At 40.7% G+C, this 72,089-nt stretch overlaps 1 protein-coding gene across 1 annotated transcript; it reads right to left on the minus strand.

Moving 5' to 3' along the window:
• Positions 1-5,267: 5,267 nt before the first annotated feature.
• On the minus strand, positions 5,268-32,934 carry LOC128865755 (polycomb group protein Psc). The gene is made up of 5 exons (XM_054106073.1): positions 31,730-32,934; positions 21,763-22,947; positions 19,624-19,714; positions 10,252-10,455; positions 5,268-10,051 (listed from the first exon to the last, which is right to left on the minus strand). The coding sequence occupies exons 2-5, from the start codon at positions 22,883-22,885 to the stop codon at positions 5,941-5,943; spliced, it is 5,529 nt and encodes a 1,842-aa protein (XP_053962048.1). The 5' UTR covers positions 22,886-22,947; positions 31,730-32,934; the 3' UTR covers positions 5,268-5,940.
• Positions 32,935-72,089: the final 39,155 nt, after the last annotated feature.

Genomic DNA, 72,089 nt, shown 5'->3' on the forward strand with positions numbered 1-72,089 from the left:
TAGCTTTTTTTATGCTGTTTCTTGCGGAACGTATACACCGCACAAGAGCGTGCAATTACTGGCATATACCGATTATTTCGCCATCATCGGCCTTAACAACGACACTGTTAGTTCTGCCATTTCTAATCTGAAAAACGAAATATCTTCTGTCAACGCATTCGCGCCTAACCAACCCCGCACTGTTGGCAGTTATAAAATTAGAAAACTAAAGGGCATCGTCTACTTGGGAACCAGCGTCAATTAGCCTTGAAATCAAACAGAAAATCTCTCTTTCCAACAAGTGCTACTTTGGACTCAGTAGGCAATCGAGTATTAAAATCCTCTCTCGACGAATAAAACGCGCTCCTTATAAGTCCCTCATCATGCCCGTCTAAAGATCCACAGGCTCCGCGGGCTAAGTCATGCCCTCCGAATGAATACAAACGCGCCGGCTCCGAAATTATTTGATACGATGTCCGAAGGTGGAGCCACAGGAGCCAGTAGGTCTACACTGCATTGGATGTGTCAAGTGTAGAAGAACTTGGCTTCACTTGGTTTTTGTAACTGACGTCGGTTAGCACGCGAGAGGAACGACTGGCGTGTTTTGTTGATCGCGTCCGAAATCGCGTAGACGTTTACTGCGTCACTGAAGAAGATTGATTTTTCTTAAGGGGGATCCTCTATGTTGTCCAAAACCCTTGCAAGATAGTCATCCCTTTCAGGCAATTCATCGTAGACTGTTTTTCGTAGAAACTAAAAAATTGTAATCATACAATTCGAATAGCTCCGAAAGCACATTCGAAATTCGTAAATTAGCATTCACTAAATGCACTCATAACGTCAAATCTTAGAGTTTTTTGCAATTTTTCTACGACGACGTTTGACTAACGAACCAAAATTAGAACGAGTAATAAAAAGAGTATTTAAAAGGAAACAAATAAAAAAGCTGGGAAATATAAGTCCTATATTAACTAAACTATAAATAAAAATAAATTTTTTAAGTATATGTACTTTTATGTGACTTCCACAGGTATAAAGTTGTAACAACACGGCAGAAGTATGTCACTTTGTTGGAGGAGAAATCAATCATTGCATTGATACTTCCTTCGAGTTGTAGTAGAGAATTTTTCTTTAGTGGGGGAAATAATTTTTATGAACGTCCCATCAACATACAAAATGATGCCAGGAAATCTATATTTTTGATATAATTGCATTTGCCGTTTTTCATTGGCACTCATGTCGAGATTTACCCACTGAGGACATAATCCTGTTTGTAGTGACGCCAATACGTCTTTTAGCGCATAGCTAAATGTCGACTACCCCATTGGCATGTCGAAATCTTTGCAAACTCTGTGCTGATAGCCTCCCTCCGCATTAAACCGTAAAACAGAGGATAGTCGGAGAAGTGGAGTTAAGCACGACGACATTGCTGAGCTCGCGCTGTCTTCAATAAAACTCAAAACGTATATAAATGCAGCTTTATTTAACCGATAATTTTTGTTAAACCTGTTTTAAACCGTATTTAAGTAAACTTTTTCTTTAATAAAAAGGCAAACATTTACATTGGTTCCATATCAAGAGGGTTGCTTGCATCTTTCAATATTTTTCGCTCAATTCTGAGACTCCGTTTGCCTCTCTCACTTTCCTTCTCCATTAACACAGCCGCATATGTCAACGAATACATTTTAGTTTGAAAATTCAGTTACTTGACAAACCACTTAAAGATTATTTGCTAAATTGTCTCGTTTACATTGAAGTGAGCTGTTGTCGATATATCAAAATTTGGCATTTGAGTTTGGCAGCACTTTTTTCGTCTGCACATGGAACCCACGGTTACAATTTTTCTCGTATTCGTATTCGAAGGTTTTCTACGACGGATTCTATGATAGGGCTGAGCATTAAATTGAATTAGACAATATGATAACTACCTTTATCAGTAAGTGTCTCCAAGTGTTATAGTATGTGTCGCCAATCAGCTAATTTTATAGATCATGATTCGGGTACACATTTTAAGCAAATGCGGCTGATTTAATTTTAAAAAGCCGATTTTTCGTTTTTATGTTTTTCTAAAGTAAAATAATTCCGAAATGTTGTGTGAATATTCTAAGAAAAGTAGATAAAAACTTACAGAGATATATGACTTTAACCGAACTAGTCTAGCTGAGGAAACTTTAAGGCTTCCTTTGGGGTACAAAAGTCCATTAGGTCGAAGTGCAAGCTTCATTCATTCATTAAGGTTTCCTTGATATTTTCCTACAATGGGGCGGATCTACGAACGAGAGATGATTTAAAAAAAAACTTTTAGATTGGCAGAATGCTGAACACTACCGAGTTTACATATTCTGGAGAACCTAGAACTTATTGCTGATATGTCACACACGCGCCGATCGCCACGTATTTCCTAAGAGGTAATGCACTTTTAATGTTTGAGTAAATTTAATCAACAACTATGAATATTTCGCAGATTGTTTCATATTGGATAACATTTTGAGGAATTATCGCAGAGCAAGCAAAGGTGAGCTGACTGGCATGGCATGGGTTTGTACAAACATCGGTCTCAACATGCATTAGATGGATTTCCATAATTTTTGAATGTGAAAAGAAGTAGATTATCATTTCCTAGCGCATAAATGTCGTATAGAAAACTGCGAAATGATATGCTTTTTTAGTAAAAACGAAACAAAAACCGAATTATCTGCTTTATGACTACTGATCGTGCAGTCTGGGGGTTTTCGCTTTTAACTTTACATAAGAAAACAAAGAGAATATCTATCGGCCATAATTAGGACTCTCAGTAGAATCGCGGCTGTTATTTTTTGGCACCTTTCTTGCTCTAGAATTTTAGTTATGTGGAGATATAAGGTTAAATAAAAAGGGTTTGAAAAGGTCTTTAAGACGCCAAAGCCATTTAGTCTTTACGTATATGAAAAATATGAACATTTTTCTAAGTCTGATCGATCCACCAACGAAAATCATTCTATCCACAACAAATAACTTTAAATAACTATTCTTTGAGTCCGACCGAGTTATTTGCAGGTTAATATTTTTTATGACCTCCACACGGTTTTTACTGCTTCGATCCATTTATGCGTACTAATAACAAAGTTTTTCAACGTTTTTGAATTTATATTTAGCCACCCATAAATCGTGAGTGGTCTTTTGCGCTTACCTTTCCGTTTCCCCCAGGTGCTCAATGAGATGGAAATCTGAAGATGGGGTTGTGGCAGCCTCATTCAATTATCTACAAACCAAGTTTTTGTTGTTTTCGAAGTGTATTAAGAGCAGTATCCTAAATAAATACATCCATTTGCCTATGTTCGAGTCCGAGCATGCCCAGATTCCTGTATATGCTTACTTACCGAACCTATTACCGCTAAAACATCTCCAGACCATGAGTGATCCACCACGGAATTTCATCGTTCTGTATATGTTTTCATCCTCTAAACCAACTTGATTTTCCATCCATGACCATATGTCTTCATCTGACTCTACCCGATTATTTCAATTATAAAACCTGTTAGCTAACTATTCGACCATAACGCCATAGCCGTAATCATAACCATAGCCGCAACATTACACTTCTCGATTAGTCATGCCGTAACCATAAACAGGCGATATTGAAGTAGAATTCATGACAACCTTTGCATTTTGTCATAAAATCACTGAAAATTTTCCACTCATTTCTAACATTCAAATTATCGCAAATATCAAAATAAATGTAAAGTATTTCACAGCTGTTTACGGTTACGAGGAAAAACCAAAATTTAATAGATACATATGGCTACGGTTATGGTTATAACGTTACGGTGCGACATCTATAATCGTTTACAGTGATACCCATATGTTTGATTAGAACTGCTAATTTCTATGGCTTTAAGCGTGCCTTTCAGTTTCAAATGTTTTATTGTTGCCCTAACCTTAATCCGTTATTGTTTACACATCTCCGAATTGTTTTGACACTGACGTTGACTCGGTCGGCTTTTTAAGTACTTCGTTGGTTTTCACCGTGGTGTTTGAAGCTCCTACAACGATTAGGCGTCTGGCTATTCGGTAAACTGCTGGATATAGCTTCTGCGCAGGACAAACAACGAAGTACTTTTCATAACTATAGCACAAGGATTTTCGACAAGTTTTAACACTTTATGTAATTGGTAGATATTCGCACCCTCAGTTACAATGGAGGACCAGGTACAGATTGACTTGTATGCGCATGGTTCCAGTAACAGGCGGAACTTCGCAAAGTGGTAGGGCCAAATAAGAAAAAAAAACATATATTCGTAATTCCAATCTTCGCATTGAACACAAAAATCGTTCGAAATTAACTACTGACGTTTTCACATACTTAAGAGAACACAGGAGGTATTACAAAGATGATAGATTATGTGATTTGACCATCCGAAGCAAAATTGGGAAATTAACTTTATCTGTTACAACGTAGCGGATTTGACAGAGAGAGATAGACGAATGAAATGAAAACCAAATGTGTAAAGTGAGGTTCTTTGAATACAACCAGTCGTTCTTCAGACAGCAACGAAGTCATATGAGCACTGGCTGCGTTGATTTTTTTGTATATCCCCAATAAAATCCTAAGTTTTGCCGACCTCTGTTGTGAACAAGCCGCTGTCACGCTTCCTGTTACGTCAACAAATCAGCGGATTCTTTCAAAATCGGTGCTAACAGACTAGGGTCTGATGTTAGCCACAACTTCCATATTCTCTCCACTGTTAGATATTGCATTATCGCAGTACCGCTACTCGATTTCCAGTGAATTCAATAGTTGACTTGAAAGCATTTTAAGTTGTATTAAAATATTTTTCTTACAAATAACTTTTTGATTTTTTTTCTTTTCCAATGTTCACTCATACATTAACCGTTAAGAGGGGTCATTGTGCTTTAACCCTTAGCCAAAGTTACTCTCACAATCTTGCTTCGGCTGACCAAACCTTGTACTCAATCATTCTGAACAAAATCTGCTTATTTTCACACATTTCTCCCTCGCAGCCCTCTAAAATGACGTCACTGCATAAATATTTTCAAAATTCCATTTTCATCTACGTAATCTTGTATTCACATTTTTCTTTTCTTTCAATTTTTTCACTGGGTTCGTGTGATTACCCATGTCTTCTTACCTTCTATTTTGAACTACAAACGTAAACATGCCTGTGTAAACATCGATACTCGCTTGCGCAGGGGTTCTACAGGGGATGTTTGCAACCCTGACTTGTACAAACCTATGCAGCAATGCTAATGCAATAAAAACACAAATGGAATTTAATTTATATTATTGATAATTTAATTCATTTATTGAAATTCATCCAGTTCCGCATCCATACGAAAATAGGTTTCTTTTTACACTTAAAACTACTGATAAATTTGATAAATTTTGTATTTAACACACACACATACATATGTATGTATACACATATTTATAGTTCTTCGCAATTCTAAAAATAGTATTTATGTATGTATTTGTGTGTTATATGTATGCACACATTTTTATAAAAATACAAATCACTTTTCTTTGTGAATCTTCAGTCAGGGACGGGGACAGGGTAGCTGGTAGTCTTAAGGTGGAAATAACATAACTATTAATTTATTTTACACTGAGGCTTACGGCTAATCATTCTTTACATTGTATACTTTCTGTTTTAATTTTCGTTAGCGAAAACGGTGGTTACGGAACTAACAAGAAGCTTTCAATTATAAATAAGCGACTATAGTAAATAACGAAAACAAGAACCAATTAAACATAAACAAATTTCAACTTACTGATAATATTAATATTAAATTTCTAATTCTTAATCTTACATATACATAAATAGCAAAAAAACAAAAAAATATATTACTTCATTTTAAATGATGACAATGATTAGTAAAGTTAGCAAATGCACACGGAATTCAATTTCAAAAGCGCTGCTCTAATCATTTGCCACATCGCCATCTTCACCTACGCATTCACTTTCATTTGGCCTTGGTCGCATTTGTGCCGTTAGAGCTATTGCTATTACTGGCAGCAGCTGAAGTTGTACTAGTGTTGACGGTGTTCGATTTTGAAGCCGCATTGCCGCTACCTATTGCTCCTGGCGATGCTCTCGGAGCTGTGGCAGTAGCTGCTTTGCCGCTACCTACATTGGGAATATTCTCCAACGTTTTCTCAGGCGGACCATTCTTCAGTTTGTTCATGAAGTCATTTATTGCCTCGGCGCGCTGCATTCGTGAGAACTGATCTAACATGAATGCCTGTTGGTAGCTGTAGTGGTGACTTAGCTGTTGCGCATTCGCATACGGATAGAACATGCTCCCGGGCTGTGCGGCGGCCGCTGCTGCCTGGACCTGAGCGCGTAATAGCTTGCTGATGTCGGCAGTGGACACGCCGCCCAAATGTGAAGGCATACCGGGTAGTCCTGCTGCTAAAGCGGCCACTTGAAGCGCAGTGGGTGGCAGGTTTTGCATGGAGGGCAAGCTCGGCAGGGATGGCATTCCTGTGGGCATGGGCATACCAGGGTGTGGTGGATGCATCATTTTGTTAAGACTGCCGTTTGGCGATGAAATGGGTGGCGGAGTAGCACCGGATTTAGCGTTCGATGTCAATTTAGAAGACGACTGATGGGCAGGCGAAGGAAATTTGTTCGGCTGCTGTGTGCCACCTTTTGCAGCAGTCAACATGTTGGGGCTATGGCCGTTTTTCGGCTGTTGATGCGCGACTTGTGGTTGCGGCTGTTGTTGTTGGGCTCCTGGTGATTTCTTAGGCGGCGAGACCTTTTTATTGGCGTGTACTTTGACCGCCACTCCGCTTGGCGCCGAGTAGGTGCCGATTATATTGGCTGACGTTACCTTTGGTGGCACGATTTCAGAAATGGCCGATGACGGGTTTTGTCTTGGCAATATGGGGCGGAACTTTTTACTCGCATCGATTACGTTGGTACTGTTGGGCGACTTGTGTGTAGTCTTGCCATTTGGCGACGAGTTCATATTCTTCTCCGGGCTTTGTATAGGCGATTTCTTCTCTGTGCCCAACTTATGCTGCTCCGATTGCGGTGATTTTAAAGGCTCACACACTTTCAAATTGGACTTTTGTTGTCCACTATCATTCGCGTGCTTTTGAAATGTCTGACCTGGAGTAGAGTTAAATTGCGGCGACTTTGATGTAGAGTTTTGGGATACATTTGTTGGCTTGCTCACATTACTTTGTGCATTGCCGAAAGTCGTATTCATGCTACCTTGCGATTTCTGTGACATTTGTGCCAAGCTCGCGGATCCATAAGCGGCAGACATACCCTCCATGGTGTCGCGCTTCGTAGGCGAACTCGATGTGGGTGGCATAAGCAGTTTAAGCGACGATGAATGATGTGAAGGAGGTAATTTCTGCGCTGGTGGCGAAGCCCGTTTGTTTTGCTCTACAGCCTCGGTTGGTTGATCGGGCAACTTGAGGATTTCAATGTAGTTATTTACAGGGCTTTTGTGTTTCGGATGTGAAGCATTATTTGCCTGCGATTCGCTATCCTCGCGTGTAATAGTAATTGATAGCGATGACGGAATGTTTATGTTGCATGAATTGAGCAGCGACTTCACTTTAAGTTGCTTTTCTGGCGGATCTTCGGGGCTGGGGCTGCGCGCGAAAGGATAAACACGCTTGGGCGCCTGCAGTTGGCTGCCGTCCGTCGACTTTTGGTTTCCGCCGTGGGATGGTGAGCTATTTCCAGTTGTAGAATTTGAGTTTGTATTAACATTAGGATTGTCTTTTTTGGTTGGAGGCGCCGGAAATAGCCCGGCCATTTGATTGTTTCCTCCTCCTAATATACTTTGTAAGTAGCTGCCGGTCCCGCCAGATGGACGGGGAGTGTACTTGTAAGTGGGCACAGTGGGAATATTGTAATTGGGCATATACTGCGGGGAGCTGGGTGAATAAATTGGCGAATTGGGTGTATACATGGGCGTGCGACAACCGGGTGGTACCTCATTGCCTTTTGTCTTGGACGCATTAAATAGCGCAAGATTTAAGTAATTATTCGAGTTATTGGATTTACCATTCTTCGAACCCGACTTATTAGCGTTGTTCGCCCCACCGAGACGTGATTGATTCACATTTTGACCCTGCTGCTTACCAGTTACTGGTGCGGGCGGTGGTCCCATTATAGTGGATTCTGCAGTTATTGTTGTGCCGCCTGCAGTAGTCTTTGGACCATAAACCTTACCTGATGATTTTGCATTACTGGCAATTGACTTAATCTCAGTACCCGCATCCTTCAATAGCTTATTGACGTCACTGGGAATGTTGGCGAACGGGTTGGGGCGAGTAGACTTCGGCAGTATCGGTTGGTAACGTTTTGCAATCGGTGTACGGTTACCAGGAGGGACCATTTCTACACGAGTGAATGTCTGCGTTGGTAGTAAAGAATTGATTTTATGCACCGCGGCACCCACTTTTCCCGAGGGCTTTTTTGGTGGCACACCAATTGGTGGACGCATAATTGCTTGACTGTTAGTGGTAGAGGTGGACGGCTTGGCACCTGTTGACGTTGTTGCGATAGGAGTTCCAACATACGTTGTGGCATTCAAGGTTTTGGTTGTTTTTGGTGCTGCCATAAGCGCTTTATCATTTGAAGCATAGCCCGATTTTGTAACAGTTGACACACTGGTTTTTGATGTGTTGCTAATGGGGCTTGGCGGCAGCTTAATTTTGAAATCGTCTGCAGGAAGTGGAGGCGACAATTTTGGCTTCTTGGCCACATTCTTAACAGGCTCCCTAATCTTACGCTTGGACGGCGCGGTAGGACCTTTGAAAACGGTACCACTTGCTATTTTTAGAGGGTCGCGGACGCTGCTTGTTGGCGATTTCGTAACCACTTTATGTATGGGGCTTATTTTTGGCGACTTCGGAGACTTCTCGAGTGATTCGTTCTTCACGCTCTTAGTCGGTGTCAAAGCAAATGATTTGAGGAACTGAGATTTTTGCTCGTCATCATTACATGATGGCGCAGCCACGGGAGACGTTTCCGTTGACTTGGAGCTACTCTTTGCCAAAGGACTTGTTTTCATTTGTGGACTTATTTGTTCGGCTTTTATTGTCAGAGGGGGTACAGTTAGTGGACTAGGAGTACTGCTTTTACGTTCGTTACTCGGTGAATTCTTGGGACTGGATTCTTTATCTCGTTTGCTTTTCAGTTTCCACTCCTTTTCGGGACGCACGGACTTTGTGATCTCTCGACGATGTGGATCTGACATATTTATAATTGTGACGCTGTTATGTTTCGATAAATCAATTTTCAGCTTTATATTTTCGACTTTTCGTTCATCCCGCGGATGTTCCGCAGCTTGTTTCAATGCTTCTTTGGCTTCTCGCTTCTCTTTGGATGTTTTAGGCGAGCTGTGCGAGTGATGTGCTTGCTGCGCCTTCTCGGCTTTACGATCCAACGCAGAGTTCGCTTGCGATCGCTTACTCTCTGTGCTTGAACTAACTGAGGATGTTTTTGAAGCTTTCGGCGACTTCACTGGTTTCGTCACTACTTCAACAATTGTCTTCGTCTTTGTTTCTTCGATCTCATCTATCTCTTCTTCCTTGATGTTAGGCGGCGCTATTATAAGTGGCTCATTAGCGTTTAATGTCGACGCAACAGGTTTTGGAATTATTGTCATGGCATCCGGCACAGCCGATGTGTCGGTTTGTGTAACTACAGCTTCTGTAATTTTCGGTATATTGATTGTCTTAGTCATCGGTACATCAGCAACTTCGTCCTTTATTTCCACCGGTTCTGGAGCAGCTACAGACATTATAGCCGCCACTTTGCGCGTCTTTACAACGGGTCGCAGACAACGTTTGACTCGGAAATAAAAGCGCATAGGCGCATCACGCTTCCATGTGTAAATATAGGCGACATCCATGAGCGTGTAGTGATCGAGCAGAACGATGGTCTTCACTTTGTACATGATGTCAATGTTGAAACGTTGTGCATCAATATCGAATTTCCCATGCACGAACTTCTTCAAATGGCCAACAGTGCACATGGCGGGACACTGCAGGTAGCGTGGCTTTAGCAATTCACCATATTCACTGTTTTGACGGGCGAGTTCGCTATACGAGAGAAGAACGAGAAAGGGAAGGGAACATAGTTGTAGCGCTGTGGAATAATATGTAGTGTATGTATTTTTATATATTTCTAATGAAACAAATCGGGGTTCAAAGGACTTTAATACTCCCAACATTTTTTCCTGTTTCGATTTAGCATTTTATAAGAAGCTATAATATGATCCAATTTCTTCTTTTATACTTACTCTGTATCCGCATACTCCAGTGACAATGACATATAGTCAGAGGGGCTAAAAATAAGATGTTCTGTATCTTCACCTCGTTGCTCAGGCGTTGCCATAGCAGCCTCTTCTGGACGATCTTTGTAGAAAGCCCGTTTGCGCATTAGTTCTCTCTCGTATAGACCTGGCACAAGTTTATAGATGATGGCTTGCAAAGTGGTATCAGGTCTGTAAGAAGGAAATCGGATAAACGAGTTAGGAAAATTATTTTATCGACAGGGAGTGCTAATATCTGAGTGCAAAAGTTCGCCAAAATAGTTGTACGAAAAATTTAATTGTCATTAAAAAATGGAAGTAAATCGTGTAATTTTATTATAATTAATATGCGTATATACACATAGTAGAAAAAGTCTGCGTTCACCTATGCAAATATTCTCTGCATTAGAAAAAGTTCAAAACAATAAATATTTCAGAATTTTTTTTTAATGAGTTTTATCAAGTTCACTTAAACGTAACTATCACACATATTTCGCTACCAATAACAAAATCAAATTTAAAATGAGATCACATAAAATTAAAAAGGCCATTCAAACTAAACGGAAAAAGTTTGCGTTCACTTCAATAATAATAAAATAAAAGGCTTAAGATCATAGAAATGTTTTAAAATTAATAGCTAGTTGGATATCCCCGGCTTTTTATGACTTCTAGGAGGCGTCTTTTCATTGATCCAACTAGGTTGGCTGTTATTTCTGGACTTATGGGTTCCCATTCCTCTTTAAGCGCGTTCTTAAGCATTTCCTTGCTAGTTATTGTACGCTCTCGTATTTTTTTTTCTAGAACGTCCCATAAGTGCTTAATGGGGTTAAGGTCAGGTGATTGTGGGGGTCTGCGAAGTTGTTTTGGAACATTATACAACAACCACAACCCAACAATCTCTGCTGTGTGTTTCGAGTCGTTGTCCTGTTGGAAAACAAATCTTTCACCGAGTCCCAGTTTGATTGCACTTTCTCTCAAATTCGTTTTTAAAATATCGAGATAATCATGTCTGTTCATTATCGACTCAAAAAACTGCATATTTCTAACGCCCGAACTAGCCATACACCCCCATATCATGGCACCTCCTCCCCCATGCTTTACCGTAGGTACCAGATTTTGCTTTCCAAGTGCCGTTCCGTTTTTCCTCCAAATAATTTTACGACTTTTTATCCCGAAAATGCAAAACTTGCCCTCATCTGAAAAAATCACACTATTCCAAAACTCAGGTGGCTTGTTTACGAATTTCTTGGCGAAAGCCATCCGCTTAAGTCGATTTACTCGCGATATGAAGGGTTTTTTTCGGGCCACTCTGCCGTGAAATCCGATTCTTTTTCGAATTTTTCTTACTGTATCTGGATGTACTTTCTTTTGGTATTTTACTTCTATGTCTTTTGAAATTCGGCTTGCTGTTAGTCGTGGATTAGAATTCACAAGAATAGTTATGTTGCGTTCTTCTCTTTCCGTCAGTTTTTTTGGGCGGCCAGAACGAGGCTTAGACTCCAAACAATTCGTTTGCTTGAAGTTGTTTATCACTCTTTGGGCCGAGGAGTATTGCCTCCCAACAGTTTTCGCGATTTCCCGATAGCTCTTACTATTTTGCCACAAACTTACAATGATTTTCCTTTCACCAATATCTATTTCTTTTCGCCTTTGGTCCATAGTAACAAAAAATGTATTTCTAATATCAATTTTTCCCTGTTTAGATTTGTTCTTAACCGCGTCAACTACATGAATGATTTAAAATTTAATTTAACGTAATTGCCATGCAAATAATCGTCACTATTCGAAATGAACGCACACTTTTTCTGCTTAGCCTATTTAAGTAACTGTACTACAATCCCGTTATCTGAACACGACGCAGCTCAAACTCCAAAAAATTTTGTTCATAACCTCTATGAATAATTTTCTTTGAAATAAGTGAAAAGAAATAACTGAGAGTTTTAAGATAAACACGTTAAATTATTTTAATACTTTATAACAGTGGGTGAACGCAGACTTTTTCTACCATGTGTATGTATCTACGCACTATTGATAAAACCTGCTTAAGTCGACTTAGCACTTTTTGCACCCAGGCACTAAGTTGCTTGCTTTATTCGAAATATTTAATTAATTAATTATTAAAAACTGAAGCTTAGGTAGGTAGATTTAGCAGCCGCATCGCACATAGGAACAGCGATGTCACTCAGACCACGAAATGGGTCTGTTGTGAGCCGCAGGGGCTTGGCTACATCTCCCCTTCCAGATTGAACCATCCTGAGCTTTGAACAAAGCGTGAACGGTTGTTGATAGCTAAATTGTATAGATTATTCATATTCATTAAGAAGTAGGATCCTGAATATCGGTTCCTGCTTCTGGTTAGAGACGGGCATGTGCAAAAAAGGTGTAGAATTGTTTCCCACTCCTCCTCATTCCTATAGAAATCATGCATGTAAACACCTAATTTCACATTCCCATACTTTCTAAATTACGGCCACAAATTATCAAGTTTTTTACCACCCCAGGTCATTCCTAAATCTTACTTTCTTCTCTAAGCATCCATTGCTTCACTACCTTTGGGGTGTATGGTACTTCAGATCATTATCCAATTTAATCGCATAAACTCATATAAAAAGACCTCTAATTTGTTCAAGAGTATATCAAAATACTGAAATTGGTCTATTTTACATTTTACAATCGGCCCAAGATCGTGCCAAGAAAACCCCCCTCCCTCCGTCCAGACCACAATGCTCTCACCAACCTGGTTTTATGACGTTTTACCCGCCTTTGGTGTAAACCTGGAATTAAGCACTTGACCTTTCGGGCGTGGTATACAAGTTTTTCCATATCGACCCATTTTATTTATCTAGGTTTCGTCAGTTCAACGTTTTTCCAAAATGTATACGGTTTATCTTTGTACTTTGTTTTTGCATGCGTAAGACGAGACTTTTTGGCAATAGTGGCTTTTTCTGCTAACAAGACCTTCGGTTGAGCTTCGCCGAGACATCTTCCTACAGGCTTCCTGGAAGCATTGCATTATTTGGTAAACTGACTCAAAAGGATCCGCAGTGCTTTTGTGCACTATATCCCTACATATACTTTTTATTTTTTATTTATTTAAAACAATTTTTTTTTCTTTTATTTTTTTATTTTTTTTTTTTTATATTTATTACTGGAAACGTAATTGGACAAGGTGCTTCAAAAACTGATTCAAACGAATGCAAAAGTGTGTTGATTATCGTGGAGAATATTTCAAAAAACAATAGAACTTTTTTCAACCACCAATGTTTATTTTTGCCTTTAGGCCAGCTATATAAATAGCCCTCTTATAACTCATTATTAAGTTCGGACGTAAAAAATTGAACTTGCATACATTTAAACTTCATTACATCACAATGGGCCTTAGGGCCATTACACAAGCAACCTGGCTAACCTAACCTAACTTCATTACATGAACAAATATTAGTTTAGCGAAAAGGAAATCCATTATATTTGCGTAAAATTTTTGCGCAGATGGTTTAAAACTATTTTATGGTCAATCTTTAGCTATTGAGCGATGCTATGACTACTAACATGCCGGTCAACTTCGATTATTTCAGTGATTTTATCGACATTTTCGACGACGAGGTGCTTTAACATCAAAATGCCTGGAAAAAGTCGAAAATTTACTGAATTTTCTCTTTGTTAACCTCCATTGTCAACACTCTGTAACTCACAACTGAATGAATAAAGAAAAAACAGCAAAAGATATTTTTTGGTGTGAAATGTCACCTTGATAACGAACTTCAAGTTGTTTCATCGATACCTTACGAAATATCGATCACTACAGCCAACTACTGAGAAAATAATGGATTGCTTTCTTTCAAATTTTTATATTCAAACAAAGTTTATGACAAGAAAAATCGAACAATATTAGCGTAATATTTGTGCTGTTTGTGTAAGTACATTATTTACGTTATTCTGGCAAAACTGCTATTTACTCTTTATCCTTTCTGTTTCGTGTTCTTTGTTTTTAAACATCGCGGCCAAGCCGTCACAACCAATAACTAAATTTTCCTTTTTTTGTATACCTTACGGGATCTTCTCTAACAAAGGTTAAGAAAAGCAATGCCCTGTAGCGAATATGATATAAATCATATCGCTCATTTACTGCAAGACAGATAATCCAAAAAACAAAAATAAAATGGCTTCAAAGTTATAAATTTACCATGCCTCCCTGAGTAAAAGTAAGGGCATATTTTCATTTAATGAGATGCTGTTAGTAGATATCACCATCCATTCTATACTTAGCGTGAAAGAAGAGCTTGTGGTCATTTCTGCATACCTATCAAAAAGATTTTTTTGTATTATGCCACTATTAAAGTAAATGAGAGATTTCTACTCGGCGTCCAGCGCTAATTTCATGGACAAACTTTCAACATCAAAGCAGTTTTTTTAACAGGCCAAGAAACTACTTCTTATAAAGACTATCTGCCATTCGGAGGTGACATAAAACTTTAGAGCCCTGCGCCTCCGTACGTAGTCTGCTACACTGAGGACAAACAATCCAGTTTCATTTGAATCGTCGTTAATGAAACCCATTCACAATAACGCCAAAATTGTATAAGAATCTTCGCACTTTTATGTATTTAATACTTTTTACTAATATATTAATATAAATCATATTGGGATAATATTTTTATTTAAAAAATATTATTCGATTTCGTAACCCTTGATAATAAATTTATTGATTTGTGTCACACAAAACTTTAATACTACTTAAAATCGCAACCTCTCCTCCAATCAAATGAATTTTGGAAGTCAATGCCCTGGTAATCCTAACAGCTACAAAGTTTTAAAAATCTTGTTTAATAGCATCGTTTTTGCCCCTTTCAGAGCGACCCAATGCCTTCTGTCTTGGCGAGTTTAAGGTGCTTTGTGGCCGGGCTGGCTGATAATGTATTCAAATGTAATGTAGTGTGAAAAAGTTTTCGCCTTCAACGAGTCAAACGAATCCACTAAATACAACGCAAATGTTGGTATTTACATATGCATGTATGTATGTACGTTGTTAGTATGTATATATAGTTCGCCCTTCCTAATCACAAATATCTCAGCAATGTTTCATTTGAGTACCGAAGCATTTGGCTAATGCAAAGCGCAAATAAACAAATGCTGTGCATACAAATGCATGTATATATGTATGTATATGTGTGTATGTAAAAACGTATCTATGCATACCCCTATGTACATATAGTATGTATGTGCATTCACAAACGAGATACCAAAGACTTTGCTGACGACAACATCACTGGTGAGGAAACACCAACAACAATAACACTAATGGTGTCGTTGCGGATGGTAATGGTGATGATGCTGATGGCAAGCGACGTGGCGGGTGACTTTATCAGCTTGAAAAGTTTGAAAGAACGCAGGCATAGGAGAGTGAAGCGAGCGAACGAGTGCCTGTTGCCCATTGTCGCTGCAGGAATCTCGACAGCAATGACGACAGACAACGCACATTGCATTTCGGATTCCGCGCACATTCGATATAGCGTGCACAACAACAACATCACAATGATAACGATAGCAATGGTAAAAATGAAAAACGTAAAACGAAAATCAAGAAATGTAAATAAAACAATAAACAATGCCCGCACTCCGACCCGATTCGAGTCGTCCTCAACGACGCGGGACCAAGCTACCAGCAGGCACAGAGCACAAAAACAAAAAAAAAAAAGAGAGCGCACAGTGCCAACATATTCTCATTGAGTTTTTCCTTTTTTGCTTCTTCATTCATTGCTATGCATCGTTTTTTGCTTTGCGTTTTGTCTGCTTCTTCGTTCCGTCGCTTTTTACGTATAGTTCGTTTATTTTTCTACTATTTATGTTTTCTCATTAAATTTGTATTGCTACATTTTTATGCTTACTTCTGTCTTTTCTTCTTCGCACTTTAAACTGATGAAACATCTGGGAATGAAATGTTTTTCCAAAGTGCGGGCCATCGTTTGAGACAAGCTGAGAGCCGAACGGAACCCGCTGAAAACGGCACATTACCTGCAATGCAGCCCATCTCACCGGTTCGTGCGTTTCGTTTACAGCTGTGCTCGCATTGCAAAGGCCACATGGTGATGGCCCCATATCTTCTGATACATACAACATACATACCTACGTGTGCATGCCGTCGGCAAATCGAAGCGAAACCCCGCCCGCCAGTTAATTGCGAGTGTTTATTGCGCTGCATGAGGCATCGAAGCGGAATCCCAGTACGAGTACAATACAGGAGACGCTTAAGTAACGAGGGTACCAGATGACAACAAGGGAAACTACTTGCGCTTCTCAAAAGTAAGGGCATAATCGCATGAAAAAAGAAATAAAAAGAAAAAACACACCATTCGACCGAAATTCACTTAATTGGCATTTTGATTATGCTTCCGGAAAGCGGGATTTATTTTCCCCTCCAAGGTGTACTGACACTTTTGCGCGAACGACTTATTTCGTTTTTTTGGTTTTACCTTCATGTTTTCGCACTCCTAGTAGCGACCTCTGACTGCAAATCGTCCCTTCGTTTGGGCTTTGCCAACCGCGTTACGACACACACGCCAGTCAGCCACATCCACACATACCACATTACATGGCTGTAGATGCCGTTAATCAGATCATATCAGCAACGAACGAGCTTGGCTCGGCATTGTCGACATGAAAGGATGCAGTGTAATGTCAAGATTTCGGCGTCGAAAAGAGGGTGAGTTCGTGCAAGTGAGTAGTTTTCGAATAAAATATTTTCTGACAAGACGAATGAGGTGCACATTTTATACACTACCGGGTAGGGAAGACAACGTTGATCGAGAAGATCAGAGAAGCAAACAAAAAATTTGTTCGGAATGGGGTAATTGGCAGGATTTATAAAAAAAGGTAGTAGCTTAAACTCGTAGCGTATGGGAACATCTGGAAATATGCCATGTAAGCTTAAAAACATGTGAACACCATAAATAGGTGATATGCATACATACATACATATGTATTTCATACAATCTGACACAAAGAACAGTTTAATAAAATTGGAAACTTTTTTCTGTACACCAAGAAACTTTTGATTTTAATAGCACACTTTTTTAATTAAAATTTGTTATTTTAATTATTTATTCTTTTATATTTTATTATTTTATTCTTTTATAAATGTGCTAGATTATCCAATTTCGTTAATTTTTAGATCAGCTGTAATGTGATGAGCTGCAATTCGATATTTTTATCGAAAAGTTTGATATTTTTTGGCATAAAATTACATATTTTCACTTACGAGCTTTATTTGTTATATTTTCGGTGAGTTGACAAATGAATTTCGCCCAAATGATGGAACGAACTCGTGAAAGTTTTCGTGCGATGATTTATTATGATTTTCGACGTGGATTATCGAGACAGGAATGCATTGATAAACTTACTTCGGCTTGTGGCGTTAAAGCACCACACTTAACCAGTGTGAACCGCTGGTACAACGGGTTCCAACGTGGTCGTCGATCCTTGCAGGATGAATTTCGCGAAGGCCATCCAAAAGCGGTTGGTGTGCCAGAGAGAATCAATGCTGTGATATATCGGGAGATAGACGTATTAATGGGACCAGCATACATTCAATATCGCATGAGCATTTGGTCGTCAAGAAGATTTGTTCTGGATACAGCATAATTTGACAATGCCCAAAAAAAACTTGTGTTTACTGGCTTAAAGAAATGTTGAAGAAATCTTGGATCGGAAACAAGACAGCAATCGACAGTATCTGTGTTTCAATACGAGTGAAAAGAGCACCTCAAATCGAAAGGTCACTTGTTTCGCTGTTTTATGAAAATCTGATCATACCGCAACTGTACCACTAGAGAAACTTAAAACAGTCAGTTCTGATTGGTACAAAACCACTTGTTTGCCAGAAATTTTTGTAGAATTAAGGAAAACTAACCGCCGCAGACAAATCATCTTTCACCGAGATAATGCGAGCGCTCGCGTATCGGCCAACACAAGAGAGTTTTTGAGCAGTCAAAAGATCGAACTAATGGGTCATCCACGTTCAAGCTCTGATTTGGCACTTAATGATTTCTTTTTGTTCCTGAACACCAAAAATATAATGTCAGGTCAAACCATTAGTGAACCAGCCCCAAAATGTATCTACCCTAGTTCCTGTCGTTAATTCTAATTAAACTCATCAGGTTCATATAGATAACAAATTATTTTAGCCAAAAAATATACCCTTCAAACAGATTTTGTAAAATTATGGCTGCGCCAAAATTTAAGTATTTTTTTATTAAAACAAGTTAAGAAGTGCTAAATCGTTGCGGAGCGAACTTTATAACTGGCTGTTGATTTTTGGAATCAAACAAGATAATGAGGGTTATAGCTTGAAACATGGCCAACTTGCCATAAAAAAGCAGGTGGGATTTTTATCCGATCCCAATAATATTTACATGGGACCTAAATGAGGTGGAGCTTTATTAAATTATTATCAAGATACAGGCATTTACCCAACGCATTTTACGCACTTTTTACTAAAGTAAATTTGCATCATTCATTACTGAGTGATATCATGTTTTCGTTTTTGAAAACTATAGTCATATTAAAGGGAGGCGTGGTTATCCATCGATTTCACCTATTTTCAGTACGAACCTGCCATTGAAATATTTAAAATTTTGCTCGAATTTTTGAGCCGACTTCTCTCATGATTCTTCAGAGCATCGTATCTCAATTACGCTGTTATATACAACCCTTATGTGAACAAAATTATAATACCGTTCTATACAAGTGCGCACGGATATAAAAAATCAACAGATTCCAATCGCACATTATGTTGCGGCGACCAAAATTTTGTACTTTATAGTGATTAGAAGCCGGCGGCTTCATTACACGATACGGTTTTTAGTATTCAAGCTATTTTCTCGCGAGCTTTTCGTGTTGATCTTAAATCCGAACTTCGCGGCTACGATATTTTGTTTGCCCACGCGTGCGAACCCGACGGTATTGTACGGGTTCGAAACCTACTGTAGGCGTGAAACATCAATAGAGGGCGCCTTTCGGCTTGCAAGACTCACACCACAAATTGGAGAAGGAGCTCAACATAACACCCAACAAAGGATGCTCTTAAATATTTTAGTTCAAATAAAATTGCTTTGAAGTTATTATTGATTTTACATAGAAAATGAGGTAATTTCCAAGGAAAAAAATTGAAGAGTATTCACACGAATTATCGATATTTAACTGATACCAAAAGAAAAATTAAAAAATACTGAATTCGAGCGTATTTTATTCAATTAAAAAACCACTGAAACTTAATTTTTAACTAAGTTTTTTTTTACCCCTAGCCCACAAGGCAAACTAAAATAACTTTAAAAATGTACCTATGTATGACATTTCTCTACTCACTTGATATTTGGCTTGGCCGTGTTTATCATCATCTCACAGCGTGGGCAGTACTGCTCCGTCCGTAAATGTTTGATGAGGCAACTATGACAAACTACAAAGACAGAAGAAATTAATTAATTAAAAATTTACATTCCGGTTAAGAAGACAGCTTACTATACTAACAACATAACTATTTAAAAGAGGATAGAGGAGGGCATACTTCCGTCTATGTGGCCACCCTCAAATATATAAACATATGTATGTATAATACAATTCTCCCAAGACAACTTAATTGACCATCAACCTTCACTTTAAATCCTATTTTTGATGTTTGGGAAGTCAAGTGCAAATAACCTGGCAGCATGGCACTTGCAAACTACCATAGCAACACAACTAACTAAATGTATATACATATTTATACATTATAACTGTGAATTGTCCTAATGTTTAGCTTGACAAGAGTGCATATTTACGTTTATTGTATGAGATCAGGGGTTTTAGATTTTCCGTTGGAGCGCGTCTACCATTCGGTAGTGCACGTTTTTGAAAGCTCGTGCAAGAAACTCCCATTGGAGGGAGAAAAAATGTTTTTCTTATAGCAGTCACCCTTCGACAGACAAGAAACGTCAAGTCTCTGAGCGTATTTCTGGCATGAAAATTTTCCTCATAAAAAAAATTACCATCCGCCGTTCGGAGTCTGCTTAAAACGGTAGATCCCTCTATTTGTGGAAAAACATCAAGACGCACTCCACAAATAGGAAGGAGAAATCGGGCGAACCCCCAATAAGGGTTAAATACAGGGTTTGATTGAAAAGTAATGAGCCTTCCCGCGCGGAGCGTCTGCCAAGCGATCAACCGAATCGGCTGGTGGAGGAAAATGATCGTTGGACCTTCCCCTTCCACTAGAAACCGGTCCCAGTTCGCTGGCAACAGCGGTGCAGTCAACATCGCTCCGCACGTGAAAGCTGTTTTAAAAGTGTGTTAGGATTTTGCAGTGGCGAAAATGCAGCGATCGTTGGAGCAACGTTACTCGATCAAATTTTGCGTAAAACTAAACATTTTGTACCTTCAGGAAGCACTGTAAAGCTGAAAAACCGCGTCGCCCGGGTTCGGCCCGACCTCGTCAACAATTGGACCCTTCATCACGACAATGCGCTGGCGCACACCGCCTTCCTCTGCACCTCTGCATTGGCCAAGATGGGGGTTCTGGTGTTTCCCCACCCTCCCTACAGCCCAGACCTATCCCCTCCGGACTTCTTCTTGTTCCTGCGCCTGAAAAGAAAGCTGAAGGTGAGGCGTTTCGACTCCATCGAAGCGATCCAAAAAACTGTGACAGCCGAATTGCACGCGATTCCGGCGGATGAGTTTAAAAAATGTTTCCTGCAGTGCAAGGACCGCTACCAGCGGTGTATTGACGCTCAAGGGTCCTACTTTGAAGAATATTAGTTGTATAAGCCAAAACGTTTAATAAAACTGCTTAAAAAAATAAGGCTCATTACTTTTCAATCAAACCCTGTATATATAATTGGCGTTTACACACTTTTTTGGGTGTTCGGCTCATTCCCCTATTTGTGGAGTGCGTCTTGATGTCGTTCCACAAATGGAGGTATCTGCCGTTTTAAGCCGACTCAGAACGGGAAATGGTTTTTTATGAGGAATTTACACTCGCAGGTTTGCCATTGCCTACTAAGGGGCGACTGCTATTAGAAAAAAAAAACGTTTTCTATCATCTTGGTGTTTCATGCACGGAGATTCCAACTTACGGACTTCCAAACGGTAGTCCACGCACCAAGCCTTGCGGCTATGGCAAGTTAAAAAAGTAAACATTGCTATTAAGCTCCCACCGCCAGAGAGTCTTAATCAATGAAATATGCACCGTTTTCATTTACGGAACAAGATCGCATCTTGGGTTTAGGAATTAAAAGTTGAAAAAATATCAACGCCTAGTTAGTTGCTACATTAAATTAAAGCAATCCAAATATTAGCTAAATTTTAAGCTACGCAAAAAAAATACTGAAGCAAATTGAAGACGTAGCGAAAAATCTACTCCTTGTTCGTAGCCTTCCTTATATGTAACTATGTACATTTCCCCTGTAGCATTTCCCCTTACTAGTAGCTCAGTTACTTTATAAATAGTCATTAATTAGATTAGGTACTTACAAGAATGCAGGCACTCGACAATAGTTGTGGCGTCGATGAGATAACCATTGCACAAGTGACAAATTATATGCGGATTCATAACGCTCAACAGTACTTTACGCGGCTTATCCACAATCAGATTATCCGCCGTCGCATCGTCGGCGGAGATGAGTGGGCCAGCGCTTTTGTTTTTTGTTTCCGCCGGCGGCGCAGCTGTGTCCTTACGATTTGTTGTAATTGTTGGAATCGCTGTTGTTGGGTGGTTCGGTGTTGATGCTGTTGTTTTTGTTGTTGTTGGAGATGTTTCCTCCACCTTAACGATCACTTGTGGATCGCATTCCTCCTTTATTTCCACACTCTCTTGATTTATAGTCGAATTTACTGTTCTTTTTTCAAGTGTTGCGTCTGCTGCTGGTGTTGAAGTGACACCATTACAAGTGATGACCGGTAAGGCCAACGGATCTGCAGCTAACGACGTGGACGACGTTGCAGCGGTGGTGGATGGCGTCGCCGTCGTAGTCGGTGATTTAGTGCTGCAATTAGTTTGCGCAGACGACGGTGGCGATGACTTGCCAACAACACTACTAAGCGGCGAGGAGAATTGCTCTGTAATCAGGATTTTGGAAGCTGTACCATTAACCGTAGTCGGGGTGGTGGCATGGGTGAAGGGCATTTTTGTCGTTTTTGTTGTTTGTTTTTGCATATCATGGGTTTTAGCCTTCATGCCACTGTTGGTATTTTTGTGCGAATGCACTTGCTTTTGTTGTTGTTGCTGCTGCTGCTGCTGCTTCATTTCATGCACACTTTCCATCCCTTCTAAGCTCATACCAAGTTTACTGTGCAGTATTGTCAACTTGTTGTTGTTACCATTGTGACCTTGTTGAAATTTGCCAATGTTGTTGTTTTTACAGTTGCTGGCCTTAATGTTGTTGTTATTGTTGTTATAATGGTTCTTCTTACTGGCCATATTGCCATTGCCACTGGCATGTTGTGAAGCAGAAGGTGAGCTCTGTTGTTGCGAGGACACTGCTGGGCCGCGGTTGGGCGCTGACATTGTACATGTTGTTGTTGTTGATGCGGCTATTGATGGTGTATGTGCTGGTGCGGTGCCCACCACTGACGTGGCTCCAGGCACTGGTGACATTGTTGCTCGCTATTGAACACACAGCCAAACAAGCGCAAATTCACGAAAAAGCTAAAACGGCTCTGTAAATAGAAGAACAAGTAGAGGAAATTTGTTAGAAGAAGCGAATGAAAAAGTTGAATTCACATATTTCAAGGGGATATCAGATCAGTGAAATAATTAAAGAGAAGTGAAATGTTGTGCATCAGTAGTGTATGTATGTATGTATGTACATATTTTGATATGAGCGTTTGTTACAAAAATGTAGAGGATGCCCAGTAAAAATAAAGAATCAAATTTAAAGCGATTTAGAGGAAGGATGGAAGCATTAATAGCGAAATTCGGAATAGATTTTTAGGAAAAATGTATATATGTCCCTGTATGTTCCTATAAAAAGTATAAAAGAAATTGGTTTAAGTGGTAAACAGAAAAACTACAGGAACAGAGGATTTGTCGATCCTTCAGCAAGCACTGAATGATCGTTTCACAACTTCCGACACAAATAAGAGACAAAATCGAACAGTATTATGAAGTAAATTTGTAAATGTTGCACGTAGGACTATCAGACAAGAACTTTAAAGGAGAAATCTAGTCAAACCAAAAGTATAATATATGGAGATATATAAGTGCCGTTATTTTGTTATCTGTTTTTATTCCTTAATGCAACCCTTATTCTTTTTAGCATAACACGCATGCAACTTTTCCAAAATTCAGTTTCATTTTTAAGCTAGGCTCAACAACTTTCGATCGGATTTAAGTCTGGCGAGTTCTCAAGTTATGGGAGCACCTCGAAGTTGAACTTGTTGAGGTGATTAATTATTGGGCGAGAACAAGCAGTTTTAAGCCATTTCTGCATCCTTCTCCGTACGTAACTTGTGACCCACGATAACGCTTCAAACGTTAACGCATAAAAATATTTTTCTAGAATCTTAGTTTGCGCCAAAATATTCAGTCGTAGCCTTTATGCAATTTACGTGCGCGTCTTAGTCGAATTCAATATATTAGTTTCGTCTTTCGAGGTAAGTTGTGGTAAGGGAAAAGTGATCTCACTCAAGAACGTGAAATCGTTGAGCCTGCAGCTACTACTTGCCCAGCTACCCAGGGATGATATCACTATTGTTATTCATTTTGAGAAGAAATTCAGGACCGAACTGGACGATACCACCAGCTCTCGAAAGGAAACTCAAAGAGTGTATCCCACACTGATATACAGATGACTCGAATACACCCGAAGGCATATGCGCTGCATTATATGACTCCAATACAAAGCGGTCTGTGCCGAACATCTTCCGAACGGAAGTGTATGTCATCTGTCTATGTGCGGAGATTAACACAGGCATAAAGCTCTATAACAAGTGAATTGCCACTCTGAGGGAAAGACAGGCGTCATCCTTTGAGATTAAGCCTTCACTGTACTTTAGTGCAACGAGAAATTGAATTTTCTAGGCATGCACAATCGCATCCAGCTGATATGGGTCCCAGAACACAGGGGTATAACTGAGATCGAATCCGCGAATGCATTGACTAGAGAAACTGCCATGAGACAGCACAGCATCAAAGAGAATCAAGAACTAAGACAAAAAGACGTGAGCTTTTGCAGGCGAATAATGGCGCTAGCCCAGGTGAAATCGTAGGGGTATTATCAAAATAGATTTAGACAACTTATAAGGAAGAACTGCGAAGGCTCACGGACATTCACACAGGTCACTGCAGATTGCGTAGCCGTCTGCACAGGATTGAGATATGATCATTGACTCCTGTCATTTCTGCCACCGGTCCCCGGAGACTCCAACACACATTCTTCTCGAATATGATACACTAGTAATGGCGAGGGGTAAGATATATTAGCCGGATACGGCCGGAAGAAAGGCACATTTGCAAAGCCCAACACAGTTCAATTTTATGTTTATTCAGTGAACTGGGTTTGGATGAGGTACTGTGATGAGTAGAGGGCACAAAAGACCGTGACGTCGAAATGTAAACCTCATTTTCATTCATTCATTCGTCTTTCGAGCTGGCATCGAAAGGTCTCCTCAAAATTTGAGGCATTTAATAACTATAGTAGAGTTATGTTTGAACTACAAACAGTAGGCTACATATCTATTGGGTACCTGGTCACAAAGTCATTATGGGGAACGAAATAGTAGATGAGATAGCAAAGAGTGAAGTTAGATTACCATTTGAACAAGAGAACGACATACCAAAACCGCTAAATATTATATACAACGAAATGTACGACTACATGAAAAAACTAGTGGAAGCTAGGTGGACTAATCTGACCACATGCAAAACAGCAAAAGTTTTGTGTAGAACTAACGACAAAAAACTTACTCAATTCGTACTTACGCGAAAGGACTGCAGAACTATCATAGGTATGCTAACAGGTCATAATCTATTGGCTGCACATGCGTACAAGATAGGGATTGCTAACACGGACAAATGCAGGAAACGCAGAGATGCATCCTGTTGAGGAAACTTTAGAGCACCTTCTGTGCGTTTGTCCGTCATTATTAAAAACGCGTTTAAAATGTCTGGGAGCCCCATTGTTTGAGGGTCTGGAGGACGTCTTAAAAGCGGTTCTCCCAGCTCTGCTTAGATTCGCCAAAAGTGCTGATATTCTACATGATTTCTACTTTCAGTATTCAAAGAGGTCGGTCTCCATCTGGTATCGCTAGGGACCAATAGCAGGCACCAGTCTATGCGTGGTTTATTGCCAACCAGGCTAACCTAACCTAACCTATGTTTGAACCAAAGGGCAGAGGCCATCAGGTTTTCAAAGCAAATCCTTCTCTCTCAAATGCAGTACCTCTCGCTTCTATAAACACATCAGTGTAAGCATAGCTTTCGTTCTGTTTTTTTTTACGTTTTACCAGAAACAAGTAAGTGGGTCGATACAGCAACGAATTATTGTGAACTTTCACATGAAATCCGCTACTGCAACCAATAATTAATTGAAAAAAGTTAATCACAATAAATGGTTTTCGTGTTTATATGACTTTAAGTGAAAGAATAAGGGAAAAGCAACCCGATTGTCATTTGCCATGAGTTTTCTAACCAAGTACCCAGTACCAGAGCTTTCAAAACACTTCGCCTTATTGACCGAATATTGTGCCGTGCGCTTGCTATGAGTTTTCTAAGTGTATATATCTATTCAGTCCGTTGACTGTTTCGGACAATGAAAAAGTCGCATTGAGTGTAGTAGAGGAGATGGGGGTTACGTGATGTTTAATAAGTAAATGGGTATGAAAGCAAAATAAAATATTTTACCGCGTCGGTCTCGCTATTTAAAAGTCGCACCTCGTAGATTGCCTTCTAAAGTTGACTTTTTAAAGCGAAAAGAACAAAGAACCAAGTAAATACAATTTGTGTGGCAGGAAAACTTTATCTAATTCTGTATATATTCTGCGACAGCGAACTAACTAAAGGCAAATAATTGAAAGAAAAAAAATTAATGTCACATTGATGAGCAATTGCGCGCAGAATGGTCGAAAACCAGATTCGATAAGGAACTTCATTTCTACTCGTAAACATTCCAAGTTAACTACTTTAACGGCATGATTGACAATGACGCAAAAATCGTGCATAAAGTATTTAAAGAACTTTTGAAAGAAAGGCAAAGACGTTGATATGAACGCGCATGGGGAATATAAATGAAAAAACTCATGTCATATAACCGGAAGAAAGGTTAAAGGACGGCACAAAAAAATAGGAAGCCAGAAAGAATTGGCAAAAAAATGAAACCAAAATAAAAGCTGACAGGAAAAGAAAGATGCGAAAAGTTTATTGCAAGCTGCTTGAGGGCAAACGAAAAAATGTCAGTGAGTGACAGGGAATATTAGTGAAGGGACAAAATTTCGTTCGTTCACAAGCAAAACAACTTTCAAGTGAAAGCATGTGAGACAGACAAAAAATGTACAAGTACACATACAAAGTTGTTTCGCCCCAAGCCCAGTGTGATGGCCCGTGGCTCGTTGGCCCACGCCAAAATACGGGTTTGCCCTTTGAGCACACCAAACCGAAAGACTGGCAACCCCTGCACCAAAACCAGACCGAAAAGCCAAAGACAGCAACTACGACTACAAGCACCAGGCAGCAGGCAGCAGGCACCAGCACCAGTCAAATAACGACAGTAGCAACTTTGTGCCGAACGATAAGAGAATTTGAAAGCAGTCACAGCTGACGTCGCAATCGCTGCCACTGTTGCAGTCGGCCTAAAAAAAAACCTACATAGCACATAAAACAAAAAATCAGAAAAGTTAAGGTAAGCTGCAGAGAGGGGTCGACTACGACGAGTCAGTCAAAGGCGAAATACAGCCAGTTTGACCAAACTGAAAATGAATCGAAGCGACGTAACGAAATGGAACAGCACAACAGTGCGGATCGGCTGAGTGAAGTGAAGAGCTAAGGGTGGCAGCCGGCAGTATATGGTCTTATGTATATGCGTGTATAGTGCTGTGGTTGTTGTTGCTATCTATACTGCTGCTTCAGTGTTCACTATTTATTTATGTTTCGAGTAAATTTCTTGTTGCTACAGCTGGAGTTCGTTGCAAGAGAGAAGGCCAAGCATTGTGAATGGATGGATGTCTGATGGGGTAGTGAGCGGTGGAAAGCGTCGAGTGGCATAATGAATAAGCTGCTATGCGACGGTGGGGGTTGAAAAGCAGTGGCATGGAAACAGATACGCGTACATACGTATATATGTATGTATGTATGTATGTACATATATAGGTACCATACATACAGAAGCATAGCAGATAAATGCAGATGTACTATGCACTATGAAATGCTGTGTACGTTTGCATGTAACTATGCATGTTTGTAAGTAATTATACATATGTATATGCACATACTATATACATCCATATGTGCATGTGTACACACCTATATAAATTTCGAATTACGTCAATTGCAAACCGGAGGACAAATTAAATGGAAAAGATAAGGAGCAAGGAAAAGTAAAATAAAAAAATAGATTTTCCTTTTACAGCCAAAATAATGCCATGAGGAGGCTCCTCTGCAAACATATGTACATATTTACATACAAGCAGATAAAGTTGGAAGAAATGTGAAATGCGAGCTAACAATTCGAATGTGTGACAAGTAATCTCCCGTTCCGTGGACAGACGATCGGCAAACCAGACACAAAGCCATAGCGCAGAATGTGCGCACAAGAGAAAATTCGCAAAGAAGGTACAATAGCATATAGCATAACAACAACAGCGAGAAGCATGCAAACAAGCGCATATAAACAGATGCAAAAGCAAATGCGTATACGTATCATTTAATACACAGGCACATAGAGCTGCAGATAAGTGCCCATACATATACATATGTATGTATGTATATTTTAATGCATGTACTTCTATGCATTACAAACGAAAACACAACGCACGCACGCACAAGAAAATAGCAAGCCCGCATGGGCTGTCTGAAATGCAGAAGCCAAGACTTGGTGCAAACGAATCGAGCGAAAAAACGAACAAAGGAGCCAGCCAGCAAGGAACAAGCACAACCTGCACAGTGTGCCCATTTGAGCTGTCCAGGGCATTAATAGGATTAAATAAGAAGTTCTTTTTGCTGGATGTGAGCAATGATTAGGATTTATTTCGGTGCCTTTTCGATGTTAGAAATACTTAAGAGGTACTTAAGTATAATTTTCACTGAAATTAGGGCAAAATACATGTACATACATATGAACTCATAATGTTGCGGCTGCCGTCCGCATGCGTTTGTGCGTGAGTAACATTCGGTCGTGCCCGGATTCGATACCGCTGTCGGCGCGAAACACCGAAATGATAATAAAGGTTTTTTCTACAAGGTGGGCCATATAGCGTTTGCTTTTTGAACCACCTATTTTTTTGAGAATGGTAACGCAAATGACATGTCAAATGTGTTCATAATTTACTTAAAGGTTTGACATTTACGAAATGGAACGCTATACGCTTGAACAAAATTGGGAAATATTGAAAACCTATTTCCAAAGTGATGAGTCTTCTTCTTCTTCCGCGGTTACAGTAAATGGCGAGCGTTACCGTGACATGCTCAACCAGTTTTTGTTTCCAAAAATTGAAGAGGATGACATGGACCACATTTGGTTTCAACAGGACGGTGCAACTTGTCACACTGATAAAGTTACACTCGAACTTTTGGCTACCGTTTTTGAATTCCGATATCAATTGGCCGCCTCGGAGCTGTGATTTAAGCTCGTTGGTCTATTTTTTGTGGGGAGCCGTTAAGGACAAATGCTATGCGAACCATCCAGAGACGATTGATGCTTTAAACCACGAAATCGAAGTTGCCATTCATGAAATTGGAGCCCAAACAATCGAAAATGTGCTTAAATATTGGGTTGATCGAATGGCCTACTGTAAAGCCAGTTGTAGCAGTCATTTAACCGATATTATTTTCCATTCATAAATGACAATGTTCAATCTTCAAAATAAAGAAAAAAGTTTGAAAAAATATTGGTTAGTTGTTTTTTATAGCCGATTCAAAAAGCAAATTTTACATGGCCTACCCTATAGTAGCTGTCAGATAAACGCTCCTCATAAAAACCATCCGCCATTTGGACGAGACATAAAAGTGTAGATCCCTCCATTAGTGGAACATCAAATCGCACACTGCAAATTAGAGGAGGAGCTCGGTCAAGCTTAAACAAAGGGTGTGCCGCGCCAATTCTGTTTATAACAGTGGTTTGTAGTGACAGCAATCAGAGTTCGGTGAGATTTGTTTCGTAATAATTGCGTACATTTCATTCGTTGTAGTCGTTTAGCAGACCGCAGAATAAAAAAGTTATTTAAAAAATTCGAGTCGACTCATTCAGTACAAGTTGTCAAAAGGCGCATGTTATAGTTTGTGTGTTAATGGGCCATTTTTCTTTGAAAATGTACTTACCGTCGACCGATTGTGATTTCGATATATGTATGTTAACAAGGTTCATTGTATGCCTATTAAGTTTTTATATTGTATTGCCACAACCACACAGCCAATGAAACAATCAGTTTATTCCAACCGAAATTTCCGGGAAAAATAATTGGTTGACTATATCAGATGGGCCACCTCAAATTTATGAAAAATAAACACAATTAAGCCTACATAATGCCTTCAAAAATTGGTAGTATTCGACATGTGTAATTTCAATTAATCAATTTCATTTAATCAATTATAATCCACGTATTGTAGATACACATTTTCCTATGAATAGACAATGAATTACCATTCAAAAAATGTGTTCTATTCGAATTTAAAATCCGTAACCTCTAACATCTGCAGTTAAATCTAGTCATCAAAAATTAAACCGACCGCTTGGAGCAGTAACAGAGAAGCCGAGGCGTTCGTTTGATAATAAACTATTCTATACATAATCGCGGCCGGCGCAGCGGAATGGACTAGTGCGTGACTACCATTCGTTAGCACACCGTTTGGAAACTTCAAATGATAGAAAATGATTGCGGTCGCTCCTTGCCAAACCTCCGAGTGTATCTCTGCTATGCAAAAGCTAATCATATCTGTCGTTTAGAGCCGACGTAAAACTATAAAAATATCCGGACGCACAACTTAGACGCAAATAGAAGAAGGAGCTCGGTCAAAAATTGACAGGAATGTTTGAAATTAAAATTGAATTAATTGGGTATCTCACGTTGTTGTTGTTTTGTTTAAACTGCTTTCCCTCGCGTTTTTATCCAGTCCCCCTTCATTATTCATAAGTTTGCGCGAATTGATACTCCGCCAAATTTTCTTACCATGGTATTTTTCGGTTTTAGATCCCGACTTGGGTGTAATTTATATTCGCAGCGCGGATTTCGGCTACTATGTATATAATAGTAATAGTATAAAATATTTTATTAAGTATAACTGACATAAAAATATAAATATTGAATTGAAATTATCATCGAAAATATGAGCCCATGTGCACGCACACATTAATTTTTTTCTGTGCGAGGTAGGTAAATACACCTTCCAGTGTATCTCGAAGCTGTTGGATTTTCACATTGCAACAAATACCACTTTTTAGTAGTTATCTTCCGATTTTCATGCACTGTGCAACGAATTATGCTCGAGCGCCGGCTCTGTTAATGTGCTTCAACTGAATGCATGTACAAACATACTCACACATATATGCCATGCCGATAGATGATGTATGCATGTATATAACAGATGAAGGGAAAAACGCAAGCTGCTGCCATGCTTCAATATAAAGTGCAGTTGTTTTTGTGCTAACTCTGCCAGCGTTTCGCTGTCACTACGACATGCCATGGTTGTTATTTGCTATGCTGTTACTTCTGTTCGTTCCTAACTAATGTTGTCGCGGTCGCAGTCATAGCGTAGTCGTTTGCTGGTTGTTGTTTTCAAGTGATATGCCGCATAGCAGTGGAACGGTCGGACAGGCAAGTCCAAGTAGTCAGGAAAGCCGTTACAGAGACGAAATTAAGCAAAGCAAAGCGAACGAAGCACAAAAGCAGAGCGCAACGATAAAAATACACATTAAAGTGACTCGAGTTGGGCGTACATACATACGAATACAGGAGTATATACAAATATATTTATTTAGAAGGCATTGGAATAGAAAAGGGAGCAAATTAGCAGAGCAGTACAACAGCTACATATGCGTATACATATATAAACATGGTTTGCATGACGAAATATGAAACGAGAAGACGTTGATGAATACATTTCGAAAGCAAAAGGGAATCAGAGGTTTTTTGTTGATGGTAAATTGGAAGGTACAAAGGTGGTGGTGGTAGGGAATTTAGCAAGGAAAGAAGATTGCAAAAGTGGTGGTGGGTTTGGTAGCTGATCGTGCACAAGTTTCATATTTCAAAGGAACAAATAAAGGGGCAAAGAATCAAGGGATTTGCCTCTTACCTTCTATGCGCCGGGTAAGTGCCTGCTTTCGTTGCTGCTACAGCGACGGACTACCACCACTGATTGGTAAGCATCACACTGCTGCTGCCAGCTGCTGACGAGGCGAGAATGAAGATTGATGAAGATTCAGCGCACATGTAGTAATCCAAATGTGGGCGCCAAAAAGTCCTCTTACAAGTAAATATCCAAATGTACTAATTGCTAATAAAATTACTATTCAGAATTTCTTATTAAATTGGTATCATTCGAATACACATTTTCACGTTGTTAATTCAAAACTTCATTTACAAACTTTCACATAAGCACTTTGAACTTTGTTGTTAATTTTTCTTTTCTTCTTCTTGCTTCAACAAATAATTTAGATTAAAAATTAAAAGTGTTTTATAATACGGCACAAGCATGAGGATGTGTATGTTTTGGTCTCATTTAACTTTCCGGCTTTACGTTCAGATTTACTGAATATAACATCAGCATTAATGCACTTTAAACTTTTTCAACTCCTTTTTCACTGCTATGTTGTGGGCACACTTTTATTGCTTACTCCGCTTTATTACTCGCGCCACATTAAACACAAATACCAAGCACAGCGAGTGCACACACAGATACGCAATTCAGCAAGCAAAACGTCAGAAGCAGATATGCCTGCTGCCGAAAAACGTGACAGTGGTATTTGAAACAATCCGAAAAAAATTATCAGCACAATATATATCTTGTATATACACGCGCATATGTATTTATTACCGTACAACGCGGTGTAAGTTAGCAGCGTTGACAAACGACAGTGCGACAAGCAAACCGACCTCGACGGCTGCTGCAGCGACGGCCACGGCACTCAAAAATATAGATATTTCACTCCATAAGCAAACACGCATACATATGTATATACACATACAAAGCGCACTCAACGGCACATGAACAGCTTCATTTGTCTGCCCGTAGCTGCTTCTTCTTTTTTACTTAGTCAGTGCGACTTTAAATTGGTCGCTTTTACAAACTTCTTAATAGTTAATTTCCACTTGGATTCTAATTTTGCTTCAACTAAATTAACGGTAGCAAAATTTTCCTTTTTAAAACATTTTAATTTTAGTACAATATAAATTTGTTCAATAACACTTGATATTTCTTTACACTACTTTTCTCTTTATTCTCAAAATTACAGTCGCACAGTTTTCCGTTAACAATACTACACTACTTAACGTCTCGCGTCGAAATGAGCTCTGTGCTGTGCTTCAACTTGCCGTAGCCGTGAACCGTCTCGAAAACACTCAAACTGTTTATATACAAGCTGTATATAATTAACTGCAAACTCAGCAGCTTATATATCAATGCAATTGCACGCTCTGTTTTGGCGTCGTTGTTGGCTCTGTTCATATCCTACTCATTTATATGCTTGTCCGTTCAATTTATATATTTTCTGTAAAGGTCTCTCTCTCTCACCGCCTATGCAAGCATTCATGCCAGACTATACGAGAAACGCAGTTCTGCATTCATCAGCCTCGGCTCGTCTATTTACTGCCCATCCCCTTATTTCGTTAGTTCGAACATTCACTCGTATGTATACGCATATACTCATTTACCATCATAATCTCTCTCTCGCTCATTCACACGCGTCATTGCAATCGCACTCACACTATTGTTCTGCAACGCAGCCATTCCACCAGCCCCAGCCCAGTTACTCGTTCGCCTGCTGTCATTGCGGTACGCCAGTTTTTCTGTTTCTGTCATCTTGTGCTCTTTTGGTTGGTCTCATATGAGTGACAATGTGTTGATTCGCTCTTTTTGCTCAACTTTCCGCCGCCATGTGTGAGTGTACTCGCATGCACTATGTATTTATTGGTGGGTACTAGATTGGCACGAGTGTTCAATATGTGAAGTACATATGTATACTAATATATAAGGTTTCTATTTTTTTTTTCTGCTGCGTCGTGCAAACAGCTGCTACTTTTTATGGAAAATTCGTTGTGTGCTGGTTTCAATAGCATTTTTCGATTTTTACCTCCCTCTCTGTCCTCTCTGCATTTGAGGTTGTGGTTAATCGTTTTTGTGGCTGCTGCAATTCTTGTTGTTTTTGGATTGTGGTAAATAAGCGGGTCGAGAGTTGATGCTGGAAATGTAAGATGTACGAACTGGTTTGCTGCTGTCAACAGCTATGAGACTTGCTGCTGCTAACTTTGCCTTTTTTTGTTATAATTTGCTGTTCACGTTGGCCCCATGGCCACAATATTCGGCGCGTGTTGTTGGATATGTTAGCTGAGGAATCAGATTGTCACAGTAATTTGTTGATGTAATTTAACAACTTTTTAATAGTAGGTGACCTTTCCAGTTTATACGAATCATGTTTCATTAAATTGTCGCATAAAGTTTTCACTTGCTTTCTTTGTATCTAAAAAAATATGTTTATTGATTTTAAATTTTTATTTCATAAAAATGCTAATTACTAAGAAAACAATTCGTGAAACCTTCCATCAAAGTATGTTAAAATAAACAATTTAGACGAACATTTCACAAAATTTACATGCATCAAAATATTGTGTATAAAAATACCTAATTTGACAATGATATTTTCTTAACGAATATTTCGCAGTCCTCATAATAGAATAAATAAAATGTTTAGTTTGAACAATGAAATGTAAAACTTTATTGTATGACCTAGGACAGAGACAGTCACATGCCTCTAGCGCAGATTTTCTACCACTTACGATGGAGGCAGCTACACCTTAGCCAGGCTACTAAAGAATGCTTGAGTCACTTCAACTGCAATTCTGGTTACAGTAATGAATTTATGAATTGATTTCATTTTGAAAACTTTTGCTGAGAGAACAGTTGAAGCATTCTTGCAGAAGAACAATATTCTTACTCTTACCAGAGGTTTTTTCTTCAACCCTCATCGTTCGCTTTTTTTGTTTGCTTGTCTAATCTTGGCCAAAACCCAAAGTAAATTAAATATAAATAAATTCAATATCTAAAATTATACGGAGCTCGAAAAATCGGAATTTATCACATTTTCAACTGGACACTGAAATAGCGCACTTGTATCGATCTGCAAAAAAATTTTATTTCATATTGGTTAAGTTTGCTTATTTAATTATTTATCTGATTATTACTTTGTTCAGAATCCATTATTGAACTGATTCACACCTCCGAGGTAAACTTTTTATTAGAGTTTCACGCTTCCTGTACTCCTTGCCATGGTTCATTGGCATTTTTAAAGGTTTTTACCTTAGTATCGTGCCAATTCAGAACTAGAATTGTTTCTTTGCACAACCAATTATTATTCAACACTTTTGCTAAATGCTTGGGGTTGTTATCAGGCATGAATAACCAGTTTAGTGGCATGAACTCGAAGAAATATCGTATGAAAATATCAAGATAGGCTCACTTATTCATATTGTCATTTATTCTCACTATTGTTCCTACTCCATTCCAACAAAATTATCCCCAAACTTCCATTTTACCCCCACTGCGGGTAACTCCATAAAAGCTCCATGTATAGAATTTGCGAATAAAGCTTTGAAAGCTTAATTTGGATGCTCGTTTGCAACTTTAATAATCTTTTCAGGAATTTTGGTGATCTGAATCAAATAAATTACCAAACAATCTCCAATTATCAATACGAGTATTAAAGTGAAAATTTATTGTAACTAATCAATATTTTTTGTTTAGAAAAAGTTTTTTTAAACTATACGGTTTTCCAAACAGAGGCGTTATTTTGATATTCAAAAAAAAATAAATCTATTTGTTAATATAAATGATCGCATGTTTATTTCATTATAAAGAGGAAGGTATGCCGTTAGGTTAGGTTAGGTTGAAGCGGTTGTCCATTGTGGACACACTCAGGCTCGTAGCCCATTGTGATGCCGCATGGGGAAACTAGCCCTTATCCCTCCTGAAACCACAGTGTACTATTCAAAAATTTTGCTAGATCCTTAATTTCGACAGAGCCGAGATCTTCTAATTCATTAAAGAAATGTTTGCCCAAATTGGCGAGTCTACGTCTGGATAGAGCAGGACAATGGCACAGAAGGTGCGGAATCGTCTCTTCCTCTTCCTCGTCTAGACAACTTCTGCAGAAGTCATGTGTTTGCACACCCATTCTCTGGGCGTGCCTACCAATTAGGCAGTGCCCCGTTATGACTGAAGTCAGTATGTTGAGACTATGTTTGTCTCTCCTTAGTAGAAGTTCTGTGCGTTTAGCATTGAGAGTCGGCCACATCTGTCGGGCTATATTGCAAGTGGCTTCGTTTCGCCATCTTTCATTTGCTATTCTTACAATTTCCTCATGGATATGTAGTCTACATGTTTGTAAGGGTATACCTATATCAGTGTCTATGTGCTCATTAGTCAGTTTGGTGCCGATTTTCGCGAGTTCATCAGCTCTGCAGTTCCCCTCTATGTCGCAATGGCCAGGAACCCATGCTATCGTTAGGTGAAATGACTCAGCCATCTCGTTAAGAGATTTGCGGCATTTCATGGCTACCTTAGAGGTTGTCGACTGTTTAGTGAGGGATTTTATCGCCGCCTGGCTATCAGTGAAAATGTAGATATCATCACCAGATATCGCATCACACTGTACCAGTGTCACGGCTTTCATTATTGCCATCAGTTCAGCCTGAAAGACACTACAGTAGTTGGGGAGCCGAAAACTGAAGGAAATCCCCAGATGCTCGGAATACACACCCCCGCCCACCCTGCCATCGAGCTTTGAGCCATCTGTGTATACATGGATGGACTCGCCCTGTCTTACCACGTCACGCTCCCACTCTTCCCTCGTGGGTAGGAGGGTCACGAACGTTGTAGTGGCAAGTATAGGCGGAATTGTGTAGTCCACCTGTCTGGGAAGTCCCAACGTGCCATCCAGGATTTTGCCGTGGCCATAAATTGTGTTTGACCACTTACTTAAAGTGCTCAGCCTTATTGCTGCACTGCGCGCCATGTACTTTGCCTGCAGGTCTACCGGAAGGAAGTTTAGTATCACATTTAGTGCTTTCGACGGTGTGGTTGACATTGCACCGGTGATAAGAACAGATGCAAGTCTTTGGACCCTGTCAACCCTTTTGATGTTCACGCCCTTCTCCAGGGCATTCCACCATATTGCAATACCGTAGTAGAGAATTGGCCTAATTACTGCTGTGTACAGCCAGTGTGTCATACTGGGCTTCAAACCCCATTTTTTCCCAACGAGCCTTCCACAGGAGTATAGCGCCGTCGTAGCTTTGCGTACTCTGTCTGCGACTGTGAGTCCCCAATTTAGCTTCCTATCTAGTACAAGTCCTAGGTATTTAGCGTTTTCTGTTACTTTAAGGGGTTTTCCCCCCAAAAGAATTTGTTGAAGAGCAGGTGTTTTGTGTTTCCTGCTAAACAGTATCAGTTCCGTTTTTCCCGGATTTACTTCTAGTCCTCGACTCTTGCACCATAGTGATAGTCTGTTGAGAGCTCTTTGTTGAAGATCACACATGGTTGGAAGGTGTTTGCCAGAGATTGCTATTACAATATCATCTGCGTATGAGATTACCTTACCTCCCATTTTTTCTAGCTCCTGAAGGAGATTATTGACGGTCAGGTTCCATAGAAGTGGAGAGATTACCCCACCCTGCGGTGTGCCCCTGATCGGAAATTTCTTGATGGATGTTTCACCCAAATCTGCGCGAATCGTCCGCCCGACTAGCATTCGCTCTATGAGCGAGACGAGCGCTCTGTTTACTCCCATTTCTGTTAGCGATTTGGTAATTGCTTCCGGGTGTATGTTATTGAAAGCACCCTCGATGTCTAGAAAGACAGCAAGGGTGTATTCCTTATAGTGAAGTGATTTCTCAATCGTGTCGACCAGCGAGTGAAGCGCCGTCTCTACTGATTTGCCTTTGCTGTATGCATGTTGGGAAGGTGATAGCTTGTTGCCAATCTTCCCCTTGATGTGCCCATCTAGCAATCGCTCTAAAGTTTTTAACAGGAAGGATGATAGGCTGATCGGCCTGTAGTCCTTCGGTCTCGTATGTGTGGTTTTTCCTGCTTTGGGAATGAAGACCACTTTTACTTCCGCCCATTTCTTGGGGATATAACTAAGTCGTACTACTGCCTCAAAAATTGAGACGAGTCTAGGTGCAATCATACTAATTGTGTGTTGCAGGTCGGCGGGGATAATTCCATCTGGTCCCGGCGATTTATAAGGTTTGAAACTGCCAATGGCAGATTTTATGTTGTCCTCCGTAATAAAATCTATTGGAGGACCCCCATTGAGAACTGTAGGATGAGTTCTACCATCTTCATTGCATAGACAACCTGGGAAGTGTGTCTGCAATAGTAATTCTAGTGTTTCTTCACTATTAGTTGTCCAATTGCCGTCCTCTTTGATGAGGTAACTAGGGTTGCTGTGGTTCATTGATATAACTTTCCTGAGTCTACTTGTCTCAGAGGTACTATCTATCTTTTGACAGAAATCTCTCCAAGACGCCGTTTTAGCTGCCCTAATGGCATACTTAAATCTGCGTTGACAGTCTTTGTATCCATCCCACAAGTTAGTTCTTCTCGCTTCGTTATACTTGGTTCTGCATTCTCTTCTTAGGTCTGCTATGTCTGTGGACCACCATAGAGGTTTCGGTTTGCCTCTTTTCGTCCTCGGAGGACAGGCTGCTTTCGCAGCCTGTAAGGTATGCCGTTAATAGTGGAAAATAACATCAGGCAAGCGACCACCACAACCACGCTTACAGGACAATATCCTTTTCATGAAATTTTCCATAACCGAATTGCGAGTGGCTGCCCTATGTCCTCGAGAACCTCACGAATTCCATCTTTGAGGTCTTGAATCGACCCTGGGCTGTTGGCGTAGACCTTCTCTTTCACGTGGCCCCAAAGAAAAAAGTCACAAGGTGTTAAATCTCAAGATCTCGGTGGCCACTTGTGATCACCTTTTCGAGAGATAACACCCTCCGGAAACTTTTCCCGTAAAAGATCAATGGTTTCGTTGCTTGTGTGGCACGTAGCGCCATCTTGTTGAAAATAAACGGTGCCCAGATCAATACCATTTAATTCTGGCCATAAAAAATGGTGAATTATCTCTCGATAGCGCAATGCATTAACCTGTAACACCTGTTATTGGAAACCCCTTACATAGGGGTTTCGTTCCGTTTTTAGTCTGCACAGCTTTCAGCGAATCACAGTGAGTCCAAGAAAGGCTACAAGACAGTAGGATAGATATCTGTATTGAAGGGAAGTCCACGAAAAATATTATATAATAAAATTGGTACAAGATCGCTTGCGACTTATTTCAAAATATAGTAGATTATTGCAATTCTGCCAAGGTTAAGCACAGTGCCCATTTATAATTTTTTTATACACCGAACAACCCTAAGGGGCTTCACACTGAGCTCGTTGCTTACGATACTTTGTTTTTGTAAATCCAAGGAAAACGCTCAAGCGCCAAATAACGAAGCACCGCGGTCGAAAGCAACTTAATAGACAGTTGACAATCAAGCGCGAAGTTTAAGTTTAGAATATCAAAAAGGTAAGAAAAAAAGGATGTATGAAAATTTCACAGTAAAATATTTCAGATTTCATTGATATTTTTCTGCAGTGGGTGAAATGAAGCTAATTCACAAGTGATTCAGCTGGTGGAAGGAAGAGCATTACCAAACTAACAGAGAGTCAAAAAGGTCATTCACCATAAAACACATTTACCGAACTGCTAACTAGCCAAGCGCCGTAACGAAATTGGTGAGAGTACCCCTACTGCTTTTGCGTTTCATGCTAACGAAATTCTGAGAAGCAACATTTTTTTAACGAAGCTACTCACGGCAACCAAATTAATATATGTACTGATGTATTTCCTGTGAACATCAATAATCAAAAGAAGGTCCTTTGCATACTGAACATTGAACCAAATTCTTCTCAACCATATCCATGCACGAATTTTCCACTAAGCCACTTATCCACTCAGTCGATGATGACGCATTAACTTTTTATACGTACATACCAAATGTACCGTTATACCTTTGATCCGTATTGCTTCATTATTGTATTGAAATGATTTTAGTACCATTTAAACCAAGAATTCGATAAAAATTTTGTATTGTACTGGCTGGAAACGCGCCGAGGCCATTGTAGTCTCGCACTCTCTACTGGACATTGTTCAGTATGCGGAGTGGAATGGAATGGGCCTAAAGTGGGTAGTGACGCAAACACTATATGGGGTAGCACGAAGCGAACAAGCTATTTTCTGTCCACACAGAATTGTAGGTAACAGAACCTACTTTTGTCACAAACGGAATACAAGAAGTGATTGATCTCACCAATCGGATAACTTCAAAGGATGGCTCTTCTTGGAAGATAAATCTCTATCTAGTCATCGATTCATGGGATTTCCGCTAGGAACTAACACTTCTCCAATTCCAAAAGGTCGGACTCCCAGAAGGACGTACTGAATTTGAATGAATTGAATTTGAAGAGGTCGAGCCAAGGAGCACCAGGAGATTTGGTGGCTCCTAAAACACTCAGGCTAAAAAGCCCATTGTATTTAAAGCTCTGCAAAGGGAGTAGATATTCAAGGAGGGAGGGAGAAAAGTATCAGAGAAAGAGATAGGAAAGAGTAGAGACAGAGATAGAGATAGTTAGTCCTGTGAGAATTTTCCAGATTCTTTGGCAAATCTGTAAATACCCTCCAGTTTTAGAGAACGAATATTACTCATTCACATGACATCGGAACCCAATACTCGTAGTCGCGTTCTAGCAAAGGCAGGACACTCACAGAGAAAGTGCTTAGTGCTATCCGCCTCCTCCAAGCATGACAGGCATACCGGGTCCTCGATGATTCCAATGGGTTGTGTCCTGTAATGATGCCGACCATCAACCGAATGTCTTTCCTTCTAAGTTTTAGTAGAAAGTTTGACAGTTTTCTGTTCGGACTTATCACAAAACACTTTGCAGTTCTGCAGCGTTCTAGACCGGACCATCGCTCTTTATGTAGATTGCCTACATAATCGTTGATCCAATTCTTGATTCCTGCGGGACTGATTCCCATTATTGGCTCTGGCCCCTGTGGGGGCACCGCTGATCCACGGTTGGCCAATTCGTCGGCAATTTCGTTTCCTTGAACACCGGAGTGTCCCGGAACCCATATAAGTACAAGCCTGTTTTGTCTTGCGACAGAATTAAGCTTCTTCTTACATTCCTGAACAATCTTTGAGGTTTGCTTCGCGTTCTCCAGGGCCTTCAATGCAGCCTGACTGTCACTGAAGACTCCAATCTGTTTCCCGCTCCATCTCCTCTCGTTTATCCATTCGACTACTTTTAGGATGGCAAAAACTTCTGTTTGGAAAACAGTTGCCATTCCCCCCATAGCATAGTGATACTTATTACTATCGTTTAAGTACCATCCGGCTACAGACCCTATTTCAGTCTTGAACCCATCGGTAAAGAAAATATCCGTCAAACCTCCCTGCATGCATTCTGGATTGCTCCATTTGATCTGACATCAAATTTCCTTCCGAATGAAACTGTGGGTATCAAGTCATCTTTAGGTGCCAAAAACAGTGAATACAGCTCCGACAGCAACTTAAAGATTTCTCTGTGTCCCGAAGTTCTATCTTCGTGCCAGAAACCATATTTATGGAGTCTACACATTGCTTTTATTGCTTCCTGTTGTACCGGTATCTTAAGATCCAGGAGGAGCAAATCAAGCATTGCATTTAGGGCATCACCAGAGGTTGTACTCATGGCACCCGTGATGCATAAACATACACTTCTTTGCAGCCTGTATAGTTCCCGGATTGTGGACTTAACCATGCTCCGTCGCCACCAAACCACAGAAGCGTAAGTGATGATTGGTCTGATAAGTGCCGTGTATATCCATAGGACCACAGCAGGTTTCAGACCCCAAGTTTTGCCAAAGGCTCTACGGTATTGCTGAAAAATCTTCAATGCACGATTCACCTTCAGTGAAACGTGTGTCTCCCAAGTCAGCTTCTTATCCAAGATTACTCCTAGATATTTAACTTCGTTGGAAAGACCAAGTGTCACACCTTTCAGTGTTGGAAGACTGAGTCCATCCAATTTCCGTTTTCTCGTAAACAAGACTATGGTTGTTTTGTTCGGATTAACGGAAATACCTTGTCTCATGCACCAATTATCGATTTTGTCAAGAATCCTCTGCATTTTCGTGCAAAGCCTCCTTAAGGATTTATCCGATGTTAGCGCACAGACGTCATCCGCATATGCTTGGACGTGAAAGCCGAGTTCCTGCATCTCCGCTAATAGGGAGTCTACGACGAAGCACCACAGCAGCGGAGAAAGAACACCCCCTTGGGGACATCCTTGCTTGGCCCTGACTGTGATTTGCTCGTCGTCGCTCCCACCAGCGGTTAACAGCCTCTCAGAGAGCATGGAGTATATCCATTTTATAATGGCTTGATTAACTCCGTGTCGTTCGGCAGAAGAACATATCGAGCCGAAAGTGGCATTATCAAAAGCCCCCTCAATGTCCACGAACACGTCCATTGTGTATTCGTCAGCTTCCAGCCCAGCTTCAATCTTGCTAACAAGATCGTGTAAGGCTGATTCACATGATTATCCACTCTGGTAAGCGTGTTGATTTCTACTAAGTGGACTTCTCGGCAATACCCCCCACTCGAATCTGTTTCTCCACCACTCGTTCCAGACTTTTCAACATGAACGATGTCAAACTGATTGGTCTAAAACTTTTTGCCAGGGAATAGTCATCTTATAAAAACTACTCTTATGCGTCGCCATTGGGATGGTATATAACCAAATGCGAGACAGGCTGTGAAGATCCTTTTCAGGGCCTCAATCAGCCTGTCTCCTCCTTTTTTAAGCATTGCTGGATATATTCCGTCAGGTCCAGGGGACTTAAAGTTCTCAAAGGAAGATAAGGAAAACCTTATCGATTCCCTTGTCACTATCCGACTAGCAATATACCAGCTGTGCATAGAGGTTCCACCGTTGCTGCCGTTATTGTTCATGCCACTCTCAACTTCAGAGAGAGTTCTACTACCCGGAAAATGGGTTTCGAGTAGAGCATTAAACGTTTCCGATATGGAAATGGTGTATGAACCATCAGGTTTTCGAATGGAATCGAGCCTTACTGAGCGGTCTAAATGAAGGGCCTTACAAAGTCTCGCTGTTTCCCTCATTTCTTCGACGTTACTGCAGAAATTTCTATAGGATTCAAGTTTGGCTTGCCGTACTTTTTTCTTATATTCTCTCTTTGTAAGTCGATGATTGGCCCAGTTCTCTTCTGTTTTGGTCTTCAAGGCCTTATTAAGAAGTTTCCTGGACCGTACACGAAGCTTTGACAGTTCAGGGTTCCACGAAGGAACCGCTTTCCCCTGTCTGCTTTGCCTGAGTGGACACAGTTCCTCAAAGCAATTGATTAAAGTACCTTCTAATTTCTTAGTAGCATCTTCAATCATTTCTGCTGATTTGAGTTTTTTCAGGTTTGTTACCAGTGTTTTGGATGACCAAATCGGATGACAGGATAAAATCCAGTAACTTGAGACCTCTGGGGTTGCATTTGCTGCTTCCCCACACAATGTTCTGTGAATTTGCGTCACAGCCCACTATTAGCCCCAGATTATTGGATTCTGCGTACTTGACCACTTCTCTTAGCTCCCTCGAAGGAGGTGGCTGTAAAGAGTCGTAGGGTAGGTAGGCCGAAACTATGAAAGCTTCGACACTGTTCCCACTTTTCAAGTACTTTATTTTTGCAGCAACGCTATCTACGGAGCATAGCTCTTTTAACATCGTGTGTTCGATCAATCTCGGCATTATAATACATGTTCGCGGTCTCACATTCCCTTCACAATGAAGTATTTGTCCCCACGACATAGCACTTAGACCACAGATACGCTTGTGACATACCCATGGTTCTTGTATAAGTATTATGTGTGGGTTTGCTTGCAGTTTTGCATGCCTACGGCACAAGAGAGCCGTAGACGCTTTGCTATGCTGCAGATTTATCTGTGTAAATATTACTTCAGTCATGAGACTGAGTATATTTACGCTTTGTCCTCCACCTTATCCTGGACACGGAACTGGATCCGCCCCAGATGTAGGTGAGGACGGCACCCGTACTTCGACTTAAGCACCTTGAGGGACCCAAGATCGATACCCAGTACCAGGTGGGAACCCGCCTCCAAAGTGGTAGCGGATTTCTGCCTGGTGCACGAGTATACTCTCCAGAGAGTCGTGTCAAGATCCTTATTCTGAACACGGATGCGTTTGAGGTGTTCTGCTGAATTACAGGAAGGACCCGGAATCCAGACACTCGCTCGTACTAGCCTTTCTTTGCTACTCTCAACAAGAATGAACTTGCTGTTTTCGCAGGCTGGAATCTTTGCTATCGCTTTTTCTAGCCATTCTCGGGAAAAAGCATTGGAACAGCGCACCTTTACGATGCCGTCCACCACGCTTTTCCCCTCTAACGTCGGCGCGTCTTTCAACTCACCGATAGCTTTCCAGAGATAGCTGTCAAGATAGTCTTGTTGCCCTTTGGACAGTAGACCATCTTGTCTGTCGGTATGTATCTCCACCGTCATTGCCTTTACTGCCATTCTCGCGAATGATTCGCCAGGCGTTGACGGAAGAGTGTCATTCGACATTTGACGTCCCTTAGCCTCTGCCTTGTCAGGCAAAGGTTTGTCTGCCTTGGATTGGGTCGAGGATGCAGGCATTTGCGAATTCCGTCTCTCGACTTTCCTCTTCTTTGCCTTTCTCCTCTTCCCGGTCGTTGGCACAGACCCCGTTTCGTTTCCGGAAGAGCGCAGCGCTACAGAGGAATCCTGTGTTCTGCCACGCTTTCCCGTTTCCGTTGCAGGTGTCGAAGTTGACGGAGCTTGAGTACTTGCCTTAGCTAGTGCTTCGGCTTGCCTCGCCTTCTGTCTTCTTCGTTTGATCTGCCTTGCGGTTAGACCAACACCTGCGATCGAATTTTCAATAACTTCAGTCTTTTTACCGGTACTTACCTGATTCACACCAGGTTTAACCGTTGTCAAAGACTTACTCGGTACCAGAGATCCGTCTGAGTCTACTGAGAGATTGTCCGCCATCTCCACATCCTCCACAACTTGTTCAGTTGCTTCAGATCGTTTCGACGGCGGTGTATCGCTCACACTCACTCGGCTCTCCATTGGCATAGCCAATGTGCCATGTTTCACCACTAGTAGTGCGTTTCCTCCGGAACCCTGGGGGTCAGTTCCGGTCATAGGGGAATGTGGGGTTCGGGCCTGCACATCCGATGCCCGAGCCGTCGATTGCTCGACGGGAGGATTTCCCAGAAGTGGGTTACCTCGTGCAGAGAGATCCTTGTTTAGCCTCCACATTGTAGGAAAATGCATTTTATACCTCCTGCCAGGTTGTCGGTACGGTACTCTCCACATAGTACTTGGGTGGCCACCAATTCCGCCGTTCCGCGGTTGAGTGGATACCCAATTCCTATATGGAGCTGCCCTCTTAGTTCGTGGTAAGTTAATCTCCATAGAATGGGGACGAGGACGTACTGCTTCTCGAAGTGAGAATACCAAATCTTCCTAAACTCAAAACTCTTAAATCAGTTGAAGAGCCGAGCAGCTAGATCCCATGGTGGAACGAGGGAATTACCAAGTTTTGTAACTCAAGGTAACGAACGGGCTGATGAATTGGCGAACTGTGGTTCTTTAGAGTGTTCAATTGGACCGGAGCCAATTTTAGGGCCTACCATAGCGGGCCCTAGGTTTTGGAAGGAAGCCAAGTTGGAGGCGGTGTACAAAAACAACTGCCCATGCGCCTTCAGGCCCATATCTGGCCTCCTTCCTAACTTTCTACTTCGGAAATAAAGGAAACCCTCACTATTGACACTACAAAGTTTCCACGTACATCTGGAAGGTAGTTAAGGTGAAGAAGTCAGAGGGGCCCTTTCGAAAAATGCTGATTCTGCTAAATGTAGAGTGGCTCGGGCCTTTCGTTGAGAGGGTAGTCCTCAAGGTCTGCCAAATCGATGCCAGGGGGATATCCCTACAATTCAGAATGTAAGGTAAGGGATAGGCATATTTCATGGAAAGCTCCTTTTGAATCCGCCACGTCGGATGTTGGCACTGCTGGTGACCCTTGTTAGCGAGGTCCATTTTCAGCATCGGCTAACTGTTCGACAGTGCGGAAGAGAAGGCTTCTGGGCTCGGACAGTGAGGGTGCCGACCTGGGAACTCTAAGGTAGCGTGCTTCAATTTATAACTATTCCTTGAGCTAAGTGGAGCTGATACAGATCTGATCCAGGTGCCATGGCTGAGCAGTAATGGTGATTCGAGAATCAGGAGGAAAAGTTATCCAGGTGGAGGAAAACGCACATCCTGCGTACTCTTCGGAGAAGAACTAACATTTCAACAGTGAAGGCATTCTTACTGTGAGACTAGAAAACTCGCAAACAGAAATGAGGCCTTGGATGAGACGAGGAGAAGGAAAATCGGCGTCGTCATTGCCACCGACGCGAATTTCCACCACACTTGTTAGGGAAGTAAAGACATAAATGCAAGAGATAGTCATTTTGGATTTTATTCTCGAAGCGAAGGCTCTACTATCTGTAATAATGACCCCATTGACTATTGCGTCCGTCCTCCCTGAAGTATGGAACCCCTGACTGGAGGGTGCTTAACGCCCACTCCTTTTCGGACAACAGACATATTCAGAGCTTTTTCAAGGATGCCCGACCAAAAAGACCCCCTACATAAACTTTAGAAGTACGAGCCGAGATTTGTACTGCCGAAATCTGCAGGATCTGCTCCCAGAAGCACAACGAGAATATCTGGATCTCTCAATTAAATAATTAAATAATTGGACGAATTGGTAGAGATATTCACCTTTGCATGCACCAGGAACCTTGAGAGCTCTTCTTCAGTAAGACCGCCTTCTATGAACAAAAAACCGGATTAGGAATCTATAAATCCGAAATTAGGAAAGCTAAGTGGGACTCATGGAGAAGATTCTTTGACAGCCTGAAAGGTTGCCATGTGTCTACAAAGTTCAGGCGAAGGAATTCCGCGCCCATGGGCTGCCTGAGGAATAAATCAGGGTGTTGGATATTGAGCAGCGAAGAGTTACTCACGTTACCTTTAATTTTCCGACGAGTCCGGACCCGAGCAATAACAGGTGGGAAACCGCACCAATTTTTTTCGTGTTAGCAGCATCGAAGTGCCGCCTGGCTTGGAGCATTAGGTTTTTCATGCCCTTCAAGTCGCATGACCCCGATGACATCGCTGGCTGCCCTCTCTCTATGTGCGCTTTTTATTTAGACAGGGGTTGTATAGCCAGTAATCTGAATATAAAGTCAGGAACTCCTCAGGGGCGTTTACCACAAGCGCCACATGCTTGCCCTACGATTGTTTTATAGGTGTCCCACCTTGACATTGAAGCCCCTAATAATATCCTTCCGGAGGCGACCACAAAAGCTCTGGGAATACTGGGGTCGGAATTGACTTTATCACCCGTAACTATGGCCATGGCAGAGTGGGGAAGCAACTCTCTAGCCGGCAGCTGAGAAGGGACACTCCGCAAAGCGATGTTCTCCCCTTGCTGAAGGAGCTGCAGAGAAAAAGCTGCAAGGTGATTGCCTGCACAGATAGCGCGCAATTTATTGTTTGGGTTTTTCGGAAATTGCCTGTTAGCGTTCTCTGACGCGGTACAAATCGGTGTTGACTCAAATTAGCACCAACTATCTGTGGGATGAGATGAAATCATCTCAGTATATTCTTCTCAACTGCCTTTCCCAGGGATGAGGCTTAGAAATATTATCTTAATTTTTTTTTGTTAAACCTGCGGATAGAACGGAAATCATTAGAGGTGTAAAAAGGTTTGCATAACCGTGAGAAGTCATCGTTCCATAATCCTTAAACATAACTCCCCTCCCCAATCATCTCTCTCCTGTCCTTTTCCCTTTTATCCTCACAATGATATCACAAAGCCCAAAATTTGTATTTCTCGTCGAAGTAGGTATTTGCACAGCACCTAACCTAACTTCTTTTTTTTAATACCACAAAATAACATAAACAAGTGGTACTTTCTTATGTTTCTTATCTTATCTCATGACGTTCAATTCTACTGTTAATATCGATAATGCAATTATATGAATTAAACAGTAGGAAAACAATTTCCAAACATTCAAAGAAAATGAAAAACTTGTACGGGTGTGTGAGCATAGTTGTATACAAATGATGATATGTGTAGTCGTAAACAGCTAACAGAGTGGTCCAATTCAGCTTCCAAGGTAGGCAGCGCAGCGACAGCAACAACAAGGTATTCCATATTCGCTCATTCAAGTTTTGCTGAGGGCCACTCTCTTTGCCCATATCTCTTGCTTTGCTTTTGCTTCTGTTAAAAATTTAAGCGCTGCTGCGTGTATATGTGCAAGCGTATTAATATATAGGCATTTAAGTATATACATACATACTTGTATGTAACAAGCTTTGGAGGAGTATGTAATTGCTTCCATGGTTATATAAGCAAATGAACAAACGCAAATACATACATATCCATGTATATTTCATGTGCAGTAAGCGCTCAAACAAATCTTCGTGCCAGTTTATCCTCCCTTCCAAATACATACATACATATGTATGTATGTATGTACGTAGATCCGCTCATCCAACTATGCATTGTTAGTGTATACATCATTCACCCAAAACCGATTTTACAGTACTATAGTACATAGAACATGCACATATATAAGTACATTTTACAGGAGACTAGATGCCGAAATTGAGGTGCCAAAGCAGTTCATCGATGACGAAGTTGGTTGTAGGTTTCTCGCCCCACATTTATTTTCTGCTATTGAGCTGGATTTTTGACTTCAGCTGTCACCTTCAAAAAAAGCTGTTAAAAAATAATAAAAACAAAATATTCACTCAGCAGTGCTTGGCGCTGAACATTCGCACACTCACCCTCTGGTCATGCTCGCTTTACTCTCTCGGTGTTTAATTTGTTTATATGTATGTATAGTATATCGTTTTGTAATATCCTTCGTATGCATTATAGTATGTATTCGGGGTATAACACATGGAGTTCGTAATTTATTCGCTGAAATGTTATAAAGCAAATACGTATGTATGTACATACATTCATATATAGTATGTAGTGCACAAAAAATGTTATATTCGTAAAATGCAAGCCAATTTGCCTACATGCATACATACATACCTACGTAGCTGCATATCTGCTATTGTATGCATTTAAATCAGGAAAATTCTCACTCAGCACTCCAGTATGTAGCTCACAAGTTTCATTCTCCACTGTCATCCACCCCCTTTGGTGGTGTACATGCTGCCCATATTAACCAACCAACCTTTGAGAATACATATGCGCATGCATAGAAATATATTTATATGTATGTATACACAAGACTATAAACAAACAGTGAAACTTTGATTAATGGTGAGGGGTTGTGGCACTTTGGTATTTCGTCTATTTTTAATTATCCAACATTTCATTTTGTGCGAGCCATTCGCTGTTAAAAAAGGTGGTTATAAAATAAGAGAGAGTTTGAGAGTGTACGCTGCAAATATGTATGCACAAATGTAACCACATACTATATATTTGTACATAAATACAATATGTAAGAGTGTATTTACCATGATAGGAGTAGCACAATAAATATGTTCATATGCATATGGATGTACATATATATTTATATGTAGGTATGTAAGTAAAAGCACATAAGTTTCAAGACAACCAAAATCGTGTGTACTACATTTCTCACAGGGATGCGGCGATTAGAACATAACGAGCGTACCTGTATATAATTTAATACACCTGTGGACACTAAAATAGATAAGTCTATTACCCGATTTAAAGTCATTTTGTTTCCTAAATGGTTTTAATGGCTAAAAGATCTTAACCGAGTTTAACGACTGGATTCTTCGCACAAAGAGACCTAACCAGCTGAGCTGCTAGATTTAACTTCACTCAAAATACATTCCTACTATATGTATGTATGTACATTAGACCGTTCCTCCTTATAAGAAAAAAAGTTTATCGTACACCTCTGAGTCTAGCCTTGGGTTTACACAACTCAATACTCTTAAAACAATTGAAAATACGTATTAACAGTCAAAAACGAGGAAATTGTTTGCGTAGCCTAGGCGTCCAGACAGTTATTAAGACAATTCTCTTTTAAGCAACCGGCGTTAGTGTCGTTTGGTACAAATTACTTGCTTTTACTCTGTTTTGTTTGGATTTACATTTGAGTGAAGTGTAGATTAAAATAATCTTTCAACAATAGTTTTCCCAATCTCCAAATTAAAATATATTTCAATGGCTTCCGTTTTTGTTTTAGGTTTGACTTTCTTTCGCGAATTATAAAGAAACGTCGCCGAATTCTCCAGTTACTTCAATGCATTTGCCAAATTTGCTGCCTTCGGAAATCATAGACATTGAGGAAGTCGATAAGATACTTGTGAATGTATTAGTAAAAAAGTGTGAATGCCAAGGCCAATGGAAAACCGACCGTGCAAACGCAAAGTAAAGTATTTTTGCAAGACAATTTCGATAAAAGCTTGTCTTTGGGCGAACGTACAGGTCATTTGTATTTATTTCGTTCAATGTTTTTGTCTTGAGAAGACAATATTTTTGCTTGGAAATTTCTTGCCCCGTTTCAAGTACACCGACTTGCCGTAAAGCTCGCCAAAAAACATTAGACTCAGGAGTGTACAACGAGTTTTTTTTGTCTAATGAACAACTTCTACGGGACTATAACAACAGAAGCATAGCTGTCCTCACTGATGGCCAAGCAGAAATCAAGGTTCTTAACTCTTTTCAAGTTACACCAAAAGTGGTGCTTCCAGCATTTTGATAAGCCGAATATCTTAGGCCAAAATAGTCAGGTACGGATTCCATGGTTTCCAAGGCACATAGGAAATACTGGGCAAGAAATTAAAGACAAATTAGACAGGAAAGGAGCGGCGTCCTTATTTGAAGGCCTAAAGCCACATTTGGATTAGGAAAGGGTAACTTCCCCTCCCTTATTCAGGAAGCAGAGGAAAAACAAAGAAGATACTGGAACAGCCATAATGAAGCAAAGTGTGGCGCGGCCGCCTACCACCATCAGGGCGCAACAACAACAGCGGAACGCACAGCTCACGCTTCCCTCACACCTCGCGTCACCACAGTCCTCCCGAGGAACTTCAGCTTCTTCAATTTAACTATAACGGACTCACGAGCAAGATAGATGAGATAATCGCATTTATGAGCCGACATGGAATACCAATAGCTGCGGTCCAAGAAACCAAACTGCACGCTAGCTCCTCCCTGATAACCAGGGATAGCTATAACGTGCACAGACAAGATCGCGAGCGAGACAGTGGTGGTAGCCTAGCGCTCAGAGTCCACCACACAGTCCGGTATCGTTTGATCGATGAAGGCATCGACCGTAGGGACAACACCTTAGAATGTCAAGGTATAGCTGTCCGGTCAGGCGATGCCGAGCACGTAATTTATAACATATATATACTCCATGTTACCTGCTGCCCGGCAGGATATCATCCTGAAATTGGTGCGCTCATCAGAGGTGAAAACCGATTGGTAGTAGGTGACTTCAATTCGCATCACGATCTTTGGCATTTGGAGATTCGATAACTGGTCACCCAACATACGCGGACCAAATGGGTAGAGCACCTGAAGACCCATAACTTCACCACTGGTGTGAGCAAGCTCTGGTCCACTGTAAGGTCTCTGTCAAACTCGACGAAGCACAAAGATAAGGTGGCTATCACCTGACGGACTTAATATGCTGATGCTGAAAAACCTGGGTCCACTGGGGGTCTATGGCCACTGTCATCATTCCTGACAAGTGGAAATAGTTAAACCCGCCAACCAAGGGGAATCTTATCAGCCGATAACTCTCCTTTCCACAGTAGTGAAGACTTTCAAGCCCTCGTAATCCAACATACACGTCACATCTGGCCACAGCCTCACATCACCATGGCTTCCGTTGAGTGCACAGTACCACCATAGCACTCATAGCCATAAACATCCAGATAAACTGCGAGCTCAACCTAAACCGCCTCTGTGAGAGGACTGACCTAGTAGTGCTGGGTCTGAAGAAGGCTTTCAACATAGTCGGTCATTCCACGCTACTAGATGACATTATACAGTCGAAACTCCAGCCAGAGAGGTGGTCCGCTAACTATCTGATTGGTCGACATTCTTCCAAATCTCTAAACGGAGGAAATAAAGTAAGGTATTCCACAGGGTGGTGTCCTTTCTCTCTTGCTTTTCAGCTTCTATACATCGAAGCTCCCCCAGCCACCAGAGGGAGTCTCCCCGGACTCCTGCGCTGACGATTGCACGGTAATGGCATGGATGGCCTGTGTTCCATAGTGAACGATTACCTCAGCAATCTTTCTCGCTTTTTCACCGCGAGGAATTTATAACTTTCCCCCAGTAAGTCCACGGTGACCCTCTTTACCACCTGGACGAAAGAGGTCCAACAGCAGCTCAAGGTCAAAGTCGAAGACACACCAATTCCGACTGTAAACAACCCCAAAAATTTCGGGATTAACCTTTGACAGGTTGCCCTCCTTCTCTGTGCACACAACCGCAGTTGCCACTAAGGTGCAAAATCGGAACACGGTCTTCAAATCGCTAGACGGCAGTACTTGGGGCAAAGACAAAGAAATATTGCTATCGATATTTAAGGCAATTGGCCCGCCGGTTCTAAACTACGCTGCGTAGAGTTCCAGCTACTTTGAGAGACCCGCGTAATCTTGGCACTACTACGTTCTGGATATTGTAGCAGGTAAAACTCCTACCTATCCAGAATTGACCCCGACATACCAAACATATGTCCAGTATGTGGGGGCACCCTGCACGACCCTTACCATCTTTTCACATGCACCATCAAATCCACTCATCTAACACCCCTCTCCCTTTGGACCCAACCTGTTGAAACAGCAAGTTTCCTGGGCCTACCGTTAGATAAGCTAGGCGAAGACAATCGGTGATTAACATTAGACTGACTGGATTTAGTATTGCTGCTACAATAACTACAACAACCTGGGTGCCGATAAGCGAGTGCGCCGACTGTTCCTTTGGTGACAGGAGGTACTTCGATTTGTCCTCTGATGCGTTTTGATTCTGTATCCAGCGCGTATAAGGCCGTCCTCGAGGTCGGGAAGTCAATTCCGTCGTCAACTATTAGGGTATCAGCATCTTCATATTCTCTGTGCCCTGCGGAGCTGTCATTACTTAACAAGTTCGATAAGTGTTCGCACCATAATTTAAGCACGCTGTGTATGTCAGTCACCCGATCGCCGTCTTCTTTTTTTACAGGAAAACGCCCTGATCTTCAAACCTTATGTGGGCCGTCGAACTTTCTGGTAGAATTTTCGGGCATTTTTCGTATTGGCATCTCAACCTCCTCGCACTCACGTATTCTGGCCTGTCGTTTCTTCCTTCTGATTATACGTCTCTCTTCCTTTTTCAGCTGGCCTTATTTGCAGCATCTTTTCTTTCTGCGGCAGCATGACGATTCTCGTCGTACCTATTATTCTTGTGCGAATTTTCTGGCTGAATTTTCCGATTATGGGATCAAATATTCCCTCCTTACCCACCCTGGCATTGAAATCGCCAAGTACGATTTTCTCCTTCTCTTCCGTCGGGGCGTGGGCGCAAATGAGGGAGATGTTAAAGAATCTCGCACAGATGCGGATTATTGCGAGACGGTCGTCCACTGGAGTGAATGTGAGCCCTGGCGGCGAAGTCTCTCTTCCACAATAAATCAAACACCGAATTTACGCTCCTTTACGTGGCAGCCGTTGTAGACGTCGCAAGGTCCGATGTTTTTCTTGCCTTGCCCCATTCACCGCGTGGCGGGTCCCAAACCCAGCGCACATGCAGCTATCAGTTTCATCCTCCTCCCAGACTGTCGGAGATATCTACATTTTCCATGTGCTTAGCCCATAGAAAGTGTCCCGCCATCAGTCCAACCAGCTGCCTACAATCCCCTTTGCTTAGTGATAGGAGGAATTGCGACAGTCGGTCGGACATGACAGATAACATCACTTTTGTCCATCTGTAGCCTCTTTCAGCCTGCCAGGTTCGCTTGTGGATTAAAGTAGCCCCGTTTGTTAACGGTGGCTTTGATGGCTGCAGAAGGGAGCGGCAAAACGGGCTCTGGGCCAAAGAAGTTGGACTTAGAGCCCATCCTAGCTAAGGAGTCAAAAGGTCTCATTTTCCACGATGCTCACGTGTCCCGGGTCCCAAGTTTGCATCAGGATATTATGTCAACCGACATAGTTCAGCCTGGATATACAGGATTCAACTACCCTTGAAGTGGTTGGAGGGTTGTCTAAGACCATGAGCGCAGCTTTGCTGTCGTTACAGATAAATATAGATCTGCCTCAGAATTCTAAGAGCGAAGAGTAGTTTTGCCCCGCTGGATTCCACGTAGACCCCAGAGCCGGAGCCGTGCTCGGCCCAGGCGCCATTCGTGAAAATGCGAAAACAGTGTTTGTCGGGCTCATTTTCAGAGTTTGACCAGAATGGAGCCTCTGGCAGTACCACACTGTATCTCTTGTCAAGCACGACTCTGGTTGGCATGGAGTCAAGGGGCATGGCGAGGATCGTTGGCTCGAAGTCCATGCCTAATAGAGTAGTCCAATGACAGACAGGAGCCGTACCAATTCCCATTGTGTTTCAGCCTGCAGATGGCCTTCAAGGCCTCTCCTTGGATGAAAACATCAAGTGGTGGTACACTAACCAGAGCATCTAATGCCGGGTAGTCGGAAAAGCTCCGGTGCAACAGATGGCCACAGTGCGTTGAAACGTATTAGAACACACAAAATAAAAATGGTGCAATTTTTGTATCGCGTATTTCAAGGCGTCTTATGTATGATTATTAAAATTTAATTCTTTTATTCGTGGAGAGTTACTTTCATGTTCAATCGTCTATTCAGTCTAAGTAGTACTGGTTGAAAGAAAGGGAACTGGCGGATTAAGGTGACATTGGCGTTGGATTCAAATGCATGCGGAGTTGTTGTAGTTAATAATATCGTAACTCCTCTCGAAAACAATTGTATTTATCTTTCTCTCTCAAATTTTTTGCTTACTATTGGAACGACATTTTTTTGCTTCGTAACATTCCGCACCATATGATTCTTATTTTGCGCTAGTTGATTGATGGCCGTTTACTGCAGTTCAGTCGTAAGTGGGATACTAAAAATTGATCTGATGAAGATTAGGGAAGACACTGGTTTATTGCAGTGGATGGTAGCTTTTGCCATCGAAGCTCTTTGATCCAGCAAATCCAATTCCAAATTTTAATGGAATCTGAAGTAATACTTTCAACGGTCGAAAGTTTTCGAAAAACAACAAAATATAAAGAAAGAAAGCTTAGAGGAGAGAAGCAGAGAACAAAAGGAGTAGCAGAGTACTGCGATCTCCGGTCCTGATCACGCCTTAATATTCAAAAAATGCAAAGGAGATTACGGCGGCTTCCGAAGATAAGCCTAACAAAAAAACAGGGGAGACATTAATCGGTGCATAGAAGCTGCCAACACAATACGCCACTCCTACACAAACCGGAGTATTGTCGTACTATCACAGTTCTCCAGAGCCACCGAAAAAATCCCCTTACCAAATGCAAAAAGGGGGGGAAATAAAATGAAGCTTGCGTTATTAAAACAAAAGAACGTCAGCATGGGCATAAAAGACGGAATATCAGAATTGGAAGTCTTGGTCGATGTGGTTGGCGGCTACCGATGAAACCGGCGGCAGAAAAAGAAACAAAAAATACTGCCGCAAAAAGAGCAAGCGAAGCTATACAAGCTAATATTGTGGCCACACCTGGCATATACCAGGCGAAACGAGTGGTCATAAGTCCTCCAGCTCCCAACAGTCGCTCACAACACACAAACATAAATGGCGAAGATAACCAATGTCAAATTGTTGGCGAAAAAAGACGGCGAATTAGAAGTGCTGCTGAAGCGGGTTCAAAGACTGGCCTTAAATCAACAAATACGGGAAAAGCGCCAATTCGCGCCTGTTTTATGTTCCACACAAGCGAAGCCCTCATACCGAGGGTTTAATCAAAAAAAGGTTAAAGATCTCATAAATCTCCATACGGATAGACTGAGAATGCTCACTGGCATTCTAACCTATCATAGCAGATTTGGTAGTAATTTCCACAGACTCGAGATGTGGTCTAAAGACGCTTATCGATTCTGCGACTTGACTCGATTATGCTGCCAATATTAAGAATACTTTTACAACATCTGAGTTCCCACTGAACATTTTCATCACAAGTATTCGATTCAAACACGTTATTTTACTCGTTTAAAACTTTTTTCTATCCCATCTTAAATCTTCCATTTAAACCAGCTACCTTTTCTGAGTAGATAGAAATATGTATGTACATGTATGAACATATAAAATATGTACTTTTGCACTTACGTATATATTGGAATACATTCCTTGCAGGGAAATTCAGTGGTTTCGCAGTGGAGCTCTTGAAGTCATTCTGATGCCATCTCTGCCTCATATCAGCAAATAGAGCAATCATAGATGAATTGTGTGGGGGAAAATATATATCTTTGATATTACAAAATCAATGGGTCCTGCAAAAAGCGGGTTTTTTATAAAATATTAATCGCGTTTTATGGAATTGTATTTCGTCATAATACTCACTTCCGGACTAGTTGCTTTGTGAATACATATTTAAGTAAACGAGGTATATTAGCTCTAATACCTAAAGGACTCATCATCAGATGAGATATTCCCTGTCATGCTGTGGAAGAGTCGAGAAACGTCGATTCCGTGGCTGGAGGTCTTTTTAAAAAAAGTCTTATGCTATGTTTGTGAGGAGCATAGAATACAAACAATACTCACTAGTCGCTTTTCTCGACATAGAGGGCGCTTTTAACAACGTTAGCACATGATCCATAATTGAGGTTCTTAATATGTTAGGCACAGACATATGTAGATCTCAACGAATGGATAGCGAACATGCTTAAAACTGGAATAATCATCGGTGAGGTAGGCAGCAGGACGGTAAACGCTCTGTCAACAGGGGAACCCCTCAGGGAGAGGTCTTATCCCCTTTGCTGTGGCTATTAGTTGTCAGCAATATCCTTGCCAAATTCAACCGAAAGGGAATTAAAGCAGTGGCGTATGCGGAAGACATAGTGTTTATGGTTTCAGGAATGTGTCCCACAATAATCAGTGAGATTATGGAAGGGACTCTGGGATTACTCAGCAATTGGGCCACAGACTGTGGTTGAACTGATGCTATTCACTCACTGACGGTTCTAAGATGAACTGTGGTGTTGGAGCTGGCTTCCAATCGGAGCCGCTCATCCTATCTCAGTCAATTAGACTTCCTCACTATAAAAGCGTGTTCCGGGCAGAACTATTAGTGATCAAGAGAAGCATGTAAATCACTAAAACTCTACAAGGAAGTTGGAACAAGCGTAGCTATCTTTTCAGGCAGTCTATCAGCTATTAAGACCTTAGATTCCAATTCCATCTCATCCAAACTAGTCTTGCAGTGTAGCGAGGAACGAGATTTGCTTATCCATTGGCTTGAAATTACTCTGATATGGGTTCTGGGTGATAGGAACATACGGGATAATGAGATAGCGTATGAGCTGGCAATAAAAGGTTCGGCACTAGACATAGCGGATGCCACCACCTCCCCACTCAACACAATAAAATCATCCATTGCTTCACACTATCATGCTTTAGCCGAAAGAAGGTGTATTACAACAAAAAACACATGACCGTCGTACAAAATCCAAATTACGAATTACCTATATGAATGCTTTCGAACAAACAATTCACGCATCACTGCAACCCTTACAGGTCATTGAAAGGTAGGGGATCACGCAGCCAGACTCAACCTTGCTTGCAATCCCATCTGTAGAAGCTGTCAAGCGAAAGGGGTGAAGGAAAGTTTTTTCCACTACTTATATGAATGCCCAGCGCTAGCAAGGGCAAGACTTCGCTCTTTCGGAAGCCTTTCACACAGCAAATTCAGCAAATTAATGAGATCTCAGACATCGAGATAAAGAATTTGCTGCTATACTTGGATCTCACAAAATTGATCTGACATAAAAAAACAGACAAAAAAACACAAGACATAATCACATGAGAACAGTGGTAGTAAAACGACACAAATTTCAGTACAAATAAAGGTTGAATATTTACCACTTCAACAACAACATCATTACATACACAGAACAACAGAACAACATCAGGACGCACTCCCCCTTAAAAAATTGTCGTGGTTCGATGCTCTATAGTCTGATTTTATTTTATTTCTAAGCCATTTAAGGCCTGGCCTTATATATTATGTATGTACGCACATTCATTTAACTATTTGATGGTTTTTCCTGTTGGGAATGTATGGGAGATTTATTTTACGCCAATTTTGTGTGCTTGTGCCCATACGAGCATACATTTTTCCACTTCTTCGAACAATTTGATTTTCAATTTCCTTAAATATTTCAGAGACTAAAATTTCGCAACTTCAATTGTCCACGCTTCCTTCTTATCCGAGTACCTCCCTCCCACACACGAAATCCGAATACAGCCTCATTCCTTTACTACCCACACAGCTACACCATCAGTGGTCGTAAAAGTTTACAGCTTCGTACACCGTTAAACGTTTCAATATCGTTTACGTTTACGTCCGTTGAATGTATTCAGTGTCTCCTGGGTGTCATTACATTCCTCTTAGCCTTTGCTTGCCGTGGGTCAGCTTTAACTTTCCGTTCGTATTCCAAATGAAATCAAGTCGTTAACACTTTCTTTCAATTTTCTGAGGTTGCTCGCTCGATGCCTGCTCAGCACTTTTATTTATTACAACGGTCTAACAGACGTCCAGCAGCGGTCCAGCATTTAGTTATGCTAATCGTCACGTGTGCCATGTATCCCGTTTAATATTTAATATTACTTGGCCGTTTGGCAATTTTGAGAGCATTCGATTCATTTGCATTGGATTTTCTTGCAGAAAAGTTTGGTTGCAAAATCAAGGCACGAATGACAATTGTTGAATGTTTGTATTCATGTGTGCGCATCTAATTTTTTATAAATTCATCGCTTTGTTTACGTGTTGTATTTTTAAGTTGTCGAACATAAAACAGGCCTTTCAAGTCAACATCTTTCACTTTGTTTAGGACAGTCACAACCTGCTTTTGCGCAGCGCAGGACTGAAAGATAGGAGTCGAGGAATCGATTCTTCACTATCTTCATTCTCTGTTCTCTGTTCTCATCCTGTATAGTGCAAACTTGTTCGTGGCCTATTTATAATATTTGCTTTACCTGAATTTATTTTTTAGAACATCGCTGACATGCAAATAATCGTTCAGTTTTATTATTTGCAAAAACAGCAACTCAAAAAATTTGAAAGCTTTTGCCTATATGTGCCCAAAAAATATGAAAGTGGTCTAAGTCAAAATTTCAAAAAAATTATTGCATTCCTGCAAGTAGAGAAGCTCTCCCATCTTATTCTGAATTTTCTGATCATGTTTTCGTCTAGTTCCTTGTACATTATTCATATTGACCTCAGTGTTTTGTTGGCTAAATCCAAGGATAGCGCAATCCCGTTTTCGCTATATGGTATACTATCTCGATCGCTGCCAACCTTTATACGGCTTCCCTGCCTGGAAGAACGATCTTGGATCATTTAAGAATTACCAGCTTCAAAGTTAAGTGCATTGAGTTTACAGCTAAATAATTTTCATCATCCTTCTTTTTCGATAGTAATCTTGATCCTTTTTCTCCCTTCAAAACTCGGAACCATATAGTCCATATTGAATATTTTGTTCTGGTTTATTGAGCTATGCCCATAGGTCTGAGAGTTCGTTTTAGGCTTTTAGTTAAGTTAGGTTAAATGGCTGCTCTTGTGAGGGGCTCACTTGGAAAAAACTTTAAAATTAGTCCGTTGTGATACCATACAGGGGAAGGGGAGTGGAAAAGCAGAAGGAACCAGACAGGTGGAAGAAAAATGAAGAAGGGACTTGGCTTAGAGGAAAACGACCAACAGTGACGATTTACGTTTGTATTAACAGCTTCAAGCTACTGATGAATTTCATCAGATGTGTGATATTTAAACCCGCAATATCCGTCAGTGTCACGAAAAAGTAAGAGCCTAGACGTTTAAACCTTTGCCCGACGAGAGCACAACAGTTGAGAAGGTTCCACCTCGTTCTTTAGACAGCTTCTGCAGAAAGGCCATGAAGCAATCCCAAGCCTCACGGCATGAATACCTAATGGACAATGTCTGGTAAGCATACCAAATTCGATAGCTGCAGCTTTGTTAGCATTAGAAGTTCCCTCGAGCGCCCCTATCTATCCGTGGCCAGAAGGATCTCGCGACTTGGCACGTTTGCGTACTAGCCCAGCGCTCACAGAGTAGACGCGAGATCCATCTTTCCAGTAGCAGACCACAGGTTCTTAAGGGAACTCCAACCCTGTCTAGCCAGCTCATTGGCCCAGCAGTTTCTCTTTATGGTGCTGCGACCGGGCACCCAAATGAGCTTAATATCGAAATATTCCTATGCAATCGAGAGGGTAGTCAAGCATTCACCGACTAATTTCGAACGCACAAACAAAGAGCCCAAGGCCCTAATTGCCGCTTGGCCATCGGAGTAGATAATTACCTCCTTTACATTAATTACAGAAGCGAGCACCTAATCCACTGCTTCCTTAATTGTGGCTACTTTCGCTTGGAAAAAAGTACAGTGGTACAGTACAGTCTAAATTTGAGCCTATGCTCCTCGCAGAATACTTCCCCACCAACTCTTCCGTCCAACTTCTAGCTATCTGTAAACATGTTTGCCTTGCCTTGCCTCCGAATGTTACACCCCGCCAACTCGTCTCTTGAAGGAATATGAATGGAAAAAGTTCCGCTCGGACCTAGCGAGGGTGTACAATATTTCAGCACCATGGGGATGAACTCAAAATTTTTAAGAATGCTACAGTGTCCGTAGCTTAAGTCTGGCTTATGGTCTGAATACATTAATCTGGTTGCGGTGCATGCAGCAGCAGTTTTTCCTGCAATATCCAAGGATGCCACATTTATCATAGCGTTGAGTGCTAGAGTAAAAGTGGTCCGAAGCTCCCCACTGATTCCAATGAGGACAGACCTTTCCAGCGAGAACCACCAGGTTGAACGGGCATAATGCCATCGGACCGAGGTGACTTAAAGGGCGTGAAAGAGTCAATTGCCCAAGCCAGGTGGCGCTTATTCAAAACGAGGTTATGGATGTGGTAAATGTTTTGCACACTATCCCAACTGATATTGCTCATATTTGGGTTTGTCGGGATATGGGCGTCGAGAAGCAACCTGAGGGACTTCTCGCTGCTCATAGTCCAGCACCCCGACCCATCCCTCAGGTACCGGATGGATGTGGAATTCCTCGACAGAATACGTCTGAATCTCGCGGACTCATGACAGCCTTCCACACCTTCGCAGAATCTCCCCCGTGTGTCTCGCTTCGCTTTCCTAATTTCGGACTTGTAGACTCTTAATCCTACTTTTCACAGTTCCCATCTAGAGGGAGGCTTAATTTTTCGGGCTCTATTAAAGAGCTGTCCACACGAAGCGCTAATTTCAGAGAGTTCGGTTGCCCTCCAAGGCGGCTTTACCCCGTCAAATAGTTGCCCCATACTGAACACTCCGTTTGAGGGCAGGTGTCGCCAGCACTACCCCCATCCGACATAACCGAATCCACGTCCATCTCCACGGGAACTCCCTCTACCGTGGACCTATCCCCTCCCAGCACATCCGAAACTGCAGGTACATCCCTCCTGCCATCGCTTTGGTAGACCTTCAGGACTACCCTCTCGAAGCAATAGTTTCAGCGAACGGCCCGAGGGGCAGTTCCCATGATAGTCACTTTAGCAGCACCGTAGCATTCCAGGATCTTTGTAGCCATGAGCTGATCAGAGCCCTGCTCTGTCGTAGCTGCCGTTTAGGCCTAACAGAGGACTCCTGAAGAGAGGTTTCCGAGGATAAAGAGAAACCTTTGAACGTCGACTCGGACGCTTTTCCGCCTCTACTCATATTGCCCCACGGATCGATCTAAGTAGAGAAGGCGATTCCGCCCCTCTTTCCATAAGTGAGGAGCCTATCGGGTTCGGCTCCGAAACCGCGAGATTTTTTTGTATTGGTTTTATTATTTTTGTTTGTGTTCATGCTGAAAAGGCTCCTCACTCAGAGCCGCTATCCAAAACCCGAAAGTGTAGTCGTCCTTAAATGATTCCATGGTTGTATGTGCCAAAATAGGAAGGCCATACAAGGGTTGATCGGAAGAGAGTCAGATCGGAAGCAAAGCCCTGCCAGGGTTTTAAAGGGGCGGGGGCAGTCACGACATTAGCCCACCAGCCATTTCAGCTGAGTCACTCCAGCATACTCAGGTGGCAGAACTCCGCAAACACCAGCTCAGGGATCATCGATCAAGTTTGGGTTATGAGAGAATAGAGAAGGAAGAAGGTATGCTCGTCAGGGTTCAGCATTGAGAAAGCCGTTGAGGCCGCAGACCATTACCCAGGGTGCACTGCGCGGAGGCGATCTGCCTACACCCCTAGGCTTTCAGTGCTCCTGCAGATTTCTACAAAAAGATCTATCGGTGGTAGGTTAAGTATGTATTCGAAAACCGCCGTTATACCTTCCTCAAGCTCAAAATACGAGTTGTTCTTAGAAGGTCTCATTCGCTTGCTATCTAGTACCTTACCATAAATATCCCAGTTAGTTTTCCTAGGATTCCTTATTAGTGTGGATATTTTTTGTGTATGAGAAAGTGATTTTAAAGCTAATGTACCAATGGTCCGAGTATGATGGTGTACTAAGCACCTTCTAATTCTCTACCCTCACATTTCTTTCAGTACAAAGCGTTATTCTAGCACGTTGTTTGAGGTGGGACTTTAAACATAGAGTCCTTACCCTGACTTACTATAACAAAGAGGTTAAGAGGTTATGAGGTTAAGCTGTGACCCACCTCTGGAGTTTGTATCCGTGCTTTCTCAGTCCATTCGCATCAGCGCCCATCACCAGCTCCTGCTTCCTTTACCTAGGTTAGTGTCGGGTCGTCCTTGCAGCTAATAATTATGATGCCGCTAAACCATCGTGCGTCGTCAAAAGCAAGCATAGGTGTGTTCGCAACGGCATAGAGATTGGTGAAGAGGGCTTCAAGTAGCTTCTGCGACATCTGTCTCAGCGGGTTACTACGGTCAACGATCAGATGTCGTTTGGCAATCTCGCTGGCCGCCGCTGCTTTGGACTTTGCCGATTTTTCTTGGTCGTACTTGACGCTTGATCTTTCAGCACCATCTTTGCAACTTTTCTCGCCAATATCCTGCCATATCCGGTTTGCAAACTTCGGGTCTAATACCTTACATCCTTCAGGAGTTGCGAAGTGCGCTCGACCACTCTGCACTTCCTCTTTCGTCCAGGCCAACCGTTTCAATCGCGATTTCGCATATAATCCCTGCTTTGATGGCTACACTGGAACCCTTAGCCTTTTCCGGGAGCGAAGTAGTGCATCTTCGTTTACGGTGTTTGCACCCATTACGCTTAAATGATTCAAGTCTTCGAGGACTAAAGTACCATCGCGTCGAGGAGTGGATTTGGCGGCCGCCGTAGCCGAATGGGTTGGTGCATGACTACCATTTGGAATTCACAGAGCGAATGTAGGTTCGAATCTCAGTGAAACAGCAATATTAAGAAAAAGTTTTTTCTAAAGCGGTCGCCCCTTTCCAGGCAATGGCAAACCTCCGAGTGTATTTCTGCCATGAGAAAGCTCCTCTTAAAAATATCTGCCGTTTGGAGTCAGCTTGAAACTGTAGGTCCCTCCATTTGTGGAACAACATCAAGACGCCCACCACAAACAGGAGGAGAAGCTCGGCCAAACACACAAAAATGGTGTAACCTGCTCGCGTTCCAGCAGAGGTGTGGCCGCTGACGACACAGCTTATAAGCTTGCCGTGCCCGCCGGTGGTATTAGCCGGTTCTCCCACCGACGTTCATTTAAGGTGAAAATATCGTTAACATACATACATATTTCAAAGGCGTACTCAGGAAAAAATGTATAGAAATTGTAGAAAAATTACTGACTAAACATTTGTCATAAAAGTTTCAAATGTTTTAGTTGTTTTTCAATGAATTTCTCAACATTTTGCTTTCATTTCTTTGCGTACGGATACTTTTTTTGGCGAGTGTAAGTTCCATCTCAAACGGCAACCAGCCAGCGCCATTAACACATACGCTGATGAAGCTGTTGCTATGTTCAATCACCTCGGAGTTTCTTCTCGTGCCAACTGTCTGCCGCCGCCGCCAAAGGCCATGCTTTCTTCTTCCTTCTTTATCTGTTAATTTTCCTTGTGTTCGTTCCTGTATACGATTCCTATTTCATTCCCACGAATTTCAGACAGCATTCAAAAATACTTCAAAATGCGCATATTCTTCAGATACATATGCATGAATATGTATGTATGTATGTGTGCGAATGTATTCATACACCAAAACATGCCTTTGACTCCTCAATCACGCTTGAAAACGTAAATACAAACAAACATACAAATGTGTATATGTATGTACACCTATGCATGCAGACACACTTCCTATTTACAATTCGAATTTCATTCAAAGGCGTACATCCATACGTATCTTTTCGTAAATAACCGTCCGTCCATTCCCATGGCGTATTTATCAAATTCTATTATAGCCGCCTGCTCCTAGATGCAAGGCACGCACAATTTTTCCCACTATTGCTCTTTTACTTTAGTTTTTCCATTTACTTTACATTCGTTTATTCATTCCTTTCCATTCTATCTCATTTATCTATGTATTTGTTTTCCATTCATTCGAATTTCTAACGCCTCAGCTTATTCCTTATTTGGAATAGAGAACATAGATTTGTACATATTTTTCAGCAGCAGGAGCCTCAGCAGCAGTGACATCACAGTAACACCAGTCGAACCGAGGGCAAAAGTTGTGAGGTAGCAATAAAATGCACAAGTTGAGAATATATAATATAAAATGCTTGTATGTATGTGTGTGCTCCTATGCATGTGCATTTGTCTGTATATACATACATATTAAGTTAAGTGGAGAAAAGAAAGAAAAAAATTATTATATTTTTATGTCCAACAATAGCGAGCGATCCAGCACTACGTTGGCTTAACACAACGCACGCTACATTCACTTAGACTTTCCCCTCAGTTCTCCCGTATTTGAACCCTCTACATTCATTTGTTCGTTTGTTTGTTCTGCTTCTCGAACATTTCGTTCTGGGTTTGCTGATAACAAAGCAGCAGAGTTAAATTAAGGTATAGAGTGAAATAGGGATGCCATCCCACTCACACTTTTAACTAAATACAAATAGGAAGCAGAAGCCGCTAAAAGTACGTTCACATATGCAGTAATTAGCGATAAATCTGCCCAAAATTAATCTACCCGTTCACATATAGCAGATTACCTGCAAAATTAACTATCGGCAGTCAAGACTGTTTTGAAAGGGACAACCTTCATATAAATTGGTTTCGTGGATTATTTTAGTGTTTTTGGTTTGCTTAATTATTATTATCGATAAGAAGTAAAAACAAGGAGAAGGAATAGCTAAGTTAATTGGCCAATTGGCTGCTAGTAATAAACAGTTGGAGGAAATCCGTAAACGACGTCTACTGGGTTGCAAAAAATTATGTCAGCGAAATTCGATATTACATTTTATAATAAGTAATAAGAGGACAAAGCGTTTATGGACACACGCGTTTTCTATAATACGAATGCATAATTATTATTAATAATAAAAATGTCTACAAACCTCTTTTCTTTGCCGACGACCATTTTATTAAGCTTTTACTTTGACGTTTCTCTTTACATTCATAAAAATAATTTTCGATAACACAGGGTTGTATTTAAAAAAGAGTGATACTAATCCAGAGTTTTTTATAAACTCAGATTTCTGGAGCGAAATTTTGTATGGGTAATGTCGCTTTCTAATTACGGATTGGGAGTTAAGCACGAAAAACTAGATAATCTACTTATATGTGAACGCATTATAAGATAAATCACTTTCACGGCTTGGCATTTATAACTGAGACTTATTTGTCAAATCTATTAAATGATAAAAATGCATTTTTTAACGAGTTTCAGAACGGAAATTTAAAGTGTAGTTTATAGTATATTAGATTAATTTAATTTAATTTATTATTAATATAAGTAAAGTGAAAAATACCATACACCACTTGAATTCTTCACAAGTGAAACTATTTATTAAATTAGTTTTCTTAATTTCATTTTCATAAATGAAGCTTTGCCTTTATATCGTTTTTGACACCAATAGTCCGGATTTGTCGTTAGCACGTTATTTTTAGCATGCGTCGAACCACTTCTAAATCAACTGAAAAAGAAACTTGTCATATGATGTAAATTTCTAAGTACTATAATTCTATATTATTTTGTATTAAAAATGTACATGTGTATATTTCCTGAAATTTTTTTTTTCAAATTTACATTTACATTTACGCTTAATCAGCGTTGTTTTGATTTAAATTGTGACATCAGCACCTGATTTATTTCTAATTTTTTTATATCATAAATTTTAAAATAGGAATTCTATTCCTAGTACCTTGTATTTGGATTTATTCGGCGAATTAATAAAAGGTGGTGGCATTAGGGCAGCTAATTTTTTTTTCTTGCGATTTGGTCATTGAATTTCAAAGTTATCCGAGGTTTTATTTTTGCTTTGTTTTTTACATTTTGATAAAATTTGTAATCCACCTAAGTGTTCTTGCATTAGTGCTATCGATGCTTATAAGCGGGAAGTATTGTATTCTTTTCTTCATTAGCATTACTGGTGCATCGAATTGAATTAAACAAATTGCCTAAAAAAATACTAAACTGAGATTTAATTTATTTAAAATAAATATTGCATGTACGTCCAATTTCATGTGCAATGATTAGTACACAGTTATGCTGAGTTTGGTTCATTCATTGGACTCTACATATTTGTCCCATGTACATATCATATATAATTCGCGCTTACACCCTTTGCTTGGCCGAGCTTCTCCTCGCATTTGTGGTGTGCGTTTTGTTGTTACTTTTCAAATGGAGGGACCTAAAGTTTTTTGCCAACTCCGAGCGCCAGATGGTTTTTTATTTGTTAAAACCTTTTTTTATAATTTGATATTTCATCAATCCCACAGCGGTACCTCTTAGTGAGGGCGTCTGTATCTCTGCGAATATGTCTCTATTTTTACGTTCTCCGAAGAGTTTCCACTCTCGTTCCGTTCGTAGTTCGAGAAGAGACACTTCAATACCCCCATTTCGCTCCATTTATTTCTTTCTTGGTTTTAGTGCTATTCGTGACACCATTTTTAAAATTACAACCATCAAATTTGCTTTCATTACACAGTTTACTTTTTTTACTGCACAGGTACATATGCATGACTAAGAATTAGTTCTACCGTTTTGATGAGGTATACTCAATTAAGACCTTAATTTTTTACTTTTCTACCTCCCTTTAGTCAGTACCTGCTTGATATTTTATGTGCGCGAAAGGTTTTGAACATGGGTCTTATTTTCAATATTCCACTTGCAAGCATACTAGTCGACTGCATTTTATAAAATCGGGAAGTAAGTTGCCCTACAATAAAATTTATTCGAAATTGCCTTGGAAGCAACTACATTAGACTGGGCCAAAAATATCGCCTATTTTTTTCTTCACTATATCGAAAATATATATTGTTCGTTTTTTTATATTTATTGTTGAGTTGCAGAATTGCAAAATAAAAAACTTAAATAAAAAAATACTTCAATGTTCAAAGCTTACTCGGAAACGACTCATCTGGCAAATATTTTGAAAGCCTTTTTTGTAGGGAATTTAATTTACTAAAAATCTATGTGTAGAAAAATTTGTTCACCTTAGTAGTTTGGAGTTTTGACGCAAAATTGAAAGCACAAATAAAAAATCAAAATTGAAGGTGATAGACCTCTTAATATTAATATTAAGGGCTCAAATCTTCACAAAATTTTTTTTTTATCACCTTGAACAAGATTTTCGATATTGTGAAGAAAAAAAAAAAGTCAATTTTTTTGGCCCATGTGAGTTGGTGCATGACTACCATTCGGCATTCGGAGTACGTTCGTTCGAATCTCCGTGAAACACCATTAAAATAAAAATAAAAAATTGTCTAATGGCGGTCACCCCTCGGCAGGCAATGGCAAACCTCCGAAGTTATTTCTGTCATGTAAAAGCATGTAAAAGCGCCTCATAAAAATATCTGTCGCTCGCCGTCGGCTTAAAACTATAGGCCCCTCCATTTTTGGAGCAACATCAAGGAAAAAGGTGTAAGCGCCAATTATATATGTATATATATAATATAATTGCCATATATTTTATTTATGGGTAGGTCTAGTATGTTCCGTGGCAAACTTTATTACCATTCATTTTTAAAAAATATGTAGAAGTATTTTAATTTTTTTCCTCCGTACCTTACACTAATACCTATAAAGAATTCAAATAATTAGTAATGCAAATATTATTAAAAATTACTGAAGTACTTTCATATTTACGCGTTACACTTGGCAACTCTGCTACATTAATTCACTCGCTGATGGCGTCGTATTATTTGTGCACTTATGTTCCTACTCACAGTGGTTGTGTTGTGTACCGTAACAGTTGCTGTGGTTGTTTTTCGTAACTACATTTACGTGCTGATTGCAGTCGATGTTATTTAGGCAGTAGGTAAGTATGTATGTATGTAGTTACTGTTGTTGGCATTGGTGTTGTTATTACCACTGTAGTAGTCCAATGCAACGAACATCTGCCAGAACAGCCAGCAGACAACAATAAGACAGCAATCCAGTCATATGAGTGTATGAATGATAAATAAAGGCGTACCAATATGGACTTCTGCATACATATTTACATAACTATGTATGTACATAGATATTTATGTGCATGCAAATATGTAACGCATATATAAATATACATATGTATGTGTATATAAATATGTATATAATATGTAGATGCTTATTCCCTGAAAAGTTTGGTGGGCCAATTGAAACGCCAGCAATAGCATTTTAAGTAGGCAAGGTTTCCCCGATTACGGTTTAATGAATTATATCATTTCAATACTACATATATTTTTTACCTTTCGGTTTCGGTAGTATAAAATTAGATATTAAAAGTTAAATTTTACAAAACAAAAACAAAAATCTTCACTTCAGCGAAGGAGAAAAAGTATTGGCACATTGGTAACAGTATTCATATGACCCCAAAAAAAAAAAAAAGGGGGATAAGCTTTTCGCTTGAGGACCTCCGCAAGTCGATGTGGCATAGAATGGACCAATTTAGACGTATCATTTATGGTAATTTTGCTCCACTCATTATTTATTACGTTTTTAAGCATTTGGAGCTTATGCTGTGCTGACGGATCCTGCGCTCCAGTAAATCCCACAAATGCTCAATGGGATTGAGGTTTGGGGATTTGGGCGGCTGTGCGCAATTGGTGATTTGTGTTATACAACAACCAGAGGTTAACATTACATGCCGAATGCTTGGGGTCATTATCATGATGAAACCAGAAATCATCATCAAGCTCCAACTGTTGAACGCTTTGCATCATCCTAGTCTTTAAAATATTTAAATATGAAAAGTACCGCTTTTTCGTATGGTTCGGTAGTTTGGTGGAAAGCTCTAGGGATAGAGTACAATACCAAATTACTCGGCAGAATACAAAGATCAACCTGTGCAATAACGGTCGGTGCAATCAGATCATGTCCTAGAGAGGCTCTCAATGCACTGACACACGTTATTCCAATAGACCTACATATAAAGAAGACGGCAACCACGAGTGCATTTAGGTTAAATGAAGCGGGTCGCTGGAACTCAGTTAATCTCGGTGAGGACTGACTACATCGTCCCGATGGTAACGTTCAATAGGAATTTTGCCACACTCTTTCCATCTAAAAAAAGAATGGAATAAGGGATTATCTCTAAACAACTTCGATACCACAGTATATACAGATGGCAGTAAAATGGACTGTGGTGTTGGAGCTGGTATATATTCTCATAGACTTGGAATTGAAAAATCTGTGCGTCTCCCTAATACCAGCAGCGTCTTCCAAGCGGAAGTACTAGCAATTGGGGAAGCCTGTAGGTTACTAATCGCAGATCTCTCTTTTAAGGGCAATATCGCTATTCTTTCGGATAGCCAAGCCACAATTCAGGCGCTGGACGCGACTATAACAACCTCTAAAGTGGTGGAGCAAAGTAGGAATAGCCTCATCAACTTGAGTGAAAACCATAGAGTCACCTTGATTTGGGTCCCGGGACACCGGAACATAGAAGGTAACGAAAAAGCTGATGAACTGGCAAGAGGGGGATCTGCCATGAATAGCGCTCTTGCAGTACCAGTTTTCACTCCATTAGGTGCGGTCAAGAATGCAATTTCCCTAAAATACCTTCGAATTGCAGATTGTACAATAGATGGAGAGACCAGACGAAATGCAAAATCAGCAGAACGTTATGGCCCACCTACAACCTCAAGCAATCGTCGACATTAATAAACATGAAACGACGGGACACCTGTAGACTTACGGCAGTCATAACTGGCTTCTGGTCTATCGGAGAACAAGCCGTTAAAATGGGCATCCCTCACAACACATACTGTCATAGTTGTTAACAACCGGAGAAAAAAGAAACAATTTTCCATTTCCTCTGTGAATGCCCTGCCCTATGGAAGGACAGAATGTTAACCCTGGGCAAACCGCTGTTCGAGAGTCTGGAACAGCTGTTTGGCTTAGACGTCAACAACCTAATAAGGTTCCTAAACCGCACAGACTGGATATATTCCTGCTGCAAATAACTGTTAAACAATTTAGTAACGAGGATGTGGCAACAAAATGGTGCGGAAGCGCTAGTTGGATTCTGGATGAATCACCACTCTAACCAACCAACCAACCAAGCAGTACCGCTCTTATGCCACACTAGTTTTCCTCCTTTACTGCCAAATAGTCAATATTTGCTTTTATCCGAAAATATTTGCTTTTATCCGAAAATATTTGCTTTCATCTAGTCACAGCAAAATCAATTACAAACTAAAATAAAACCGTTTTGGGGATGAATAAGGGCGAAGACAGACACAGCGGTTTTCGCCGAGACGGCGGCCGAGTCGTTCGCCGAATCGACAATATTCATCCATGCTTTTAATACTCTTAAGACACACACTACGGTTTATGTCGACACGTCAATTGAAGTCGACTCGGCGCTTCGTCAAATTGTTGTGCCGAGGCGGTGTTTGCTAAGAGAGTCGGCTTATTATCACTTTGTTTTAAAGCTGAAAAGACAGACACAGTTGTTTGGCGTCCTGTTGTTTTCTGGAATTGCTGCTTTTTTAAATATGGAGGTGGATAAATTTGACGTGCGTAAAGCGTCCCGCATTATGGGACATGACGAAATCTGAATATAGTGATAGACTAAAACGGAAAGACAACTGGGAAGACATTAGAAATATTTCTGCTGGTGAACATGCAACTGTAGAAGAAAAGAAAGAAATCAGTTAGATTTTGTTTATTATTTTATTCTAGTGTACATTTAAGGTAAATATACATTTTCAATTATTTTTTTCTGTAACATACCGACAAAATTTATCTCTAGATACTGCTCTAAAGTTTCCTCTATGGTTTGAATCTGGCTGTACAAAATACAATAAGTTACCTGCAGGTATAATATCGATTTCATCTACATTAAACTGGTCACGTGTTCCATCCCGTGTTCTTTCAAAGTTATGTAAAATACAACAAGCCTTAATTATTGTTTCGGCTAAGTCAATATCAACATCTAAAGCCCGGTGAAATATTCTCCATTTGTTGGCCAATATTCATAATGTACACTCAATGTAAGTATCTTCTAGCCTTGGATAGTTTCATATTGAATACTTTTTTATTATCAGTAAGTTGCTTTCCTCCAAAAGGTCCAAGTAAATTTTCCAATAAAGGAAATGCCTCATCGCCCACTATCACATAGGGAAACGTTTTACTGGAAGGAAGGAATTCCTAAAGAGTTGTCACATAATTTATCAAAAAGTGTGGAATTTTTGATTATTCCTGAATCACTGGATTTTCCGTACGATCCAACATCTATGTAAGTGAAGCAGTAATTAGCATCGCACATTGCAAACAAAACAGTGGAAAAATAATTTTTGTAATTATAGTGCATAGAACCACTATTTGGTGGTTGGTTTCGCCTTATATGTTTACCATCTATGGCACCGATGCAGTTCGGGAATTTCGCATTTTTTTCAAATCCCCTTGAAATCTCCAACCATTTTTCTGTAGATAATTGTGATATGCTTTTTTCAACTAAACAGGCCCAAATTGCTTCACAAATCT

Source organism: Anastrepha ludens, chromosome 6 (assembly GCF_028408465.1).
Source record: "Anastrepha ludens isolate Willacy chromosome 6, idAnaLude1.1, whole genome shotgun sequence".
NCBI classification, from domain to species: domain Eukaryota; kingdom Metazoa; phylum Arthropoda; class Insecta; order Diptera; family Tephritidae; genus Anastrepha; species Anastrepha ludens.

What these genes read in the sequence shown, in the direction of transcription:
- LOC128865755 (XM_054106073.1), bottom strand. Translation starts at nt 22,885, where the DNA reads ATGTCACCAGTGCCTGGAGCCACGTCAGTGGTGGGCACCGCACCAGCA. An exon ending in ACGGCCAAGCCAAATATCAA is followed by an intron (nt 10,456 to 19,623) that starts GTGAGTAGAGAA and finishes TCCTTCTTACAG; the next exon opens with ACCTGATACCACTTTGCAAG. An exon ending in CTGGAGTATGCGGATACAGA is followed by an intron (nt 10,052 to 10,251) that starts GTAAGTATAAAA and finishes TCTCTCGTATAG; the next exon opens with CGAACTCGCCCGTCAAAACA.